The 59,023-nt window shown below is 41.1% G+C and overlaps 2 protein-coding genes across 6 annotated transcripts; one reads left to right on the plus strand and one right to left on the minus strand.

The window, feature by feature from the left end:
- Window positions 1-514: 514 nt before the first annotated feature.
- MCUB (mitochondrial calcium uniporter dominant negative beta subunit) lies at window positions 515-45,415 on the plus strand. The gene is made up of 8 exons (XM_030948407.1): window positions 515-740; window positions 37,699-37,777; window positions 38,038-38,208; window positions 41,432-41,536; window positions 41,735-41,895; window positions 42,577-42,780; window positions 44,139-44,255; window positions 45,214-45,415. Exons 1-8 carry the CDS (start codon window positions 642-644, stop codon window positions 45,289-45,291), a joined length of 1,014 nt encoding a protein of 337 aa, XP_030804267.1. The 5' UTR covers window positions 515-641; the 3' UTR covers window positions 45,292-45,415.
- Window positions 45,416-45,603: 188 nt separating this feature from the next.
- Window positions 45,604-56,004, minus strand: CASP6 (caspase 6). Of its 5 annotated transcripts, XM_030948412.1 has the most exons (9): window positions 55,870-56,004; window positions 55,488-55,585; window positions 54,126-54,167; window positions 53,325-53,370; window positions 51,431-51,580; window positions 50,914-50,990; window positions 50,306-50,481; window positions 48,083-48,236; window positions 45,604-47,473 (listed from the first exon to the last, which is right to left on the minus strand). In XM_030948412.1, exons 4-9 carry the CDS (start codon window positions 53,351-53,353, stop codon window positions 47,235-47,237), a joined length of 825 nt encoding a protein of 274 aa, XP_030804272.1. In that variant the 5' UTR covers window positions 53,354-53,370; window positions 54,126-54,167; window positions 55,488-55,585; window positions 55,870-56,004; the 3' UTR covers window positions 45,604-47,234. The 5 variants fall into 5 exon arrangements, with proteins under 5 accessions (XP_030804272.1, XP_030804268.1, XP_030804271.1 ...); XM_030948408.1 differs by lacking the exon at window positions 55,488-55,585 and having other exon boundaries at window positions 55,870-55,993; XM_030948411.1 differs by lacking the exon at window positions 55,488-55,585 and having other exon boundaries at window positions 47,235-47,473; window positions 51,431-51,577; window positions 53,325-53,367; window positions 55,870-55,993.
- Window positions 56,005-59,023: the final 3,019 nt, after the last annotated feature.

Here is a 59,023-nt window from a genome sequence, read left to right on the forward strand (position 1 = left end):
GGAGGTGATACCCAACAAAAGACTGAACAGGAAAACATTGAGCCTTGCTAATTGCTCTACTGCTGTAAACAGAACTCTCACAGAAACGGAATAACTACGAGAGTGTGTTCCGTTGCTTTGCTGTTCATTTCTGTGGCACCTGAATGTGTTTATTTCACTGAAACCCAGGAGCAGCGATAGTCCCGTTCCTCAAAAAAAAGGAAATACTCAGCGACAGAGGAACCATATGTTCTGGTAAGACAGGCATTAATGCCCATTTTTCTATTTTTTAATAGAAAACCTGTTTCAGTTATAAGAAGAACCACGCGGAGGAGGGGTGCCAGCAGCACCTGTCAGCAAAGGGTGGCGCGTTGGGCACGGCGGAGCGAGAGCAGCAGCGCATCGCCGCCGCCGGGGACCGCCTGAGCCCCGGGACTGAGCGAGCGGCACAGCCCAGCCCAGCCCGGCACGGCCCGGCCCCTCCGGCGGCGGGCGGGAAGGGGCCGAGGGAAGGCGCACACACCGCCCCGGCCGCCGGCGGAGCCGCCCTCCCTGCGCTCGGGCTCGCCCACGCCCAGCGCGGCAGCGGCGCTGCCCGGCCCGAGGCTGAGGCCGCAGGGGCCGGAGCCCGCCGGGGCAGGAGGAGGCGGAGGTGCGGGACCATGCTGGCGGGGCTGGGCCGGGCGCTGCGCAGCGGCAGGCGGCAGCTCCCGGGGCTGCTGGGCAGACGGGATGGCTGCCCGCCGCCCTCGGCGCCTCAGGTAAGACGGCGAGCGGGCGAGGATCCCCGCGGGACGGCGGTAGGAAGAGGTGGAATCGCCCCTCACGGCTGCTGGCGCCTCGCCCGCCTGTGCGGCGGGGGCGTATGGGACAGAGCTTGAGGCAGGTGGCCCCACGGGCTGCTGCCCCCCGGGCTGCGGGGCTCCGGCGCTGCTCCCCGGGCTGCGGGGCTCCGGCGCTGCTCTCGCTCGCCCCGGGCCGTGCCCGGCGGGGCGCGGTGACTCACGGGCGGCAGGAGCCGGGGGCTCTGCCCCGGGTGACTCACGGGCTGCTCTGTAAACAGCGCGGAGTAAAACGCCGGCGTACAAAAAGTTTCTCTTGCGGGCTGTCGCGGTGCTGCTGCTCGGTACGTGAAGTGCTGAAGTCCACCTGCCTTGAGCTTCTCCGGGCTTTCAGAAGTCCCAGAGGTTCTGTGATTAGGAACCATACGAGCAAACAGACGCACGATGGATTTAAAGATCTGCTGGAGCGTAGGACTGGGTGATATTAAGAGTCCTTAGCGACTCCTAATTGCTGGGAGAGGAGGCAGTTCAATCCTTTTTTTAAAGTTCTTAACAACAGAGATATACCGTGTGCATGCCTGGAAATACTGCTGTGATGGAACAGGACAGAACCCCGTCCCTGTGTCCGGGGCCCTCCCATGGCAAGGCAGTTGCTGGGGTGTGTGTGGTGACAGAAGGAAGTCCGGGGCGATCTGGCGCTTCTTACTGAGCAGCTTCCACAACCCATCTCGAAACCTGCGGCAGTGGGTGGAGTTGTACGAAATGAACTTTCTACTTTTCCCCAATATTTTTTTTTTCTCAAACTATTCGAAAAGCCTATTAAAAAATTCCATTGCATTAATTTGCCCCATATCCCTTAATGCGAATAGCCCTTCTTTGCCTTCTCATGGCTGTATACGAGGACATCTAAGTAGGGAATTTAAGATAAATATTGACTTAGCCTCCTTAATCTTCTGAGGTCTTGGCAGGGGGTGCTGAAAACACCTTTTACCTCGCTGAGAGTGTTTACACTGTCATTCAGCTCACACTGACACTACCTATTCAGTTTGCCACCTCTAACTTCTCCAGGGTACTGCTTTGCAGACAAGCTTCGTGCTTTTCTAAGGCTCTAAATCGAGACTGAAAGCTGATAAAGCTCTAAGAAGAGACACCAAAAATGAGAGGAGAAGGAGGAGGTGGAGGAGGAAAAGCTCTTAGTTTGGCACCACTGTCATAATAAGAAAGAGCAAAAAATGATCGTGTCTGTTACTTTGTGGGATGGAACGACAGTGGCATGCCTTGGGAATTAAATTCTTGCATCAAATAGGTGAAGCAGAGAGATGTTGTAATGTTAAGGAAAAATCTAATTGGGAAAAGTAACAAGATTTGGTTTATTTAATTAGCGGAAATTTTTGGAACAAATTAATATACAATACTTTTTATGGTCTCTGCAGCTTGCTTCATGCTGTGTTTGGTGATGGGAATCAGTCTGCTCATGTGCCGTTTGGGGCCTTGACTGGAGTTTCCGCTCGTAAAGCTGGAGGTTGTATTTCAGTGGCTACCCCAGGTTGTAGGATGTGCACTTGGTCATCACATACTGCGAGTACTCAGGTGTTGATGGGCAGGTGTGTGAATGCACAGTGTGTTTGTGTGCTGTGTTTTTGGCTAATAAATACACAGCTGTGGGGATAAACAAGCCATTATTGCTAATTCAATGTAATTTTTTTCAGGTTTCAGGATTACAGCAGGGATTGCTGTCCTAAGGAGCTGTATCCTCAATCACTAGCTTCTCAGCTCCACTTTTAAATGAGAACTACAGCTCTTCCTAAAGCTGTCATTAGCTGCTTTGCCTTTCAGAGAGGTGCTTATACAAATTCTGCATTTTGTAAAATTGAGGTTTTTGCTAGGTGGGTCTTTCTGTATTTAAAGTGGTTAGTTGTTAGACAGACTCTAGCTGCCTGGGATGTTCTGGGATTGGTGCTTTGACAAGAATGTGTGAGAAATCTGGACAGCAGGCTGTGTGCAAAAGAGAAAAAGGCTTAGCAGCATAGGCAGTTTTTCAAAATAATTGAAGCATATAATATTGTATTCTTTGGCCAGGCATTCTTATTACACATAATTTTGTTCCCCAAAGGCTGCAGTTCATTTTGCTAGAGTCCCAGATTTGTAATTCTGCAGTTATTTTGCATGTGGTAGAACCTAAAGGTTGCCAACTCTTTTGCTTCCTCTTGACTTGCGTGTTTTAACTTCTGCAGCTCATGCTGAAAGAAATGCCCTGCTTGCACTGCTCTCCATGAGGAACATCTCCCCTCACCATATCTCAGTGGAGAATGCATTTGTTAACACAGAATCAAGGCTTTTAATTGCTGGGGGTTTTGTTGGTGGTCTTTGTTTTTTTTTTTTTTTTTTTTAATTCATAAACCTTCTAACCCAGGAAACATTGAAGGGATTGGATTTATTTATTTATTTTCTTTTTCGGATGGTCCTAGTTAATTTCTCTATAGTGCTGAATCCTTCTGGTCTAAAATTGTGTTTCCTTTTATGGCCATTCACGTAAGTGAAATTTCTAGTTTAGTGTGTGCTATGGAGATCTCTACCAGCATGCCTGCATCGCTCAGGATGGGTGGCAACCATGGAAAATGAAGAAGTCTGGGTTACAGGGTTTTTCTTAGCTTAAAAGCAGAGTTCTTTGCAGTCACACAGCCCTGTGCTGTGCTAAAACTGTTCTGTCCTATGTGAAGGTGCTGGAATTGTGACATTTCCTCTGCAAAAGGCAGGGCTTGCTTTGAGCAAGTATTAATGAGGGAAGTAAAATGGCAAAACTTAAATTGTTTTCAAAATGTACCTTTATTTAGCATCATTAATTCAGAATGCGTTCCATTTCTATGTGCAAAATTCTCTTAAAACTGTGCCTCTGGAATATATTGGCAAGGGGAAGGATCGTGTGTAAGCTGGCAAGAGCAAATTGCAAAGGTTTCTGTGAAAAACATTATGGATTTATTTTCTTCCTTGATTGGGATATTGCATATGCTTGTTGCTGAGGGGAATTTTCTTCCTAGCTGCAAACTGCAGCCAGTAGGATAGTCATTGGGCTTATCTGCAGAAAGCAGAGTAGTGAGGGTTTTGTTTTGGGGCTTTTTTTTTTTGGTCAGTTCCCAACATCATCCATATCTGTCAAAAAATATTTTTTTCAGTGCTTTCAGCTGATAAGTTTTTGACTACCCAGTTCCTCAGACTAGCTTGAACTTTTTTCCTGTCCTTCCTGTTAGTTTTTATAGTAATTCGTACTCTCAAATCACCATAATTCTCCTAGCATTACACCTATCCAGTTTGTCTGTCAGTTTTATACAGTCTTATAAGCAAAGATCTGAATGGGTCCTTAATAGCCACAGGATATTTCCGTGGAGGTTTTTGATTTTACCTCTTTCTCTTTTGCGTATGACCTACTGCTGGGATTTCTAAGATATTCTGACAAACAGCAACCCCAGGACATCCTAGGCAACTACAGAGAAGCAGATTGTCATTGAATGTCTTACGCAGCCAAATATTTCACATAAATGTGGTTTGAGACCCTACTTTTTCTTTTCAGCCCACTCAAGTCCTTTGGAAATTGATATCTAATTGGAGCCAAGAACTGGGAGTAATTTATGGCTGCTGGGCGTGTTTTCCCTTGTCTTTCCTCTGCTTTGAAAGCCTGGTGCAACAAAAGTTAGCTTATTGATCCAAATCTTCTTTCCTAAACAGAAACCTCCTGCTCATACTGGCATATATCAACAAAAACATACAAACTGCTAAACTGTTTGTTTATGGAAGCACTGTTCACTCTTTCAAATACTAATTTCTGCATGTCTTAGAAAAACTATTTAGAAGATCTCTGCTTCTGCTGCAAAAAATTTTCCTGTCTCAGCAAGTTCATTTTTTTGACTTTGCTGTTGTGTCTGTGCCAGAATAACAGGGTGGCATTGGGAATGGCTGCTAGTCATTTGCTGTTGTCTCTTCTCGTCTGGCAGCTGGGAGATGGCTCTATTTTCCCTGATAAATATACTTTTGGGGAGAGATGTGATATATAGCACAGAAATTAATCTCTCTTTGTACTTCTGCACATACTCCCATGAACTGTTCTGCTGTGCCTTCTCTCTCCAGTGCAGATGCTGTAGTGACACAGTGGGCTGTGAGATACTCTTGTACGTGCACATACAATTACCTGCAAGACACTCATTCCCTTGGAGGTTTGGGAAATTTCTGAAAACCAGCCTCACTCAGGGTTTGAAACACACATCAACAGTGAGACTTCAAATTCTTGCTGTTGTTTTCCAGTGGGGCAATTGACATAAAAGCAGCTAATTGAAATATGCAGATCAAATCAGCTTTTCTTGCATAGTGCTGCTTTTTTTGCCTACTCTGTGTGTCAGCATATGTGTGTCTTTGGTGGTTATGTGAATATGGCAGTTCCTAAGGAAAGGAAATGAAAACCAGCTCTGGGAAGGCTGGAAAGAATGTGGTCATTCTCTTCAGCATCACAAACCTAAGTAAGTTAGAGCTTTTGTGTGCTAAGCCAAGGCTGTGTTGTACTGAAGGAAATGTAAAAAAACCTGAAATGCTGGTCTAACATTGTCCATAGCAAAATCTGTGTAATTTTTAAACAGATTTCTTGAAGAGCTTTCTCATACGTGATATAGGAGTGCAGAGTACAGACTGTGCTTCCCAAAGTTTGGGAAGTACATTACTTCAGATATATTCAACAGGTTTGTTGTGAAGGAAAATGAAAATTTATATAACTTCCTGTTAATAGTGACTTTTAAAAAAATATTTAATTTAGAATGGGGATAGAAATAGTCATAAGGTGACCCACCTGTGTGGGTGCTCCATGATTAATAAAGTAGGTAACAGAAAATGATGCTGTGATTTCATTTGCAGTGGATGCTGTGATCATACAAACAATGCTGTAATTATAAGTTTTTTGTTGCTCATGAGATGAAGATAAGTCTGGCGCTGTTCCTTTTAGCACTCTTAGCAAGTGTGCTAAAAGACTTCACTCACAATCTTTATACCTGCAAAAAAAAATAATACTAAACCTCTAGAGGATGTCTGAGAAAATTGCTTTGCAAGTGTCTGAGATGCTCTGAAGATTTACCACAAATCACTGAAGTGCTGAGCACTTAAGGCTTGACAAACCTAGTTTTAAGAATACGAGTCTCTTCTGATTTTTTTTTTCTTTTTACATTTTTGTGTTTGAAAATTTATAGGGCAAAAATGTAGACCTTGTCCTAGAGTTTATAATATCTTAATTTCTGAAGGGATAGGAGAAGAGGGAAAGGGAAATAGAGATGTTTGTTTGTGTTTTGGTTTTTGCTTTTTTTGTACGGAGGCTTTCTCCTCCGGAAGTCCGCCTTACACTGTGAGACTTCTGGCATCCGAGAGGAAGCAAACAGCACACTTGTTCTCAATATCTAGTTAAAGAGCAAAACTTTCAGTTCCCCCTTCCCACTGAGGCAGAATGATCTGAAGGAAAATGAGCGGAGGAGCTGTGCTTGAGTTGGGCTTGCTTTCTTTAGGATCATCTTCATCCTGAAGATGTTCTTAGAAAACAGCCTCAAAGGTGAATTCCTCATGGGGTGGCTCATGGTGGGGAAGTCCCTCCATCTGAGGAGGCAGTAAACTCTTCTGAGCCTAGAGATGTTTCATGGTAATTTCTGTACCTTTTTATAATAAGTTGTTAACTAAGTGTCTGTTAAAGGCATGTATCAGCAGCTCTTGCTCTGGCTTGGTTTCTTACCTCTTTTCCTTTTTTCCAGAAGGATGAAAGGGAGAGGCAGGTTCTGTGTGTTTCTGTCTCATTCTCTGTCTTGCTGTCAAGATACTGAGTAATACCCTGGTCATTAGGTTTGCATAGGAAAGAGGTGGCTTTTTATAAGGTCGCTTCTGCCATTCATATGACGACTCACTTTGTTTCTGTATCCCAGAGCAGATCTGCGCAGCCCAGCAAAGAATTGAAGTTAACTGTTTGTTCTGTGAACTTGCACAGGGAGGCTGGGAGGAGGACAATTTTCAGGCCTGCAGGTTATTTGTTGTGACGTGTTCCATTCTCAGCTCATGCCTGAGTCCTGAGTCCTTAGAAATTCCTGTCATCCAGGTGTTGGGAAAGCATGGATCTATACTCTGAAGATCAGGTCCATTACTAGGGAAATAAATCCCTCATGTCAGAATGACTCTGTAGCACAGCAGCTGAAGAAGAGAAGTTAAAATGAACATTGTTTGGCTGCCTGCCTACTGAGGATGGTAGCTTTTGTCCATGAACTAATTCTCCTTTGTTCAAGTGAGGCTGGGTGTAGGCAGGCCACTGTCAGCTGTCAGCAGTCAGGGCATGGATAAACAAAGGGCTTTGTGCCTGTGTGATGAGGACTGGCAAGCACAACCTCCCCTTAGTGATCAGGAAATACTCAGTACTTCTTCAAATGGAAATGGAAGAAAGATGTTTACTCTATAAATGCGACATTTATACCTTTAGAAAAGTTGAATTCATCATCATGACCACAGGCAGCGCATCTTCAAAGGGACAGAAAAATTGAGTACATTATACACAGGCAAGATATAATTTACTTTTTTCCTTCAGATTTTGAACAACTTCGAAAACAGTTTTGAAGCAGTTGTTTTCACATTTACTATCTTGTGATTTTTGATCAAAATTATTTCAGTCCTCACATTCCTGTCAGATGGAGAGAAATAAACTGTCTTCTTTTAAGAAGTATTTTATTTATCTGCAAAGTAGGCAGCAATTTCAGCTTCCCAGCATCTTCCATTGTTACCTAAAACTAAAGAGACAACAAATTGATTTAGAGATCACAGAAGCATCCTTAAGAGTATTGTATGTTTGCCAGAGTAGAAGAAAAATTGCATTGCTTTTCTTCCTGGCAAATCAAACTCCATATATCACGAGGATATCACTTTGGCCAGAGTGCTGTGGTGAGGAAAAGATCCCAGAGTCACAGAATGTTAAAGGTTGGAAGGTACCACAGGGGGTCATATGGTCCGGCCTCCTTGCTCAAGAAGGTGCATCCTTGAACGCATGGCACGGAATTGCATCCAGATGGTTCTTGAATGTCTCCAGTGAGGGAGAGTCCACAGCCTCTGTGGGCAGCCTGTTCCAGTGTTCTGCTCCAAGATGAGTGTTATTTGTGCAGTGTGGTCACTGGTTGTGCTTGAAGTGCCTATACCATACTGTTCACAGAAGAACATTCCTATGGGTTTGTTCGAGGTTTCTTTTTTCTAGGGCCTGACCTGACCCTCTCTGCACCTTCTCATGAAAACTGTTTGTTATTTATACTCTGTACTTGCTGTTTGAACCAGCTGCTCTCTGCCTGTGATTGCACAGCTGTGAGCATTTTCCATTGTGCTATCTGCTTTTGTAAAACACCTTTATGTGTTTGCTCTAAATAGAAGCATAAAGGTGCCAGGTGCCTAAGGCACAGCAGCTTCTAGGGGCCTTTGTGACCTCAGCTGCTCCTCAGACAGCCCCTGTAGGCTGGAGTCCCTCAAGGAGGACCTGGTCACTACAGGGTTCCTGATCCAGGGGCAGACGTAGCACAGGGGTGGGTTTGTAGCTGTGGCCCCTGTGGAGGATGCACTGACAGGGATGGAGGGAGGGTGGCTGTGGCAGTGGGATAATCTCCAGGCTGAGCTAGGTAGTGATGATTCATCTGAGAGTGGGGCACAGGTTTTGGCTAGCCTGAGGTATGTGGTTTTAACAGATTAATTGCAGTAAAGATGGGCTGGACTGTCTAAAAGTGTTTTGAGAAGGTGGTAAGCCCAGTGCATAACCACAAAGTAGTTCAGCTTTGTTTCCTACAGATACTGTCTCTGCCCTTCCCTAGACAAGGAAATAAGCTTAAAGAATTCTTTACAATACAAAAATATAAACCAAATAGAAGCTATATATCTGTAATAAAGAAATGCTATGTGAGAAGTTGAAGTTAGTGGTCTTGCTGACCTGAATGCTGGACCTAAGGCTGGTGGTACTGAGCCAGCTAAATGTTGGAAGTCAAGGACCTTGATCAGTGGCTCAGGTAAATACTTGACACTTTTAACATAGATAAAACAGCTGGAACTTAAAGACAGCTGCTTTTCACAGTTGTATTGTAGGAGCTGTGTATCTGATCTGCATAGCTGATGTGCTTTAGGTAGAAGAGATATTTATGAAACGGCAAAGTGGGAGCTTATCTTTGCTTCTCAGTGGATACATTTCAGTTTACTGGCCCCTCTCCTCCTCTCACTCCAGCTTTTCAGAATTTGAAAATTCCAGATAAAACTACCAGGAAGCTGCCAGTTTCTTAAAAGACAGACTCAGTTTTTAAAGTTCATGCTGAGATCAGGACTTCCCGCAGCTCTGTAAATACTTATCCAGAGCAATACACATGCTAGTATTTTTAACTAAAGGCAGGAAGTCTCTTAAATTTGGGAGGGGAGGGAATGCAGACACAGCAAATAGTGATCTTGAACAATCACTTTTTTTCTGCAGCCAGAGGGTGAGTATGTCTTTCCTGCCTTCCCATTTTCATTTGTCTGCTGGATGGCCACAGCTGTGTTGAAACAGGAAAACTGAGTCAAGTCCTTGGAGCTCTTTTGTGAGGAGCTTTTGTGCTCAGTAACCAAATACAGTGTAGGTTTGAATCATGTTAGATGGGACTGTTAGATAGGACTTTGCTTTTAGTTCACGCATTCTCTTTTAATCTTAGGTGCTGCTGGCAGTATTCTGGGTGCTTTCCTAGTGCTTTCCCAAAAACTGCTTTCAAATGGCTCCTGAACTATTAAGGCATCAGGTTACATACGTTTGTGGCACACCTTTTGGCACTTTGCCAAAAGTTGGTTTTGAAAAGTGTTTTAAAGCCATAATCTGCTTACTGTAATATTGCAAGCTTAAGCCTCGCTAAAGGTGCCCCACACAGAGGCAGCGAGGGTTGAAAATGGGGAGGTTCCTGGGGATTTTGCCCTCGGTTGACTTGGGAAATGACCTGCTGTAGGATGAGTTGAAATTCACTTAAACAAAGAAAATGATAATAAAAATTTTGGGACAAGATTCCTGCCAGAATATGTTCCCAGCCATTGGTACCACAGCAGCATCTTCTGCAGTCAGTTCTGACTGGTACTCTTTCTCAGGTAGCTGCAGTGGATTTCAGTCAAAAGGGTTTTTTTGTGAGGCAGGTAACACTATTATTTTTTGCAGAGCTGAGGCTAGTGCGTATTTAATGTGCAGGGACTGAAATTTTCTGTACTGAATTGTCTGCCATTTTTTCCATTTTAATCTCTTGGGTGTGAGATCATTCTTCAGTATTTTTTATTATAGTGATTATTTATCTGACGCCATAGAGTTTGATAGGCTAAAGGATATGAAAATATAATTTATACTTACATCTGTGTGCTTCTGTCAGAAGCTGAAGGTGTGTACTCAGTGTTTGTAGCCCTTTCTGGTAAAATAAAACCAGGCATACGTAGAAGATTGCAGTTTGAAGGCCGATGTTTCAGACTTGGTCTTGCAGTGCTCTGTGGCTTTAAGCACACTGGAAATTCAACTGAGCTGGAGTAATTTAAAGAGATGTCAAATAACCCAGGCTCTAAAACTGAGTTATACCTATTAAACCATGCATGCTCCTTGGAGTACTGACCCCTAGCTGTTCTGCATGGCAGTGGAAGTGTTAAGTGCATATATTTTGCTATAAATCAGACCCTGATCCAACTCTAATCTGTGGAAACCCTCACAGTGGTGCCATTCTTCAGCATTTCATAATGCTGCACAATCTGTAGCTTGTTTCCTTGTGAGTTCCTAGTTACTTCTCCTTCTGGAATAACCATGTCAACTTTTCTCATGAACAGGGATGAAACTATTTTTGGGGATCCCACTGAGGCAGCAGATGAAAACTGTGATCTCCCTGGCGTTCTAATACAAATGCAGCTTTGGTTTGTTGGGAAGTAAGACCTTGTAACTGGGCTCTCTACTGCTAACAATTACAGCTCTTCTTGTCTCACTTGGCATCAAGTATCAGTAGTTAATTCTTTTCTTGACATATGATAAAAAAAAATTTTGTGTAATTTAGGAATACTCATAACTAGTAAAAGAAGTAACTGCATAAAGGTATGTAATAAGGTAGAAGCTATCAAAAAAGCTATTAACAGGTTAAAAAAGAAAAAGCCAGAGAGTATTGCTAAAAACTTTGAATGTCATATGACATTTAGAATTCAAGCCCCTAGATACTGCCTTTGACCTTTGTGGTGCCTCTGATTCTAGATTTTGGGTGAGTAATTCCCCAGCTCAAGGACTTGAACCCTTAAGAAAATTACACAGCACCCTGTGGCAGCAGTCAGACCAGCAAGACCCACTAGAAGGAGCCAGGAGCAATGTGCTGGTTCACAGGTCAGTGCATGCTGCTGTGGCACAAGTTAATCTTACCTACGAGTGTGCAAGAGATAAATAGCGTATTTCTGTGGCGCAAATTTGAAATACTCCATATGCACAAGCAGTGCAAAGTTGTGGGAGTCAGCCAGCATCTATTCCTAGGCCTGGAGCCGACAGGGGATCCACCTTATCTGCTGTTTTATTTTATCTGCAGCCAGACTCAAAACTAGCTGGCAGGTCACATGTTCTATTTAAATCAGTTGGCTGCTGGTGTCATAGGGCCTCCCTTGCTGTTGCAGAAGTTGAAGTGTGTGTCATTTAAAATTAAAAAAAAGTCCCTATGCCAGTTTATCACACTTAGCATTGCTGCCCACAGAAATAGCCCAGCCCACTGCAGTTAGCCCTCAGTGTGCTTCCAGCTCCTGCTCCAGGCACCTCACTGCTCTTTCATTCCAGGGCAGCTCAAAGCCTTGCTCAGGGGTGAGGGTCACACCCCTGCGGTGCTGCTTTCTCAGCCTGTGTTGGGGTCATGATGTGGTTTTTGGTGTTCTCAAGGGATCCTCTTCAGGGGGAAGCTGCAGTTGGAGGAGTTTTGGGTTTGTTCCCTGCTTTCATGCTCTCTCCCTGTGTGTCCTCCACTGATGGAAGCAGAAAAATCCAGTGTATGTGTGACTTGAGGGAAATATGTTTGAAGCCAAACAGCGCATATTCAGAGAGAGAGAGATGTGGAACAACGCTTATTTCAAGACAGTTGTAAAAACACAGAATTAATGGACTCTTATGTTTAGCCCAGACTATCAATATTTACTGAGCAGTTCACCTACGTTTTTGCTGGTTGGTTGTAGCATGCTCTGTCTACTGTTACATGCACTTTGTGGTATTTATAACCCCTGATCAGTGCAGAACTAACTATTCAGAATATCCCTTCTTGTTTAATTTATTTTTGATCGTGTTACTTAATGCCTTTGTTTAAATTTCAGTAGTGTTTGCGTGTTGCCTCAGTGCCTGCAGCAGCAACAGGTAAATATGGCAGTAAGGTTTAAAGTGAGTTTCACTCATTCAGAGAGTAAAAGAAAATAAACATAAGGAGGAAACAACCTACAGATACTTATCAGTCTCAGGCGAGGAAAGAGTTTTTTTATGATGTTCATTTATCTACATCAAATCCTCTCTCTTGGAACTGGAACACTGAGAAACTGTATCCCAGTGAAATTCTGTGGTGTCAAAGAGACTGATTTTCCCTTGTACTTTCTTCCAAGATTACATGTTGCCAAGATGGTTATGAGTCTCTATTCCTTACTTTTTGTTGATCAGGTATTTTTTCAAATTTTGTAGACTTTTAATAAGCCATCCAGACACTATTTTTTACTCTGGGAAAACACTCATAATAAAGGCCTTTAGGACTACATATGTTGCTGTAGCTTCTGCAGACTGCATTCTTCTCAAGAAGTTTTATAATGTGAGAAAGATTTACGAGAATCCTTTTACTGTGTGACTGTGGGGAACTCTGTCAGCTCCCACTGTCTTTCTTCCTGACAACAAAGCAACAAGACAGTCTGAGAGCCTGGCCAATGCCATTTTTTCCATTTTGCTAAGAAGGATGGTGAGATGGAATAGTCCTGGGTATCTGCTTTTGTATTGCAGATAGTCTTGGATATGCAGATTGGGCTCTGTGGGCATGATTATGCTTTTCACTGTGTCTTGTTCTGAGTGGGCTGCAATATCCAGAAAAAGCTGTCCATATGGAGAGGCTAGCTGTGAACCTGGAAGCAGTGTACAGCCTCTCAGTGTGATGGTGCACCTGGACCAGAAACCCTTCTGTGTTGTGTGGGGGGCAGGTAGTGTGCACCTAATCACCAGGTGGGGAAGAGAGCAGTGAGCCGGAGCTTGTTTGAGGCTCTTGCCTCAGGATGCAGCTTTTTGTCCAAAAATTTCTCAACCAAAGCAGGTTATAGGGTACAGAAACCTTTTTCCTCTGTATTTCTACCGGTGAATGTCGTCCGTGTGTGCTTCAGTCACTTGATGGCAAGCAGCTCCTTGAGTATTTTGTGTGTGCATATTTTTCTTTAATGTCATAACCTCTCAGAAACTTCAGGCACTTATCTGCTAAATAAAATACTGTGGTTATTTGTGCTTGCCTTCCACTGAGATTTGATCCTTTGAGGTCAATTTGAATAGTGGGGTTTTTTCCAACCTCTTTCACAATCAAGAGGATAATACATTCTTTTATAAAAACTGAGATTCTTATCCTGTAAACAAGCAATGACAGAAGGGCTGGCATAAATAGATTTGTAGTGTGTGTGTGTCAATGACTTGCCAATGGATATATTTTACTCTTTGGGATTGGACTTTTTTAATTTGATTTTTTTAAACTTGATCAGTAGTAGTGACCTAAGTTAAAGATTGACTTGGCTGAATGTGAATGGTGTTTTTTCAGAAGGGAATGGGTTTCAGCATCAAATGGATTTTACAGCAAAGGAAGTTTGATTATTGCTTTGGTATTTTTTCAGGTATTTTCTGTCGAAGTATTTTTGGTCTCATTCAAAAATTAAAAATACTTTCAATTTTAGTGTTCAGCCTCTCCTACATAACAGAAGTCAATAAATTGTGCTAGCACAATTTATTATAAATAAAAAAATGTGAAATTTATACCTTTTGAAACGTGTAACAAACCCTCAAAGTCCTGGATTTGGAAAAAGCCAAGGAACTGGTGTTAATCTTAGTTTGAAGGAAAAACAATCAGTGTAATTCTTTACCTGTTTTGTACATATGAACTATTGCTATACTGAGAGGCTTTGCTGCTATAACTATACTACAGATCTTTTTTGTGGCCGCTTTGACAAGCAGGAGACATTATTTATTTACTTTGAAAGTTCTAAGCTTAAAATACTTAGAATAGCATATTATCATCAGAGATGCATATAATGGTTTGGGTTGGAAGGGACCTCAAGGATCATCTAGTTCTGACTCCTGTGACATGGAAAGTGACACATTCCACTAGACCAGGTTGCTCAGAGCCCCATCCAACCTGGCCTTGAACACTTCTAGGGATGGGGCATCCATAACCTCTCTGGGAAACCTATTCCATGTCTATTCATTGATCATTTTCTGTATTGCAGCTAATGACTTTAATTAATGTGGAAGAAAAGTTTAGTGGATTTTTTAAATTAGATACTTCTGAGCCAGGAGTAATGGCTAAGGCACTCACACAGAAATATACCCTTTGTCTTTGCAGAGATGTTTCCTGATGATAGCTATATCAGTAAGTGCTTTTTAATGCTTACAGTGCCTTAGTAGAGCTAATGTGAAAACATTTTAAAAATATATTACTGCATCTTTAAGTTCTTAATTACAGAGGCAAGAGCTAAATGCAGTGTTGAGCCAGCTGGACACTAACCACATATATTCAGCGATGCTGTGAATCCAGGTGAGCAGCTTGTTAAGAACTGCATGTCAGGTTTTCTTTTGCCATGTCAAATTGTCTTTGTCTTTTCTAAGGCAGAGGTTAAGAGTTCTTATGGGTGCTTAGTGGAAGCCAGGGTGCTGTCTCTCAAAGAAGAAAGATGCTGCCAGGCAGTTAATTGGCGCTGTCTTGCCCCTGCATGCAGCAGTGGCTCTCAGTTTCTGTTCAGTGCAGAGCTGTGTGTGAGTCAGGAGCTGAGAGCTGATGGGGACTCTGGATGCACTGGGATGCTGGCCCTGTACCAGCCTGCCAGCATGGCCTGCAGCACTAGCCATAGCCCTTGTGTTTGCACCAGCACCATGGGATGCTGATGTCTACTTGGTAGAAGGGACAGAGGTCAAACTGGAAGCTGTTTTTCCTTGCCCACTGCCAAATGCAACATAATCATCTGTTTTGTTGTTATTAATGCAAAAGCAAATTTAACTCATGCTCATAAAATGCCTGCTGTGTGAGTCTCATATTTTTAATGGAATACAGAAATTAAGCAGCTGGTGTAATAATGAGACCTGCTGCTTGCCATAGATCTGAAGGTATATTTGGGAGTGCAGTCCTGGCATTACTCTTCTTATAATGGTGCTGGTGACAGTTGAACTGGAATTACAGAAATAAATGATGTTTGAAATGCTCATTAAAAAAACTAAAACTATCAACTTTTCTCTGCTGAAAACAGTCTAACTAGAGCTTTTTGCTGAAAATCAGAGCTACAAAAGAAATCTGCTTTGTCCTATCTTTGCAGTGGCACACAAAAAGCATAAAAGGGAATTGCAATGTTGCTTGGACCCACAGATGTGTCCAGAAGTGTATTTCATATTGGCCCTTTGGATATGATGCCTGTGTAGCATTCTAATCCTGATGAATGGAGTCAATTTTCTTAACAAATAGATTTACATATTAGTTATGACCCTGTGACTCCAGCTTAAGGGTTTTTTTACTGCCTATTTTTTTTCTGTGGGCTGCTCCAGTGATCTCCTTTCAGTTTTGAATGCTGACCTGAGGACCAGAGCTTTAGAGGATTCAACTGACTCTTTTTCCTAAGGGCATCTGCACATACATAAGTGTAATTCTAACAGGCTGAAGAGATAAAAAAGAGAGAGAGAAGAGGGAGAAGTGATAGTTGGAATGACAGCCACTCTCATTCAAACTCCTTAGAGAAGAAGGTGCCTTGTTCCTGCAGTTTTTGCTGTGTGGAGGAGCTGTGGGCCTGGAAAAGACAGCTGGAACAAAGAGTGGCCAGGATCTTTTCTTGCATCCTCAAAATGGTGGAAAAGTTGGGGCTGCTCTACACTTGATGCTTGTCTTTCCTCTAGCTTCTGGGCCCTGGAATTGCCTGATGACTTTTTCCACACCTGCCCTTCCTCACCCTGGTCTATGCCCAGCTGGATGACACTTCATCCATAACTGTGAAATGCCAACCCTCTGTCTCCTTCAAATAATTTCTGAGGCTAAGCACGGTTCTCTCCTTCTGTTAATAGTTGGGAAAAGTTTTTCTAATCTGTGAAGCTGAAGCTCATAAAGCAACAAGTGTAGAGCAAACATTCGGATGATTCTTTATCTGAAGATACAAGAGTGACTGAAGTTCATTTCGGAGTAAATGCTATTGTAATATATTAGTAGGCTTTGTTCACATCCTTGAGGAGAAAGGTGCTAAACATGATACACTCACAGTTTCAGGCCATAGGGGATGAGGAAAGCATGATTCTGAAGTAAATTTAAAGAGAATCAAGTGAGAAGTCTGTTGGCATGGCTCTGGTAGTTAAATATTTACCAGCAGCAGACGGCTCTTAGAGTCTCATTTGTCTTCAACCATCGGTGTAATGAGGTAATAAACCATGCATAGATCATAGGTTTCCAGGGAAGTGGCTGCAAAGGGTCCTGCTTCTTGAGCAAGGACAGTTAATGTCCAGTTCCTTTAAGAAAGAAACTAGAATACATTGAGTATTTATTGAGAATCATCAGAAAACAAGTTTCTGCTTGAGCTGTAGAGTTGGTGTAGCACAGCTGGTTTCATGTGGGGTACAGATAATTTTGTTCACAGTGGCTGGTATAGGGCCAAGTTTTGAATTTGTGTTGATCACTCAAGGCCTCTGTATCATACATGATTTTTGTGGTATGGTCATGAGTTTGATGGCTTAATTTGATGTTGTCCTCCTTCCCAGCCCCCTTATGGTCACTCTGGCTTTTCCCTCTGGACTGCAATCCTTAATGTGCCTGCAGAGGACCAGAATCTGTGTTACATGGAAGGGGAAGAGCAGCAGCAGTGGAGCAGCACCTGCTTTGTCTTAACACAGCTGCCAACATCACCCTGCAGCTGCTGCTGCTGAATAGAGACTGTGCTTATGTGTACCTTATGTTTTGCATAGGCAGAACACAAGATGATTTCTGAAGTGGCTGATGGTTTTGGTTTTTTTCCAGGCTGTGCTGTCTCACTAGTGCTGAAAACAGAGCCATTTGATAAAAGAGATTAAGAACTGTAAATTCCTTTTGTGTCCCACTGAAATCAAATGGCATAGATGTTGAGAGAGAACCTGAAAGACGCCTAAAATGTGAGATTATTAATTACTGAGATTAACATAGGGTTTATTTTGTAATTTTTGTTGTAATAAATTAAACTTGAAGTCACTTGATACTCCATTTCACTTGGCATTATCTCAGCGCTAGACAAAAAATTGCTGGTCAAAAGAAAAAGAGGAATGTAAAACCTTTGCCATGCTCTTCCCCATCTCCTTGTGAGGAAACACACTGAATTTTGGCACTCCTGAATAAAGGAATCCCTGTGAATATTCTAGGGTAGTAGGAAATGTCAGTATTGTTGTGTTGCATGTGTAGGAGGAATTGTTTCAGGGAACAAGAGAAGAAGAGTGTTGGTACTACAGGAGTTGAAATATTATATTAGTGTTCATGTTATAAAGACAGTGGTCTTTGAAGAGGACTCTGAAGCAGTAAATTGGTAGAAGCTGTATAGATTAATTTATGAGGAAAAATGTAAGAATTAAATATGTATAACTTGCCTAAGCAGTGACTGTTGGAGTTCATAAATCTAACAAGCATGAGAGGTATAAGCACATACACAAAAAAAAAGAACTCTGCATGTAGTTGGGGCTATGTCTGAAAAGGAAACTTTGAGCATCCTGTGTGTGACTTCCTAAATGGATATCTAGTAAATATGTAGCGATGAATATCTTGTCTTTTTAGGATGATTAGAGGTATCTGTTGAGCCTGGCTTCATCCCATGACGTTAGTCACATGAGCTGTCAGCGTTATTTGAATCTAGTGTTCATCTAGAGTTAACTGTGCTATCTTATGTCCTACAGACAAATGCTGATACATAAACCTTACAAACTCCTCTCTCTCTTCTCATCCTTGAGCACCAGCTGGGGGAAGGAGTGTCACAATCCTTTTCATTCTCTCAAATTTACAGGACAATTTACTCTATAAACTAAACTTTATTTAATGAGCTTATTGTGAATGAAAGCGAACAAATAGGTCAAATGAGCTCAATCCTCTTTGTACAGACTAGTCTAACACAATTTCACTAATTCATCACTTCATTCAAGAGTGATTATCTTTTAAAGCCCTTCCAGCTAATTTGATTATTAGTCTCTTCCTCACAGTATAATTGAGCATCTCTGTCTGTGGTCCTCAGACAAGTGCTGCAGGCAAGGAAGAACAATTACTTCTTTATGTGCTTTGAAAAACCATCGCTGTTTAAATAATCTAAGTTACTTGGAAGTAACATAGGTAACATTCTCAAGTTCTCTCATTTGTAACTTGTGCACCAGTGAGCAAAGTAGTGACCTCACTGGTAGTGCTGATCCTTCCTTCTCCAACACAGTGTGGGCATCTTGGTGTTTCCCTGAGATGAACAAAAGCCTCAGCAGTCCAGCTGCTGCTGGATCTGCTTCAGAAGCTTTTTGGGTCAGCTGAGGATCTTGGGTCTATAGCATTTCCTTAGGATTCTGACAAAACTGCCAGGCAATCATGATGCTAAGGTGGTGGTTGCAGGAGACAGCAAGCTGCAGGTGATAACAGCTTCTCCTCCTTGCCAGGGACTCTTTCACAGACTTTTTCTGCTCTTCCTTGGTGTTCTTCTTTGAATGCCAGTTGCATTTTCTTTCTGCTGTTTATGGTGCCTGAAGCATGCAGGAATGGCAGGAGTCTGCCTGAAGCAGGCCAGAGTGTGGAGCAGAGCTGGCTGCAGTGTGTGCAGCCCCTCTGTGCTGCATTTGTTGTTTCTGTTTGTTGCAGTTGTTTTCTATGTTTGACAAAATAGCTGAAGCCTATGAAATTAGATCTCCTAAATGCAAGTTGCTGAATGTCTTCAGTAAATGTGATCTTTGCAGTGATAGTTGTGAGACCAAGCAGAATCAGAGTGTGGCAGGGATGTCAAGCTGCTGCGTTTTGTGATAGCCGGTATTTGTATTTTGCTCGTTTTGAGTGGAAGCCTGTAAAATGGGCTGTGAAAGGGAGTGAAAACATTCTTTCCTTGTTCTCCTTTGTCCTTGGGTACCCCTAAGGGATTTTGGGAGGTTGTCGAGCTAGCTGGACTGTTGTTGGGCCATGAGGGCCATTCAGAGGGTTTAAGAGCAGTTCTTGGTTTGATGTGGTTCTTGTTTCTTTATAGCTGATCTGCTATGCCCTCAAAATACAGGCAGCAGATATTTTGACAGCACTCCAAAAAAACTCAGGGGCCCTTGATAAAAAAAAAAATTAGCTCAACAAAAATATGCACTTACAAAAGAAATAGATTTAGACATCAAAGATTTAAAATTCAAAAGTTATATGTGGATAGTTTAAAATGGAATGTTTATCTTGGTAGGGTTTTTTTCCTGCTGAGTCTTAGGGCAGGGAAGCACACAGCACTCTTTCACATGTGATGCAGAGATGACACTCAGACAAACCGGATTTGTTCTTTCCTCTACCTTAAGTTTTCTATGTTACCTTTAAGTAGCTTAAATTATTTAAACTGTGTTGGTTTTTCAAAGCTAGTAAAGAAGTTAATTGTTCTTCCCTGCCTGCAGCACTTGTCTGAGATTCAAAGATAATCAATTATACTGTGAAACAGAGACATACAATCAAATTAGCTGGAAGTTTCTCTAAAGATAAGAATATATTTCCTGCCTCCAACCTTCCCCTGTTCTGAAAAGCAGTTTTTTCTAAAACGTATTTTGGCAGGCTCACTGCTCTGTTGTCAAGCTGCAGATACTGGCAGCTGTTATATTCTGTGCAGAGGTGCTCTTTGCTGTCTGTGCCTGAACACCCAGCAGTTGCAAATAAAACCGTGGAAAGGACCAAGATGCCAGGTGCTCATTCCATCTCATATTTCAGATGCCAGCTGTGATTGCCATGTAGGAGTCAGGCTGTTCAAGCAGAGGCATCTTTCAGAGAACGTGGAGTGAGGAGCTGCAGAGGGTTGTCTTAGGGCACTCCTTTATCATTCCTTGGCAGGTGTCAATCAGCTGCTCTCTGTCACAGGCTGGAAGTGCAGGAGCTACCAGAGCAGCTGCTCCTCAAGCATCGGCTGTACTGAGACAGGAGTGTGACTTTTTCCATGACAGGAGCTAAACAGCAACATGAACTAAAGCTAATGGTTTGGTGTCAGGAAGCAGCACTCCATGGAGACCTAGCAAAGCTGCAGCCCTGTAAGAGTTTTTGCACTTGTTCCAGTTTAATTTTCAGAAAGCTCTTCCTTCTTCTTTTCTACATTTGAGCTGTTTCCTTTTTGTTTAAATGCAGCTCATGAAGTACATTGTTAATTTAGTCAGGTAGTTTACAGTTACTTTATAAAATCCAAATGAATTACACAGTGTAAAATAAATACAGGTTTTCAGCACTTTGACTCATACAGGTTTGCAGTTAGCTATTGGACCATGGCTAAATCTTCTTGCTCCAAGCTGATGGATATTGTTGATAGTTGTTCCAGTTCAGTCATCCATGAAATATTCACAGATTTATAGTCAACATAGAAGTGAAACTGTCAAAACAACTTGCCTGAATACGACAAAGAAATAGCTATCAGAGAAGTGGCAGGCAGCTTCTGGGCTGAAGCATTTCACTTAAAAAAATTTCAGTACCATTTGCATTTTGTATCCTTTCTGAGAAATGCATAATATGCAAAATGCATTTGTGGTTTTTAAAAAATTTTGATATGTCCAAATCTTGTCATCTGGCTATTGCTTTTCATGGTATTTTTCTTTGGAGAAAGGAAAAGAAAAAGTAAGTAGACTAATTACTTTACAACATGTATTATAAAAAATACATGGTGGTGGGTGAATTGCTACAGCTTAGCTGTCTGACCCCATAGTCTGCAAGCAAGTGGTGGAATCTCATTTCTTAAAGTTTTCAAAAGAGATTGTCATGTCAATAATAACATTAGTAAGTACCAACATCTGGAAACACAGCAGTTGAGGTCAACTCTTTCCTATCTGATTTCTTAAACACAGATCTACTTTTCAGATGAAGAAAGTGGAGGGAAATGGTGCTATTGTCCTTACCTGCTTGGCTTTCATGATCCTGGTAATAGGAACATGGAAAATGTCTTAGGAAATAGGAACGTGGAAATGGTCTCATCTGGAATAAAAGTATTGTGAGAGAGTGTGGAGAGGTGGAACTATGTTTGTGAGCACCACCAGGTGAACTGAGAGTTGCAGGACTACTGAAGATTGACAGCAGTGCTCCCAACAGCTTTCTTGAAGCCTTCCTTTTCCTGCCCCAGGCATCTGTCCATCCTGCCCTGCAGAGCTCCAGCAGAAAGGTTGCTTACCCTTATTTCAGAGGACCTGCTCACCTTGGGTTGCTCTTAAGAGTCAAATGTTAAGTCTAGAAACAAAGAAACTAACCCCATAATTTGCGGTTTATTTTTATTGAAATCCCAGGCACTCTTAGATTAAATCCAGGCTGTACTGAGTACCTGTAAAATTTAAATGATAGCAAAATATAGGTGGAGTCTCTGGGTTATTCAAATGCAAATTGAGAGTGAGAGGGAGGTGTCTGCTACAGGAATGGTGTAGAGGCAAGGCTAAGGTACAGAAGGGGCTGTGGAGAGAAAAGCAGCAAGCTGTGGTGCTGTAGGTTGGTGTTGTGATGCTGGTCACATTCGCCCTGCTGAGCTCCCTGTGACAGACTTAAACAGTACAGAAAATCCAAACACCATTGCTGGAACAATGTACCTCGATTTTGTACCTTTAGGCCTGTAACATGTTGTGAAGGCTTGAGCCATTTTATAGCTACAGCAGCTCCCTTCCTTTCTCTGTCTACCATGCTCTCGCTGAAGTATCAGTTTGTTTTGGGTTGAATTGCTCTGGAACACCAGAAAATGTGAGTCTTGCGTTGTGGGAGCTCTCTGTCCTGTGTAAATTTAAGGTATGTGCAAAACTCATGCAGAGCTAAAAGATCCCTTAACGGCTTTTCTATTCGGGTAGCCTGTAATGGTATGATTACAGGTTGCACAGGACAAGCCATCCAAGTTAGATGGCTCATAGACCTAACAAGGCTGTTTCTCTGCAGGTATTCCCCTAGTCACCCTTGCCCACAGGATATGCCATGTTGAGCTGGGAGTGGGAAGTGTCAGTGGGTCCCCAGTTGGTAATGCAAGGACTGCCTGTGTGCCTGCCATCTCTCAAGACTGAGTAGAAATTTGTTTGCAGGTTCAGGAGCTCCAAGGGTTGAGATTGTTTTCTTCCTTTTGTCAGTTTAGTGTTTTGATGACCATGGTCTGATGGGTTTGGATGGGTGGTGGGATATGTGATTAATGTCTCCCAATATGCAGTTGGTCAGCACCCTGATCAGTGTGTAAGAGACTTCCTTTAAAGAAAAAACGTAATCTTTAGGGTACTAAAGCCCTTTGGGAGATCCATGAAGGTAGCCACAATGTCTGTGTATGTATTCCTGGTTGGTAAGAATAATGCCGTGCTACTTTTGGAAAACTGGATGCTGCGTTTCCAGGAGTTACAGATTCCAGATAGTGAAGATGCAATGCAAATGTTAATGTTCTGAAAATAACAAGCATGGTTTAGCAGCAAAACAGAAATAGATCAAGTTGAATCAGGCCAAAATAATATTTTTGTTCCTTACTGGAAGAGAATTCTGAAGTGAACTGGGGAGTTCACTGACCAGAATCCACCTTGTTTTCAGGCTTTTCTAATTTCAGCTAAGGACAGGAAGGATATATATATATGTTTATTTATATAGAGATAGATGTAGATCTCCCTATATATATAGGAATGAAATAGCTGTTGGAGTGCCTCTGATATCATTTTGCCATAGCTCAGGGTTTGGATTGGCTTATCTTGGCTCTAGGCAGAACAGGAATATGAGTCTCTGCAATGTGACCTGTCATTTACCTTTAACAATTAACATGAAGCTCTGGATAATGATTATAAAGAATGATAAAGAATAAGTATTCTTTGATTTGTTACTTTAATCTTCTAGAGATAACACTGAGCTTTAGACTTTGCCTGCCTTGGCTTGGAAAAATAATTGAGTCGTTAAGTTCTTTGAAGAGAGTAAATGGTTTACTTCTGATTCTTTTCATGTACAGGTGATTGCACTGCTTTAACTTGTAGGACATTAATTATGAAACAAAAGTGAGGGTTTTTTTAAATTATGGTGCTAAAGACATTTTACTGATTAGCTTGGAAATTGCCTGTAGCTGGCAGCTTGGTATTTGAAAACAGAAAGAAATTCAGGTATTCGGTTTGACAAAAGCTGAGCTCTGACTGCTGGACAGATTTGTAAGGAAATGGGTAATCACACATAATGTAACAGAGGTATGAGATGGCAGGTCAGCTTGACCGTAAGAAAGAAGTGTTTTCTTTCTGATTGCAAGGGGTTCTTGAGCAGTCATTATGTTTGCATGGTGTGAAACCTTTTGCTGTTGTGTGTGTTGCATTTCATCTTTAATTTATATCCTTGAAGCCAATTGTCCTTGTAAAATTGACTTGAAAGCTGTCTTTCTCCTTTTTGTGAAGGAGTATCTCTGACGCTGTGAAAAGTGCAATAATCCATTTCAAATTTTGAAGTTTGACAAACTGGAGGTGGGAAAAGTGAGGCCTAACTGGGCTCCCAGCATACCAATTACTAACACCTCCTAAAATGTATGTCTTGAATTTGTAAACAGCATGGCACAAAATAAACTGAATGCAGTGATGCCACATGTTTGGTGTGGCCATGTAAGAGCTCTTACCTGCCACTGTTTATGGTTTAGTATCCTCAGTGTCTAGAGCAAAATACAGTTACTGGTAAGACAGATTACCCAAACAATATGTTTTACCAGTTACTTTGCTGATTAATGGAGAGTTAATTGGTAGGAAACTCAGTGTCCTTGCTGAAATGGAATCCTTTTCCCATATAATATGTAAAGGTGAGCAGAAGTTAGGTTGTGTCATTATTTCCATCTTTGAGGTGCAGTAACATGTGCAAGGTTTTCCAGTAAGCTACCAAACCCAGTAGTGTTGTTTCAATACAGTTTAAAAAAAAGTAAAAGAAAGTTATAGGATGTAAAAAATAAGTTTCACCATCTGGAAATAGAGAATGTAAATGATATGCCCTGTAAAGGGGCTGTTGCGAAAGAGGCATGAGCATAGTGATGGCTGTATTTGAGCCCCATTGTAAGGTTGTATTCAAAAGATTTTGGGGCAGGTGAGTATGGGGAGGGTACTGTGAGTTAGGAGTATTAGTCTCCCAATGTAACATTAGTGAGTCTGGAATTCTGAATGCTGGAAAACTGGAAAGTTTTGAGATTTTTTTAAAGAAGCTACAATAATTGTTTCCAGAGAGAAAAAAAAGATATTTTAGCACAAAAGCCTGAAGTTTTTCAATCTAAGTAGCTTCTTGTAGTCTACAGGTACCTACAAACAGGAGGAATTTCTGAGGCTGGAGAGTTGTAAATCTAAGCAGGTTAAACTTACAGATCAACTGGCTCAACTCCTAGAAGAAAAATACAGTACCTGGCCTTTTTTGATTATGCTAGTTCATTATTGTCATCTCGGATTTATGGAAAATCCACAACATCCCTCTATTAAAATCTTTTAAATCAAGGCAAAATTGCTTTCTGGGGAACAAAATGGAATTCCAGCTTAGGCTGAGCTTTGTCAAGAAATTGCCATGCTGTACATGTGCAGCACATCAGATAGGATCAACCTTTCTGGTCCGTTCTGGCCTTAATATCTTGGGGTGTGTTTGCTGATCTGTGCTGCTGTTTTGATTGCTGAGCTATATTTTATAGCTGACCAGGAGAGCAAGATGTCCCCAAACCAAACAAAAAGGTTCTTCCTCTTCAACTAGTATGTTTTTGTGAAAAAAAAGCACTTTCTGTAGTTGCTTTGGTTGCTTGTGAGAACCCTAAGCTGAAATAGTGCAAATGCAGTTGTAAATAAGGTTTTGTCCTAAGTAGTCTTGGCTGCAGTTGTGTACTGGAAATATAGAAATGGTATTAATGTATTGTGACGCTTCTTCACACTTCTTTTTCTCATAAAAATGGGGGAAGATAAAGACTGACAACAACCAGAGTTCTTTGCTGTCCCTATGTGTTTTTTAGCTGATAAAATTAGATATTTGATTACATTCAGTTTTTATTACTGCAAAGACACTGGTTGGAGCACTACTGGAACAAATTGATTTGTGTCCCTATTGGCTGTTGAGGTTTCAACCTTAACTAAAAAAATAAGTTTTATTCATGGCATTTTAAATGTGGGGCAAAAAAAGAGGAAGAATGAATTCAGATGCCAAGTTTAAACACCTCAAGTGTGAAACACCTTGAGGGTACTGCTCTACCTTAAAACTTGGATGTGAATGCCAAGTCTAGACAGTGAGACAAACCAGAATTACCACTTGGTCTGAATTACCACTTAGTTAGAATTACCACTTCCTGCTCACCTGCTTGCATTGGCAGCAGGAAGAAAATTGTTTCACTGTAAAATTGCAGAGAATATGTTAGCATGGTTCTTTCACTCTTATGGATGTTGAAATCATTACCTTTGCTGAGGTATGAAAGATACACTCCTATAATAGACTCTTGGAACAGTCTGTGCTATTCTTGTCCACTGGCAGATTAGACTGGGAAGACCTTGCAAAAGAACTCTGGGAAAAAAAAGCCTGAAAAGTGCAGGAATGATGAAAAATGTATTAGACAGTTTATTAAGCCATTTTCCTACACAAGAGTGGTTTCTCAGTGTAGGTTGCACATCTTTGTTGCATGCTTCTGACAACACCTTTGTTATAACTTGATTATTCCAAGAAGGGCATGTCTTTGAATATGGTGCCCACAGTGCCCTTACCCTGCTGGGACTCAGGCTTTGTGGGAGAGCAGGGACTCTGCACAGCAGTATCTGCAGTGCTCCAGTGCCCATTGTGCAGGCCACCCTGCTGCTGACCTGCTGACCTTTGTGGAAGATGAGAGTCTTCCCTCATTGATAGGGTGGAAAATGGTTTTGTGTTTGGCTGGGGGTACTTTGTCCACATGCACAGAAAAACAAGTTAAAACTATTTTACATACAAACTGATTGTTGTTAGAAGGTACTGGGTAAACCACACCAAGGTGGAATAGCTCAGCCTTGCTCATGAAGAGCATTGCTCCTTCCTCTTGTTTTAGTGGTGCAGGGTGACAAGTGTGCTGTCAGGAGCGAGCAGATATTAAATGTCACTTTTGAGTAACCTCTCTAATCATATTTAATTTAAAATTAACATCCCTAATGTGCTGAAGTATCATGTGTCCCAGTAGAGGCAATGCAGGCTGTTGGATCTTTGAGCACCTGTTAACTGTTTCTGACTGAGTGGCTGGTAAGCTGCATAATTAAATGATCTTAAATCTTACTGGAAACTGACTTTGGTAGACAGACGTGGTGTGATTGTGTTTCTCTTTCCTCTAGGAAACCACACTACCAAAAAAAAAAACCAAAACCAAACCAGGTCATTCATAACTCTGCATAATACTCCTACCTTCAGGTGGGACATTAATTATAGGGATTTTTTCCTATTCTTCTGTTGGCAGAGTTGGTAAGGCTTTGAGTTGCCCCTGATCAACTGAGAAACTTCACCTGGAAAATACTAGGTCACTTGGAAATTCAGAAGTGCCAGTTAATGAGATAGATAACACAGAGCTGCCTTGCTAATGGGTTTTAAAAGCTGTTAGTGCTGTGAAGACAGTTTAGATTTCTTCAGAACAAGGAGTTCTTGCAGCTTCTGATACAAACCTGTACTCTACATCTTCTTTCAGATCAAAGCTGATAAAAGGGAGAAACAGGATCCATGATTTTTAAGGACTAAGTGTAATTTTGAATTCTATTTTATATACTTTTTTTTCCAATTTACAGTTAATAGCTTTCCACTAAGTGGTTTGGTTGATGTATCAAAAATACACATTGTCCCTCTGTGTTACTGTTTTAGGGATGAATTTCTCTGCTATTTCAAGAGAAATTTGATGCAACACATTAGAACACCTGTTGGCTTCCCCCAACCTTTTTTTTTCCTTCATAAACTGGATATATAGAATACTTTACAAAATAAGATGAACTTTATATTCTTTGGTGCTTAATGTCAAAATATAGTGGCAGAATATTTTCATGTTAGGAAATCTCTTTGCATATACACATTTGTGTAACAGAAGGAAGGAATAACTTTAATTTTCCAGTGATCCTGTGTTAAAATTCCAAGATTAAGAGCTGAGCAGTTTTCAGGTCCTTGGAATGCAAGTATGTAGTATTGCTAACTCTGAGTAGTAAAGCATTCATGATGTGTATGTCAAAACTCACAATTCTAAGTTATTTGAAATTGGACTTTCCATAGAATTCATGTGTGAGTTTGGGTGCATGTTGGGAGGGAGGTGAAGATAAACAGAGTGACCATTGATCATTCATTTTCTGGGACAGTGTTGTGGCTTGTTCTGGAGTACAGGCTACATTTCAACCTGATGTAGAGTATTCTCTGGAATTTGTTTATCTTATATTAGAGTTTTCCTCTAGTAATAATTTCCCTGAATAAGATGCTTCACTCAATTAGGAGCAGGACTAGGGACAAAACTCTGCTTTAACTTTATTAACTAACAGCCTGAGAGGATTTATTGGAGGTACCTTAGTGGAAACTTGCCACCATGACTTCTGTCAGTGCTGCAGGCCAGAGATTCTGCTCTCTGCAGCAGTCTGATTCACAGACAGCACCTGCATTTAAATGTATCCCGAAGATGGAGCTGGGTAAGAGGTTCTGCCTTTCAATCACTGTTACAGCAATCTGCTTGTGCTGGAAGACAGGATGACTGTATCCAATATACATGTTGGTCTTAGTATAGGCTTGAGGAGAAAAAGAGCAACAGCTTTGGGCCACTGCCTGCTTGCTTTGTGTGGCATCAAATTCTTGTTTGCTGTAGTGATAAAATCCTAAAAACACATGGTAAACCTTGCATTCAGAAGATCCACATTCTTGCCCTGTCTATTGCATCAGTCTTTCAGATACATGTCCTGAATGCATTAATAGAGGAAGAGGAAATAGAACAGCTCTTAACTGGCTGGAGTTCAAAGGCTCTGGGTGGAAAGGGAGCAGCTGCCATGCAGTTTTGCTCACTTCCCCCCTGGGAGGCACAGCGGGCACATCAGAATACAGGTTCTGGTCCATCCGGGGCACACAGAGCCTTTCATCGTACTGTACTGCTTGTGATTGTTTTTCTTGTGATAGTAAGCTATAGAAAAAACACTAGAAACCTCTACAGGAAAACTTCCTTTTTTTGTTTGCTTTGCCTGTTCTGTAGAAAGGGATAAATGTGCAAGCATGTTGTACAGAGTAAAACTGAAGGTCAGAACAATAGCTCAGTGTATCACAACCAGTATTGGTTGTTGATTTCAGAATTTCATTTCTGTCTGTATCCTTCGTGCTTTTACTCCTGCAGGAAGAAGGTAAAAATCTGTTTATGATGGATTTGGTGTTGCAAATGAGTTCACTCAGTCACTGGTTCAGCTAAATTATGTTTTTAAAACATTGATGCAAACAGCTGAAAAACGGAAGTGAGTAGTATCACCAAAGCCACAGCCATTTGACAGTTTTAGATTAAAAAACTTCTTGAATGGTAGTGGGAGAACATAGATTTCCAAAATTAAAGAAAATTAAAAAATAAAATAATTAAAGAAAATTAAAAAATAAAGCAAAAATGTTTCCTTTTTGACATCTCACAACAGTTTGGTGTGTCTCTTTGGGAATGGTGATATTAAGACCTCTGTCCACAAGTATTTGGGAGTAATGGGTTCTTAGACACAGGTCATGACGTGCCAGGAACATACATGCCCATTGGGACCTTTGCTGAACTATTGGGCTAGCGAGGCCTCTGCACTCTTGGCAGCATGTTTGTGTTTCATGCCAGAGTGGTTGGATTTTCTCGGTACCTCTGCTGTGGCAACTTTTCTGTCAAGAGTGCTCTTTGAAGCTACTTCTCCCAGCAGAGCTCTCTTTCAAGAAAACAAATAGAAAGTTTTAAGCTTGCCTGCTAGATTAATTTTGTGGTTTTAAAACTGTTAATGGAGACTTCTGATAAGGACTTTGAATGAAGTTGTTGTCTTCTGTAAAGTGTTGGTCTTGCTAAACCCAGTTTGTTGTAACTGCTCTGCAAAGTGTGCATGAAGGCTGGAAGCTCTTGAAACTGGTGAGTTTGTAGTTGCCCCTTTGATCTTATTCCTTAGAAATGTTTACTTCCTTTGGTTTTGTCTGATTTTTTAATTTATGTTTCTGCTGTTAGGCTCTGTGGTTTCTGACACCACCTGTTAAAGTTTCTACGAAGTTGTGATGTTAAGTTTGCAGTTGGGTGCTCATTGTGGATGTTCTTACAGTATCTGCCCTAGACACTTTTAAAAAACATTATTCATTAGAAACTATCAAAAGGGAAATCTCTGTTTACTTCAGTTCTTGTACCTTTGTTTTCTTGGGTTTCTTTCTAACAAGGGTAAAAAGTGTGTTCTGTACTCCCTGCAAGTAATTTGAGTACCCACAGGAGTGCAGCAGCCTATAAAGCTGGAATATAAACTAAGTTCCATTTTGGAATTGCTTCATAACTATCTGTTAAAAAGGATACAGATCACTATATCTACATCCTAATGCCAGCTAATAAGAGACAAAGAACATTTAATTTGATCTAGTCTGTCAGTTGTTTTGTTCTTCTGCTCCTACTTTTTCTTTTTTGTTGTTTTTTAGATAAGAAATCAGAAGAAATATGTGTTTTCCCTTTGGAAAGGTACCTGCCTTAAAGCTACCTGCAAAAAACATGAGTTCTTAAGTGTTTGGACTAGTCTTGTTGCAGACCTTTAAAGAAAAAAAATGATGATTTCTAAAATCATCAATATATGATGTGCTATTTTAGAATAATGATATAGACAGCACATTTCTGGAATTGTTGTGGCAGGAGAAAAAGGAGAAACCTCTCTAATAGTGCAACAACAGATAGTCCCAGTATAATTTAGAGCAGATCTAGGTGTGACTAAGCCAGACATGAACTGTTACTGTCCTCTGTTGTCTTAGATTTGATCCCTAACATTTTCCTCCCTCTCCAAATAATAATTAACAGTCTGCATTGCCAGAAAAAGTTCTGCCTTTGGGGTGATGGTGTTTGGGCAGGAGAAATTGCTAGCTGTGGGAAATGCTGTTCAAGAGAGCAAAGTTTCTCTGCTATTTTACAGAATAGTGCAGTTAAGTTTTCAGGGAGTGGAAGAAAAGAGGTGATACAGTTGAACAGAGGGAGATCTTTCCTTGCCTGGAGCATTTCAGCAGCTGCTCAGCTGGTTCCCTTTTCCAAGATCTGTTTAAAGGAGTGATTCTGGAGTGTGTTACCTGCTAGAAAGCTTGCTGAAAATCTGGGTGAAAGCTGTCACTGCTGGTAATTCTCACTGACTTTTCACCCACATCTATCAGATACTAATTCTAAGCCTTGAGTCAGTCAAATTTTCCAAGCAGTCTCTTCTTTATTAGCCAAGCCATAAACGCCTTAAGGCTTTTGAAATCTGCAGTTGAGTAAAGAAAAGCCTGGGGAAAGAATGCCCCTGAAAGAGAAGTAAATCCTTGTAGGTATATGAAAACCCAATTCTGTTGAGTTGTGGGGAGGAGGAACAGGGTTATTTATGTTGTAAATAGAAATGTCCATTATAACTGAAAATATTGACAAGCAGTTCTGTTTTCTGAGTTACATCATCTTTTTCCTGCATGCTACAACCTGCCCAATGCTTTCAATCTGAAAAGTTCGATGGAAGAAAAAGAAGACTTGACTGTAATTTTGATAAACATGTAAGTGTATTCATCTGACTTTGCATCCTTGTGTCTCTTACCTCATTTCAGCTGAAATTTAAACAAGGTTTTTCTTGTCTGGCAATTTGAACAATAATGTTTTCCCTAGAGAAGAGTTTGAGCAATTTTTTCTTTTTAAGAAACATGAAAGCAGCTGTGTACATTAAGATACAGTCTAAGACCTTTGTAGAAAATGAGCAGCAAGCCCATTTTCCTATCTAATAAAATGTAAGTGTATTTCTGAAAACAAAGTCACTGTTGTTACTGTTAAAAGTTTTCCAGCATTTCCCAGTTCAGCGTGCCTTCCCAAAAGGCACAGCCCAAGAGCAAAGATCTGTTCTGTGGGACAAATTAAAAATCCTATCTGTGCTGACACATTAATCTTTTGACCTAGACTGTTTTGGGGAACAGATGGTACAGCTTTTGGATGTAGGCTTGTTTTTGCTTTTGATAAAGCACAAATACATTTTCATTCTATAATCCCTCCCTCTCAAATTCTTAGCCCTGTCTGATTTGCAAACTACCTTTTAAGTGTTGCATCCTATCTTTCCCTCTGAAAATGAAGTAGACTGGGAAGAACAGCACGTTTCAGACAAGCAGACTTCATTGAAACTGGATGAAGATGTAATATTTCCAATAATGTAAAACTTTAGACTCAGAAGAGATTGAAGATTTGCTTTTCTTTGTAGGAAGAGAAGAAAAAGTTTTGATAAAATAATAAGACACAATGGTGTTGCTTGTAAAAATGCACTTGGCCTGCCCAGCTGTCATGGTTTTAGGCCTGTTTTTACACTGGTTTGGAGATCAGCTTGTTTTGAAAAGAGGGAATGTCTGTACCTTCAGAGTAGTCCCCAGAAGGCACTGCAGGCAGATGCTGTCAGCTGATGTTCATCCTTCTCATCTCAGCACTTCTGGTGTTGCTTCTTTGCAGTGAGGAGTCACTGCAGTGAGGAGTTACTGAAATCATACTTTTGGTTAAAGGAGGGCGAGGCTTAATTTCAGCCTGGTTTAAATGTCAGTTTTATCAGGATCTGTTTTTGTGGCTTGTAGAACGGATGTGGATGCACATCCTGCTGCTTCCCTAGAGCTCTGCATCCACAGGTGCTGGTGTCGAGTCAGATGACCTCAGTGAGATACATCTCAAGAAGCGGGACCTCTGTCCCTGTTGCACAATGGATTCTCTCCCTGATGTGCATGCACCACGTGTGCATGAGGGCAGGGGGAGTTTGGGCAGGGAGTGGGTGAGAGAGCACAAAGGAGTAGTGAGGGAGCACAGTGCAGCTGGATGATGCATGCCTGCCCAGCGGGAGAGTAGGTGGGAGGTCTCCCAGGAAAAACCCCTCTGCAGTGGTGGGTTTGACCTGCTGGACCTTCATAAAAGAGGTTCTTGGTGGCCATTTGCCTCAATGTACTTCTTATCATAGCTGTCATTTTGGTCATTGGTAATGTTTGGCTGATTAAAACTGGTGGCAGCTGTTCTTGGAATCTGAGCAGAGGCAGGAAATGAAAGATCAGCAGGGATGATAAAGGCACAAAAAATAACAGGCACATGAAACCAAAATTTTGATGGTTTGGGCTCTTTTATTGGGTTTTAACAGTGCTGTAAGGCAAGTGAGTTTTGAGGAAAAGCCATATGAATCCTGTATTGCTCTTGCTTCTTTAGGATCACTGGAACATACATACTCGTGATGAAACTAATGCTTTTCTGGAAGAGACCTGCTGGCTACTTCTCTTAAAGTTGATTTGTACTGAAGAAGGGGTTAAAAATACTGCAGATTTCGAATTAGCTGCGTTGAAAGAATTGAAATATAAATGATGCAGTGTAGTTTCTACAGTGCCTTGTGGTACAGCTGGGAAAAGGTATTCACTGCATGGCCCATTTCAGACAGGAAAGCTGTCTCTCAGGAAAATTTAAAAAAATTTTTTTTTTTTTTTGTCCTTGGGAAGGGAAATACTTCCAGGTGTCAAAAGTATCTTTCCTGGCTGAACCAGATGTATTGTTATAGGGGTGTTTTGACAGAATGAGTGATGTGTCTGTTGCAAGGATTTTGTTTGTTTAATTTAAGCTGGGCTTCCAGAAATCTGAGCGATGGCTAAATCTGAGTGATGTGCTCTGAAGCTGCTGTTTTCATTGAGGCTGTTGTTGCATGATCATCTAAATCAGTTCTGGGACCAGCAAAAAAACAATGACAACCCTTTAAGTGAAAGAAGAGACAAATGAAAAGTTAGTTAGAGAGAAATCATCTGTATCTCAAATGGGCACTCATAAGATGATTGTCTCCATATGTCTTATTTTCCTGATCATGTAGGATTGCTTACAAAATCAGCACAGAAATTTAATAGCAGATATCTCCAAAATGGCCTTAGTGACGCATTTTAAAAAGAGAAATACCTTATGTGTGCTTCTTGTAAACTTGATGGGAACAATGATTAATTTTTGGTTAGCTTGGCTGTGCATGATCTGCAAGCTCAGTAGACTATGGCAGCACTTGCTTTTTTCCCTCCTTTCCCTTGGTTTTAAACCATTTTGAAATGTCTGTAGATTATTCTGAAACTACGGATGGTTAGTCTGTAATTAATTAATCTTGGTTGGTTTCCTTCAAAGAATCAGATGGGAGCTGACATCATTCATCTGCAGGGAACTTCTAAGTGTGTTTGTCAGAAAAACATGTAAGTCAATATGGAAAATATACATAGCTGTTTACAGCACATGCCTTCACTGAATGGTGGCTAACATTTACCCGCTCTCATGTTTCTCCTGCCCTTGCAAGCAGGCAGCTTCCAGGGAGGTGGCTTGTCCTGCACTCTGCTTCACAAACTGGATGAGATCTGCCCGTGAGGGAGAATGATGGATACTGGGAATGTTAGCTTGTCTGGTGACACTTGGGGAAAAGAGGCCCCAAAATTCATTCTTAGGCATTGCAACTCCTAGTTTCCCCCATGAATTGTCTCCTGCTCCTTTCCTACAGTCCTCTTCAGTAGCTGGGTGAGGGAGCTGTACTGGGTGTTGGACAAGGACTCCAGGAGATAACAGAGCTCTCCTCTTCTGCCTGTAGCACTGCATCACTATGGAAAAGCACACTGCAAGATATGGTTTCATTAGAATGTGTTTTGCTGCCATGTAATTAAGGGCAAAATGCTTGTGCTTTGTGGAGTAGGGCATTTTATTATTGTGCTTATCCATATCAGATTCTTATCATTGCCTCAGAGGGAAGGAAATGAGAATGTGGGAGACGATTCACATAACAGTCTGCATTATTTTTTGTGAAGACTACCCATGAGTTTGACTTGAGGCAGTCTCAAAAGGATCTCACACTGAAGGAATATAGTATTTCACTTTGTTGTATTGCATGTCCCTTCAGGAAGAGGGCAGACAAAGTTGAGCTGACTCTTGTTTTGGATGCTTTCTCTAATAAATGCAAATTATTGGGGACTCAAATGTTGAAGGAGCATTACATTTTTTATCACTGTTGAAATAACAAACAAAAACTGCCATATCTTCCAAGATGCACATAAGCAAAGACAAAAATTTCAAAAATATGATTCCTGGCTAACTGCATTTTGATTCAATACAATTTGAACAATACAATAAAAAAGATTTATTACAATATTTTGGTGTGGTAAGTCAAAATTAAGTAAACAATAATTCAGAAAGTGTTCTCAGAAAGTGTCCTTATAACATCTTTTTGTAGAATTCCATATTCAAGATGACTTTCTTGTGTGAAAAATATTTGATTTCTATTCTCTATCTCTTCCCACCCACATTATAATATTCTACAGAACAGAAGTTATGGTTCCTGCTGAGGTTACTATTTGCTTATGTAGTGCTGAGCCAGATCAGAGGCTTTCATGTCACCTCACATACTGGTAATAATACCAATTTTTTAGACATAACTTGTCACAAGTGAATTTGGCTTTTCAGTTTGCGGGAACAATCACTCAACATCCTAAAAAGTAGATTATTTGGAACTGCTAGCTCCAGAAACTGCAGTGTAGGTAGGTTCAGTCATTTGCCACTCTCAAAAGTGACAAATACAGTATTTCTATTCCAGTCTCTCCCACTTATCATGTCTGGCTGCCTGGTTTTCCAGCTCAGTTATGCTGCTGCATTATTCCCTAAAACTTGGCTGTAAACCACCAGAAAAATGTTGAAATTTCCACTCTTGACTTTTAACAGTGGCAACTTCTCTGCTGTTAGAGACCAGAGGTACCCTTAACAGAGGAACTATGTCTTTACATTGTATATATATTTTCTGGTTTATACCGACTGGTATTTTTAACAGAATATGTTGGATTGTTTTTATCACAATTAACACTCTATGCCTTAAATTCTTAAGAGTTTTCACTCCCAGGAGAGTCCATGCCTTGAACTGAATCAAGAGATGAGGCCAACTGCTACTCCCATGTATTTTGCAATTTATATCTATTTTGCAGGTATAGCTGAGGGAGAAGGGGTGTTTCACAGCTTAATGCTGTTCATCAGCCTTTGACTCCTGAACATAATTGGGGTTGTGTCAGAGCTATTTTAGCCCTGCCACATGTGGGTGCAAATTGCAGAAAGCTGTAGAATAGCTTGCTTAGCCTTTGCGAGGTTAGAGGAATTAGCCCAGAGGCACTCACTGGCATATAGCATAGTTGTTAGCAGTATGCTGTGCTCCTCACAGTATCTCAAGGCTTGTGATGCAGTTAATTCAGGGCACACATTCCTGTTTCAGCTCTCACTGATGTTGTTGTGAGGGCAGTCTCTCTGTTTTGGTCCTGTAGTTCAAGTCTTCCTTGTAGCTGCAATGCTGCTGACTAACATTTCTTTTCCAGGGGCAGGGTAGGGGTCATTCCAAGCATCTCAAAAGGAGCACAATGATTTAGCTGAAGGGCACAAGCTAATAGTTCAATAACTTCACTCAAAGTGGAGATTTAAATCTGGAAACAGAGGTAGAAAGTTAACCCAGCCCTTCATGCTTCCCAATTCATCAACCTGGAGCTAATATGGAAAGAGTTAATTATTGGGAAATTAGTTCAACTCCATGGCTCTATAGCTTTTGCTTTTTTTATTTGTTGCATGTGATTTTAAGGGATACTCTGCATTTAGACACAATTAAAAATAAAAAACAAAAAACAAAACATCCCCTGCAAATGGGATGAGAACTGGTGAGCTGGGCTGTGTCCTGCCTTGCTCCAGTGAATGTCTCTTGCTCTGCTCAAGAAGCAGATGCATCCTTAGCTCTGGGGGGGGCTGTCAGCATTCCTGTGCTCCTGCTGTCTACCTTTCTTTGAGCAATACTTTTGTGTTTAAGATATCCTGCTGTTTGGTCTGGGCTTCTGACTGTCTTTGATCACTGAAGATTACAACACACAAATTTCTTAGTGTTGAAAACACACCCAGAATTACTTACTTTCTTTAAATCCTGAAAAGTGCTTGTTCCAGGTGAAAAGTTAGGGTATTGTCAGCATCTTTGAAACACACAGATTCATTTATAGATGACATTTTTATTTAACCTAATAGCATATTCCTATCCAGACAGCCAAGGCTGTATTTCTTTAAAAACAAATAAATCATGTGAATGTGGTGAGCAGTGTTTGGCATATTGAGTAGCCAGGGCCTTGTGCATTTACAGTTTTGTTTTCCTGCCTTGTCAAAGAACATTATCTTGCAGACTCTGAAATGTTTTGGCCTTCAGAAAGATGAGCTATAAAGCTCACCGGGGGAAGATCGATCCTTATCATCTCTCTCCACATTGTTTTCCACCTCCCCCAACTCTCATATTTCAAATCCCAGGCCTTGGTCCAGCCCATGTGTGGTTTTTGTAACTGGCTTGGTCAGGGATGTGATTTCCCTTCTTTTACCTGTTAGTCCTAGTTTATAGCAATAACATCTGCTCTGTGGAATTGCTGCAATAAAATTGTCCCTCTCCTTGTGCAGGGGGATTAGCTGTGGGTGCAAAGGACGTTGCACCTTCCACAGCCTGGGTGGACAGCTTTAAGTACTGGGTCTAATCAGAGCAGTTTGTCTTCTGGGTTTTGATATGACTGTGCTGAAGGGTACCGATGGTTCTCCCCAGTGGCTCTGGAAGGGGCAAGCTTTGGCATGCAACCCTGCAGGTTCAAAAACCTGCTGTCATTGCTGTCCCAGGGCAGAGGGGATACTCACTGCAGCTGGCTGTGCCTCCTTCAGTGTCACACCAGAGCACAGTGGGGCTGGTATTTGCAGCAGCATCTGTCAGCATGCAGTTGAAACAGCCATTCACATTTAAAACATAAAAAAGATCTTCAGGCTGTATTGTTGTTATTGTCCTTGAGCAGCACAAATCTCAACAGCCAGCTTTTGGTATACAGATATAACTATGAAGCAACAGGTAGTGACCTCAGGCCCTTTATTTTATTTGTGATTGTTGTTCATGACTCAGCAGTGAGTTTTTTCTGAAGCCATGCCCTCTGTTGGAAGTTAACTTGTGGAATTCTGCCTTTAGGCACCATGAGGTAGAGGCTTTTCAAGTGGCTCTTTTGTGGAGAGAGGAGAGGTTTTATTGCAAGAGTTGCATGAAGCACTTCAGAAACATTGCAAAATTTTTCCTTTCTTTTTTTCCCATTCTCTTTTTTCCTTGAGTTAATTAAACTACAGTAGGCAAAAAAGTTTTTCTATGGGCAATACCATAATGCCTTTAGCAGAAATCATGCTTTTTATAAGGATGGTTTCACCTTTTTCATAGAATTGCCAAGTAAGGGGTTTTTCTTCAGGCAGACACCTCTGATGTCAGATCACACGGAAGCAGATCATCGGGACAGGCTGGATGCTGCCTTTAACCAGGTACACTTTGCATCCTGACTATTCTAAGGCAAGTTCCCTTGTGTCCGTGCTGCAGGTGGGGCTCTGGAGGCACACCGGAGGAGGTTGGAGCGGCCGGGAAGGAGCACCTTACAGCACGCTGGTGCCATCTGATGGTAAGCTTTCACAGCAACTTTTCCCCCTTCCCTTCGGTGTCAACAAGCTTTGTATTTATTTTATGAGAGTCTGTGAGGTCACATTATGTGCATGGTTTTATAAATATCTTCCAGAAATAGAAATACTGTACTAATTTTTTAAAATCTGGAAATGTTTTGTGTAATTTTTCTTGTTTATCCTGTGTTTAAAAAGCAGCTTTACATTAAGCTACAATCTCCAGTGCAACTTTTTCACTTAGTTTTCTTTTTTCCCCCCCTAGAAGTAACTATTAATTACAGGCATGGTCTTCCTGTGATAACTCTTATGCTGCCCACGAGAAGTGAACGCTGTCAGTTCACTGTCAAGCCAGTAGTGACCACTGTAGGAGCATTCCTGCAGGATGTGCAAAGAGAAGATAAAGGAATTGAGAGAGCTGAAGTCTTTGCAGCAGGTATCTTGTATTTCTGTTATTCCCTGAAGTAAATGCATTCCTTTTCAAATGGACTGTACTTCTCTTCTGGAGCATAAGTTCAGTCCTCCATCAGGTTTAGCGATGTTGCTGATTAAAAATACAGAACAGAATTGGATCTATTACTGGAACTCTCCTTTTATCCCAGTAGTGTCCTCTGTTACTTTTTTCAATCTTTCTTTCCTTGTCCTCCATGATCATTCTTAATAGACAACCTGTAAGGCTATTGAATGTGATGCCTGCCAGTTCTTCAGTGTTACCAGGAGCTAAAAGAATCCATTTGCCTTACTACAATACAAACTTGTGTATGAAAAACTCAAGAGCTAAGCAACCAGATAATGTGTGCAATAGTAAAGGACAGATTTTTAAGACACAGAGGAGATTTCATGTATCATCTGGAGTACAGTATTTCAGGGCTCTTGGGTTGAAAGGAACCTGATTGCTAGGGTCAAAGGATAACTGGTATTGTAGCATTGGTATGGGCTTTCCTCCTTTCAGGTAATATCCTGTTTATCCCATTGTCCTGAGTCTTCAGATAATTTTCTCAAGCTTTGCTCACTGTTCTCTTTTATTTTGTCTCTTTGGTTTGCTCATTGATAAAACTAATTTTGAATTAACCTTATTGTCCATTTTAACTCCAAGAAAACTTGGTCTGTATTTTGGCAGTGCTCTTGCAACCCCCGTCCTGGTACTAGAGAAGGGTTCAATCTTAAAAGTAGAATTGGGATGTAGGTTTTTTTGTCTGAATCTGGTAGAATAGATGCTTGGATTTGGCTAATTAAAAGCATCTATTCCTCCCCTTCCCCACTCACACCCCTCAAAAGAAAGAAAAATAAGGATACCTACATATCTACAGAAAGATTTATTTAATAGCAGGTAACACATAAGCAGAAGAAAGGGTGGTGTCAATGGAAGCTGGTCTGGTTTCATAGCTGGGTGGATTCGTAGCATTCTTTTCTTTTTGGTTGAGCCCTGCAGAGGGCTGCAGGGGCTTTTAAAGAAACTGAAAATAGATGGATTTTCCCAGAAGGTCCGGAAGCCACAGACCTAAGAGAAGCTGCTTTACTTTCCTTTGTGGGCACATTTAGCATAAGAGGAAAATACCCCACAGAGCAATTTATTGATATCCTCTGGAGCAATGGAGATGTGATCTGTGTGGATCCCAGTGTGGACATGAGCTTCAGGAACTTCCTGTACACAGGAGCTTTGGGGTTGGGTTTTTTTGGTCTTATTTTGCTTTGTTTTGACAGCGTCTGCTAGGGAGCAAAAATAGAAAATTCTCTTGAAGATAATTTCCTAAAAGACTCTTTATCTTCAGAAGCCACTGTAGGAAATAGTTGTGAGCAGCTGGCCTTCCCCTTAACACAGAATTTTTTTCCCTACAAAGGATTTCTGAGTGGGGTGGGGCAGAACTTGTGCTGGCAGCAGTTAACCTTCGGATACTGCTGTTGTGCAGACATCCAGGACAGGAGTGTTTGGGATTCACTGCTGGATTGCTTTTCTCTCTACTGTTTCAGCAAAAGCTAACTATTCCTGCTTCAGTGCAAACATGGGTCCCTTGTGAAGCATGAGGTAATTCCTGTAAGAAACCTACAAGTCTGGCATTTTTGGCATGGACAGGCAGCAAATTCCAAAGTGGAGATGAATTTGAGTTGTTTTTGCCTCGTTTGATCTGTTTAAACACACCCCCATCCCCTCTGATTTGGGAATACTTAGGTTAAAAACACTTACTCATAATAATTCTCTGCTCTGTATTTGTCAAGTGCCAGGCAATTGTAATGTTATAGAACAGCTGAGGTGTTTAATTCATTAGGAAACTGATACTGTAATGAGAAACTGTTGGCTAAGTACTGAGAGTTGAACTTAAACATTAATTATTAAGGAAAAATTACGAAGCCTTGATTTAGTGTAGACACACTTCTGTGTAATTTAAGCATTAAATGAAACCTAACCTTAACTGAAGTGATCAGTGCTGTGTAAGATGACTCACTTTCATTATCTGTGGGTTTGATTTTCATCCTGCAAACCTTTTGTAGACAAAAAAATGACTCTTTGTCCACATTGGAACACTCGTGTTTAGGTACAGAAGGCTACAAAGTAGCCTTTGTTTAAAGCCTGAGAGGAATTTTCTAAAATAAAATACCTCCCTTTCCTCAAAACTTCTTTTCAGTTAATATAAGATTGCACAGGTTAATAAATCACTAGTGTATTCAGAACATCTAGAACAAAGAGCCTGTCTTGACACTTCTTTTGAAAAGCATTTTTCCCTTAAATGTTATAGAAAGAATTATAAATGTCACCTTAATAATGTACATGCAAATGAGCCTTGATGTTTTATTATACTGGAAAAGAAAAAAGAAACTAGTGGATAGGCACATTACAATTTTGGATTGAAAGTGATCAGCTTCTGGGTTTGCTTTGCTACCCACACAGAGTGGGCAGGTGAGCCAGCTGAGGTGTTTGCTGTAGTGGATGTGTGAGGACAGGTGGAGGAGCTGAGGCAGTAGCACTGTAACAAAAATCTACATAGAAAAATCTTGGTATTTTGTAGCCTGTTTGGTTATTCATCTTGGGAGTAAAGCTGCCTAGCCCTTGGCAAGGGCAGGGGAAGGTGTCCTTTTTGTGTATAGAAAAGGAGGATCATCTCCAACAGCTACTGCAGGGCAGCTGCTCCATGGCTTTTCAAACCCTCTTGCCACAGTGATGTGTCCAGCAGCAGTGGTGTGTGGCTCTGGGGCCTCTTGGGCCATCTGAACCCCAGTGTGCTCCTGGCAGCCACTGTTAAATGAGTAGTAGTTCCTGCTAATTAATCCAGAGCTCCTTTTTGGTAGGAGCTGTAAAACTGCATGTAAAATTTGTGAGGTACCATTAATGTAAATTTCTGCATTTAAAAACAAAAACAAAAGCAAAAAAAACCCCCAAAAACCAAAACCCACAAAAAACCAAACCAACCAACCAACCAAACAAAAACATAGGAAAGGGTTCTCCAAAGCATTAAAGCTCAACTCCATTCCCTGCACAGGACAGCCCCAAGAATCACACCCTGTGTTCCTCCTGACTGTTTAGTATTTGTTACTAGTTCTAAAAGTAGAGTTGCTTCCAAACATTATTAGTGAAGAAACCCAGCACTTTCCTGCAGGGTTATCTGCTAATGTTTAAAGCTCCTCATGATAAGTGATCTAGAACTGAAACCTTTCTTCTGCAGATGGTAGCAAGGTCTCTCATGCAACCTTAATGGAGGTCTTATTGATGAATGACTTTAAGCTTGTTATCAACAACACAGCATACAGTGTGTCACCTCCTGTAAAAGGTAAGAGCAATCCTTAATAACTGATCATCTCACTTCATTTAGTGAAGTCTCAGAAAACTGGGACCTGGGAGAAAGGTGTTTCTCTTTGGCTTTGTCTTTTTACCTTTGGATGGTCCTGCTTTTGGGGTTGGAGGTGGGGAGAGAATGAAGAAGGGTGTATTCTTGAAATGGTTTATATGACAAGTATTTTCTTTTCAGATAAGCTGAGTAGTGAGCATGCTACTGAGATGGAAGATATCAAATCCTTGGTTCACAGACTGTTTGTGGCTCTACATTTAGAAGATCACCAGATCAGGAAAGAGAGAGAATTGCTACAGAAACTGGACCATCTGAAAGGAGAGCTGCTGCCTCTTGAACAGGTTGGAAAGTGGGGTGGTTACTTTTTTTTAAACTCAAAAGTTTTTCCTTTCATCAGAAGTAAATCCTGTGACAGAAGAAAATTAGCATGAATGGATAGGGTGTGTCTGTTCTGTTTCTTATGTAAATGAAGCCGACTCAGGTAGAATGCAAAATATTTTCAATTCAGGTTTTTTTTTTTTCTGTTGTGGACCTTAATGGGGTAGAAACCACAACACCTGGAGAAAACTGTCCTGAACATGGCTAGTATTGAGATTGAAATGTCATTGAAAGTCACCTGTTGCTTTATGAGTTCTGAATACCCATGATAGCAAAAAACCACCGTAGTAAGGTTGCCATCCATGGCTTAGGGTAGGGGGCAACAGGACTCCTGCTTCATGAGGGCCAGCCTCAGTGTTACCCAGCATTGCCTTGAATGGTAAATGGAAATCAAACAGACACAGATCCCTAGTAGAGCAAAGGGGAGATTAATAGCAGGAATTCTTGGTGTGCAATGGCAAGAAGATCTGGTTGCCCTTGGACTTCAGTGCTTTTATTTTCTCAGCAGTGTAAGTCAGTAAGAGGTGTTGGTAAAGGATCCTGAGAAAGGATCTAGCCCAGGGGGAGAAAGCATAGTTGAGGAGCTGTTCATCAGAGAAGCACTCAGGTTTATTTGAACAGGTTTCTGCATTTTTTTTCTTCAGATGAAAGCCAGAATCATGGACAGTGCAGATGCAAAAACCTCCAGGCTTTTATGGGTTGGCCTAGCCTTGATGTCAACTCAGGGGGGAGCGCTGGCGTGGCTCACGTGGTGGGTGTACTCGTGGGACATCATGGAGCCTGTCACGTACTTCATCACCTACGGGAGTGCCATGGCTTTCTATGCCTACTTCGTTCTTACCAAGCAGGTGAGTGAGTCCTGGTCTTCTAAATGTCTGGAATATGGAAAAGGAGGAAAACTGAGTCTGTGGATCACAATGTTTGAGCTCTGATGAAAACAGAACTCAGTAAGTGGCCTTGCCATCAGACAGGGACTTGTTTGATCCCTAATACAGCTGGATACAAACATTACATCATGCAGAATCAAGCAGGTACTGCTGCACATGAACTGCAGGCCAGCTACTGAGCCTAACTACTGTCAGTAAGAGTTCATAACCTAGGGAATGAAAGGTGAGTAAAGAAGTCATTCCTATAAAATGTTTGTAGATCACTTTGCATAGTAAATGGCACCTTGCTCACTGCAGTAACAGGAGAGGAACTGGTAGTGCTGTGCCAGTTTGTGAGTGCTGCCTTACAGCAGCAAATAACCCAACGGTAGTTTTTATTTGCTGGAGTTTGTGTATATACAGTGCAGGGTACCAAACTGTTTGGAACTCTGGCGGTTGCATTACAGAAATATACTGAAGTATATTTGGTGCTTGAAAAATGTTATTGCTCTGCTCTTCATAATCCCCCACTTTTCTGTGACTTAGAATGAATGGAAGTAAATCTAGAACAGCTGAAATGAGGCAGGCATTGTGAAGAAGCAAAAGGCTTGCTCAGATCTTAACTTAGCTTCACAATACAGACTTGTTCTGAAATCCTATTAAGACTTTGAGAAATGTTTCTTTTTCCTGTTTTAGCTCTGTACTTTACTCTCAAGTGGACATCTTGATGTTGAACTTTCTATGATGCAAAACTCTTTTTTGAAGTATGTGGAAGAGTAACCAGTACTTTCTTCTATTATACCAGTAGATCTATAGACCATGTGGGAAATTAGATTCCTTCAGTGAAAAGGGGAGATGTATCTGTTTTTATGAAGAGCTGACTCAGAATGTGAGTTTTACTCCTTCTGACTGGTTTTTAAGAAGAGCTAAGCCATTCCTACTTTTTGTGAGTAGACAGAGATTACTACTTGGCTTTTTTAAACAACTGTCTGTGCCACTGCTTAAGACTTTCAGATAAGTCCTCAAGAAGTAGTTCCTGAATTTTCTCTGACTACCTGGAAGTAGACTCCATGGGCTGAGGTGGCTCCAGTCACGAAGATCACACTGTGTCTTTATTATAACTGAATATTCCTTCAGACATGACAGAAGTGACTCCTACTATGTGTTTAAAAAGCCCTTATGGTCCCCCTAAGAGCAGAATTTCATATGTAGCCTCTTTACAAAACATACATAGGTGCTGGACAAGGTAACTCTTCCTGAAACAGGCTGAGTTTCTAATCTGCTGACCTCTACTCAGTTTCCTTGCTAACCACAAATCCATGTCCTCCTTCCTTCCCCAGGACTACATTTATCCTCACGCTAAGGACAGGCAGTTCCTCCACTACTTCTACCGCAAATCCAAAAAGCAGCGGTTTAATGTGGAACGATACAACAAGCTCAAAGACGACCTAGCAGAGGTATTTAAGTGCAGTCCTTCAATAATGACGCAGTTTCTGGCTTAAGACTTCTTCAGTAAACTCTCAGCTAACAGAAAATTGACCTCAAGGCTTCCTATCAAAACTCTGTATTGCTTAGTGGCCAGTTTCTGCTGTTCAGCTAATCATACAGTATTTGCCTTTGATGTATAAATTACTTCTGTAAATCATCAGAAAGGGAGACCTTCATGAATTTAATTTAAAACAAATCAGTTTATCAGCATGACATCTATTTTTTGCATACTCTAATTAATGTTGCATTTTTGGCCATTTAATACAACAGCTGCATTTATTTTGGGCACAGTATGTTTGCTGCACTGCTGTGGCAGACCAATCTCCTCCCTTCCTTGGAAGGATATTGCCTTGCAGTGTTTGGCATTTGACATCATAGCCTTTATTCTGTAGGTAAAAGACTTAGATTTACAGAATATGGGTGACTGGATGGAAAAGGTGGTATGTACACCTAGGAGAAATTTGGTGGCCTTTATGAAATAGTTGTAGTGGATCTCTCACTCCTCAATTATTACTCCTCCATCCCATTTTGACAGCCCTGTGTTCAATGTCTCATGAAGGAAAATAGAAACTACCTCTAACTTTAACTCAAAACCCATAGTTCAGGGTGTAATTTCATATGCCATAATTGACACAATGATAGTTTGATGCTCTTTTGGTGGCCTGGGGGTATGGATTTTTAAATTGTCATTTCAGGAAAATAATACTTTGGGGTGTGGATGAGTGGGTTGATGGGCAGGGTTCATGCTCCTCTCTGGAGACTGCATGAGTCTAGCATGTCTGTCAGTGTTCAGCATCCTCCATCTGATTGGTTTGGTTCCTTGCCTAAGACCAGTGCCGTCTGAGAAAAGAAAGACAGTGCATGTGTGAAAGAGGAGAAAACAGAGGCTGCAGAAGGATGAACTCTCCCTCTCTCTTTCATTGGCAGGCAGAAGAATCCCTAAGGCGTCTGCGCCAACCTCTGCACCTGAGGCTTCCCATCCAGGAAATCAATGACAAGGACTGACTTTGGTTTTGGTATATTGGAGATGCCCTTTCAAAGCTGATATGAACATTCAGTTACTCCATAACACCTGGGTAGTTTTGACCACTGAAGTTTTAAAAGTTGCAATAAATAGCTTTAAAAATAATTTGGTTACTTGATGTTACTTTGGTTACTTTGGTTTGGGTTTGTTTTGCTTGTTCAGTTTTTTGTTCTTTTTTTCTATGAAGAAACTGCTAAAGCAAAGTTCTTCTAAATATTTGTCAAATCTCATTAGTACAATGGGGGCATTCTTACTGCTGGTAAAATGACAGAACAAACAAGGACAGCCTTTTTAGTACCATTTACTGTAACATAACAGTAGCTCATAGGATAATTAACTTCTCTATGGAGTAGTGAAGATTCTTTTCCTGAAGTTACTGTTTCCTTTTCCCTGATCCGTGCATTGACTCTTTGTGACACCATAGGTGAAGTTTGGATTAGCATGACAATTAAGCTTTCTTAGTAAATAGTGCTGGAAAAGTAAGGTATCTCAAACTTGCTATAAAATCATTTATATTTCACTGTTGCATTTTATTGAAAGAATTTATCAAAACATTCCAACATGCATGATTCATACAACATTTAAAAGCAGGTGTAGTAAGATACAGCATTTATAACTCAAACATTGTATTGGAAAGACTTAAGTAAAGCAGAACCAGTAAACTAATGATTTTTTTCCCCAAGAAAGTGGATTAGTGCTGGAAAAGTAAGGCATCTCAAACTTGCTATAAAATCATTTATGTTTCACTGTTGCATTTTACTGAAAGAATTTAGCAAAACATTCAAACATACATGATTTATACACCTGCTTAAAAGCAGGTGTAGTAAGATACAGCATTTATGACTCAGAATATTGTATATGGACAGACTTAACTAAAGCAGAACCAGTAAACCAATTATTTTTTCCCCAGGAAAGTGGAATAAGACACTTTGCTCAGATTGAGTTCTCTGTTGTCCCTCAGAGGAACAATTAATAACCTTAACAAAAAAGAAATATTTGGTTCAAGTCAGCACAATTTTTGCAGCAGTAACAATCCTGTGGTGACCATGCACCATCACTTTTGGCACATGGTCAGAGGTATGGCTGATCTTCTCCAGGGCCAAGAGGAGGTCTGATGCAACTCAAAGGCCTGAAGTATGAAGGTTTGCATATGTTATATTTTGTAGAGCTGCCTAGAGATGTTCAGCACCATTAGCTTTAGAGATACAGACAAGGCAAGCTCACCCTGAGCAAACTGTACGTGGTCTCGTCTCATTACTGCTGTTTTTCTCCTGAGGATGTAAAGCACCAGAAAACTGTAATTGTGCCTCAAGTATAAATTATATTCAAGTAAAAGGAAACCCTTTATTTATCAACCCTATTTGATTAATCCTATATTAATGCTATAGTTGTACTCAAGGAATTAAGTTCCTTTTTAGTGTGGCAAGAAAATAATGTCTAAAAAGCCCAATAAAGCTATAAAAGTTGTGGATTCTGCTGTCCACAAATTTAAAAAGATGCCCTACAAAGTATATTCCCTGTAAACTGTGCTCTAGGAGCAAGACAAGTTAATCTAACAGAACAGTAAAAATGTTTTGGAAATAGTAAAATGTGCCATAGTTAGATGGCAGTCAAGCAAGATGCTTTTAGGAAAAAAAATCAATTTCAATTGATTTCAATTTCAAGCATCAATTTCAATAAAATCTGAGTACCTTCTAATAGTTTGGCCCCAGTCAACTTTTCCCATATTCCCTGAGATGAATTCCCTGGTATAATTCTAGTTTTAAGACTGCTTCAAGATTTTAGAAACTATTAGGTATGCAAATTGTAATGTTTGATCCCAGTGATTTTACAGACAATCTTGTAGAATATTACATCTCCTCAGCTAAGATGGTATTCTTTGCTCTGCAGCAGGTAATAGTAATGGTCATCACTGCTAAATAATCTACTTAGATTTTGGATGAAAATACAATTTTTTAGTTAGCATTGAGGCAAAACAAGGAATCTGTTTTTTCCCTATAGCATTAATGTCTTTGCACATACCCACTGTGCGATATGATACTTTCCTGTTAACAGCAGTAAGAATTTCTGTGAACTCCCTGGAAGATCCATGATCCCTAAGGGTCTCACACAAATCTTGGATGTACCAGGAGCCAAATACAGTGTCACGATGAGAGTAGTAGCCTAGAATAGAAAAAGAACATAAAATTAGATCCAAATGTAAGTACTGATAACCTCTTGGAAAAATACTTATGAGAGTCACTGTTTGCTAGCTGCCATCTATAAGGAATTACTAATGGGTGTAAATCTTACTTTGCCAATTACACTGCACATTGTAGATGGGAAACGGCTTTGGTACCACTTGTGGTGCTCAGCCAAGAGTAACATGATTCAGGGATTGCTAGCTTACAGGACTGCACCTCTACTTCATATGAGAGCAGATGGGACTGAGGACAACATACATGGGGGGGACTGGAGAGAACAGGCATGTAGTGCAGGGAAATTTATAAGTCACCAGAATCCTGGAAAAGAGATGGATGTTGGCTGTCAGGAGGCAGCTCAGCCTCAAGACTGATGACAATGCTTTTGTTTGGCAAACTTAATGAACCTTGATAATTTACTTTCATTTCTTCTCTAGCACATAACGTTCTTTCCCAGACAAGTTGTTACTTATCAGACATGTGAATCAGATTTACATGGAACTGCCCTCATTTTTTGGATTGCAAAATGAAGACCTGTTCAGAGTTGTTACAGTGAAGTATCTGGCACTGGACGTAAAATATCAGAACTCACCTTGTGCCACAGAGTAGCACATGATAAAGTCTGCACCAGCAGGCAGAGTATAGACACCAGCAGCATCCACTTCAGTCTTATTGTCAGGGGATTCATTGCTGTCTATTGCATCGTGAGCAATGACTGCATCATCATGTTGATCACCTCGACAGGCCTGTTGGTGAGAAGTGGTGTTATGTTTGCACCCCTGCCGAGCTCACTGTTAATATGATAATTGTGACACAAACCAGAGGCACTTCTGTTCAGCTAGGTGTGCCACATCACCATGGCTCTGCCTTCAGAAAGACACGTTTATTTCTCTGTCACTTAAAATGTTGGGGACAAAGTCCATTGAAAGCTCGAAGATGATCTCAGAATCACTAAGACTGGAAGGGATCTCTTGAGATCATCAAGTCCAACCCCCTGACTCAAGCAGTGTTAGCTACAGCATGTTGTCCAGGACTATGTCCAGTCAGCTTCTGAGGACCTCCGTAAGTGGAGACTCCACAGTCTGTATGGGTGACCTTTTCCAGTGTTTGACCAACCTTACAGTAAAAAAAGTGTTTTCTTGTGTTGAGGTGAAATCTTGTGTTTTAATTTGTTCCAGTTGCCTCTTAACCCGTCACTTGGGTACCACTGAAAAGAGCCTGTCTCCCTCTTATTCCCTCCCACCAGCTGTTCAGAACATTGGTAAGATTCCCCTGAGCCATCTCCTCGAAGCTGAACAGTCCAGCTCTCTTAGCTTCTCCTCGTATCGAACATGCTCCAGAGTCCCTTAATGATCTCTGCAGCCCTTTGCAGGACCCACTCCAGTAAGTCTGTATTTGTCTTGAACTGGGGAACTCAGGACTGGACACAATACTTCAGAGGCAGCCTCACCACTGCTGAGTAGAGAGGAAGAATTGCCTCCCTTGGTGGCAAGGCAGTGCTGAATTACTGCTCTGAAGCACAACCATCATTACATGCTGTACACTTCTGCTCTTAGTGCAGTCTCAGGTGTGTTTGTTGAGGAAAGGTTTTTTGTGAGAAGTCAGTAGTGATCCCACTATTGTCAGTGGAGCAGAAAGGCTACACATGGAGGATAACAAGGTGAGAACACACTCAAAAGACACAAAGGAGCATTATTTCAGAACTACACTAAAAAAGAAAACACAAAGAATCTTCTTTACAATGATAAAGTTTCATCTTGATGTTTCTGATTTCCAGAGGTAATTGCTATGCCAGTTGTGCTGGAAAATAAACAACTCAGCTGATGAACTAAGTTAATTAGCTTTTTGATAAGTATATAAGTGTTTCCAAGTATTACTTTGACCTTAAAATTTAAATATGAAAGTATTTTTTTCCATCTTTGGCACCAGGTAAAAAAAAGAAAAGGAAATCTGAATGAATCCTAATGAAAGGTGAATTAACAATATACTGCTTCTTGCAGCAACCTTGTGCCCTGAGGAAGCTTGCATTTGGGAAAAAAAAAGGTAATACTTAGAATTATTCTGTAAACTGCTACAATTACAGTCTGCTGAAATCCAGGTTCATATATGAGTTTGCTAATTGTAATCTGGATAAAGATGGGATAAAGCCCTGCATGAGCTGCTCTGACCCCATAACTCTGCTTTGAACAGGAGGCTGGACCAGAGACCTCCAGAGGTACCTCCCAACTTTCATTCTCCCATGAACCAAGGGAAGGAACAGGAGATTACATATGGTCTTTATCTGACCACTTAGCACAAACAGTGTTTCTGAGACAATAAAGCCTTAATTTGATTCTTTGGATTCTACAGAGATGCTGAGTATAGGTCATAGGCAAAAAAAGCCAACCAACCAACCAACCAAAAAGCCCCACAAAAAAAAAGAAAACAGACAAAAAAGCCAAACACAAAACCCAACTTGACTGAGGATCAAGTAAAGGGACTTGCCTGGAAGTAAGCAATGAAGATACAAAGGGTAGATAGCTGATCAGCTTAGCCTTGGGCTGTGAAGTGTGACCAATAGGAACTGAGCTGAGGCTGTAAAAACACTGACAGTCGATCTGACATGGGTTTAATTTGTGTTTCTTTTTGTAAAATTACTTATTAAATACAGCTGTAATAATATTAACAGTAGTATACATTAGGATTTCTAATAAAAAGAGAAAAATCCTTGTCTTAAATGCCTTGTTGAAGGACTGCATCAGGAAAACTGACATCTGTATTGCAGGAAGACAAAAGTCAGTGTTAACTTCACTGAATTCAGAAACGGACATCTTACCTGAATGATAAATATCTTTGGTTTTCCTACCAAACTCTGGCACTTGTCTCCTCTGAACATGTCTGTCATTGTCTGAATTTTGATTTTGTCATCATAGGCATAAATGTGGTCATTGTCACCGTGGCTCAGGAACACACACACAAAGCAGTCAGCATTGCTGTGGTCCTCCTTAGAGGCTGAAATAGTCAAGTGGTGTTTAAATGATGAAACACTCTTTATTCAGGTCTAAAAAACATCATACATTTGTATCATATCATTGAATTCCCAGTCAGTCCTTTTTCAAATGGATGCCATTTTCAGGAAAAGCCATACTGTAGGGATTTCAAGGTGCATTGATTCAGCCTGGCTGAAGGGGCACTAACTATAAAAAGAAGAATGTAATTATCTTCTCCCAGCTCCATATACCATCTTTCAGCTTTTTGTGACTTAGTTCTCTCACTGAAGCTTCACATACATTGCAATAAAATGATTTTCAGTCTAACCTTTAAATCCTTCTAATGTTAAATTCCTTGTGCACAACAATTCATTTTAAGTGAGATGGAGAGATTGGAAGAAAAGGTATCTGGGAATTCTGCTGCAATAGACATAACCAACACACAGTCTCTTACCTTCATCAATTCTCTTCTGCACATCTTTTGCTTTCAGGTCATCAAAAACCCTGACTTCAAACCCAAGGTCTGTCAAACTATTGTTAGAACAGATCAATGTTAGTAAAAATCTTGCTCAAATTATATATCAATTGCTACCAACTCAGTTTCTTTCCCTGTGAGGGGATTAATTTTCTTATGCATTATTTATGAACAAAACTACTAAAGTTGATTTTGAATTCAAACTGATGTCAAGTAGAGGTCTAACACCTAAAGTTACTTCAAAGAGTTTGTCCAAAGAAAGCTCTGGACTCACTGAACTCACAGGACTTCTGGTGCCAGCAGTTTCTGTGACCTAAGAAAAATTTGCCTTGAAGATTTTTAATTAGCGCTTTCTTCACTCAAGTTGCATTGGTGCTATGTCTGCAAAATCTTCTGGTCACTACTTAAACACAAGATTTAGGTAACTCCTTAATTTGACCATGATTTCTAAAATTTAGATTTTTTTAAGGGTTAGTGGAGCAACCAAGTTTCTTACGTGCGATTCAGATTCTTTCTGTCCACCATAGTCCCACGTCTGTCTTTCATCATTAATTGCCAGTAAAAGTGCTCATGATTGAAGATTAATGCAACTCCTCTTCTTTGATGGTCCATTTTGTACTTCTCTTCAAGATCACGTGATTGTCTGCTGCCACAGATGGAAAACATTCTTGGTAAATGAGGCTGTTTCATTAGTTAAGGCACATAATGGTGCATTTCAGACATGGCTCCAATTCTCCATGTTATGTGTTTAGATAAATACTAACATAATTGGATAGGACACATGCACTTACTTGGAATTGTAGCTGTCTGTGATTCACATCAAGTTTTTCTAAGTAAATCAAGAGCTGCATTATAATCAATAGACTATTAACTGGGGAAGAGGTGCTAAGTGTAGTGTATCTTGCAAGAGGAGAACAAATGTTTGATATTTACCCTAATGAAATGAAAGCTACGACAATTTAATTTGACAAGTTTAAGTTGACAAGTTCATCTAAGTTTCTAGTAACCAGCCCACAAACTCCTGAAGGACAGAGGTCTTTTTAGGGACAGAAAAAATGACCGACCCAGGTTCTAAGTACAGGACTTTATCATGGCAGCAAACACATAGAATACCTGTGTGTTTGGGAGTAGCATTCTGCTATTTTATTGGTTTATCAGCAAAACACATCATAGGATGTGTGACAGCACACTCTGGACTGGCTCCACAGAGGGGAGCCAGTCATGTCAACACTTGGACCCAAAAGATGCTAAGTGTTGACATGGCTGTAATTAGAAGGATGAAGAGACAATCTTTCTGCTTTTGTAGTTACTGGTGCAGAAAACAGAAACTGAAACACTTCTGGCAACAATGCTGGCAATAGACAGGTCCAGAGTTCGAAGTACATGGAATGACAGTCCAGGTCATGCTGCCCTAGGACTGGCTCTGGTCAGAGCTGTCATTTTTGCCATCTTAATACTTTCTTTCGTGCTGTGGAATATTCAGGTTTGGTGCAATTACAGGAGAAAGTTGCTTAGAATATTTGTCTGCAGATGTTGAAGATCAGAGTTTCTTTGGCAAATGCCTTTGTTTCACAGCAAAATTATCATCATTACCTTACATCATACATTACAGCAGACTGTCTCTGCTTCTCCACTTTGTTATGATAATCCCCGTAATGAAACATGTTTTTGTAACATACACACAAGAATTCAGACAGAAAACAGGAATTTAGAATGACTGTTCAAAGTCAGGGAGATATAACAATGTTGGCTGGATAACCAATAAGAGAAATTGGGTGCTTGATCACATTCTTCCCATTCTGAGAACCAAACAGGATAAAATGCAAAGATTATAAATTTTAGCCTTGCAATTATGAACAATTTCACTCGTACCAGATTTTTTTCAGATTTTGTCAATTTCTCTTCCTTAGGGTTTGGCTAGGTGCATGGCTAGTAGGGATTTTGGACAGTTTGATCACTGGATCCTGTGAATGACCATTTTGGGATAATTCCCTAAATAGTTCTTTCTCTACTCAGCTGTATGGATAAGGCAAAGTTATCAGGCAGGTGGTTTACTGTTTTCAGGGCTTTTATGGAATCACTGTTCCATGGTCCATTTCCCCTACTTCCAGAGGAATAAGTTCCTGTGCTACAATCTAACACTTAGGTCTGTCCGGTGGCTCCTTAGAATGTGATGGTATTTGCACATTGCCTACAATAAAAAGAGAACACTCTTCATAATCCCTTCCACATGCCTTCACATCTGCAGCTGGTGTAGCTAAAACTACAAACATGTTTTGTAAGTGGGTGGAGTTGAATCAAATCATTCTATCCAGTTCTTAACAAAAATCAGAAAACCCTGCACTGACCTCAGTCCCTTGGGACATCTGTCACTGCCACCAGAACTTTACCTTATATGGAGTGCATCTACTTCTGTCATGTTCTCATTTCCATCTGCTGGAGAAATCAAAAAGTTACTTAGCCACAAACTCATTTATTAAAACCAAACAAAACCAATTTGAAATTATGCATCCAGCCTTAAAGTTTAGCTGTTAATGTGAACCAAAAGCTTATTCACACATCAGGTAAGTAAGCATGCAGGTAAACAGCCTCATTAGTGTTGGTCTGTACCCACAGCTTTTGGAAGCTGTTCTGGAAGTTCTGACTCCAGCAGTCTGAATTTCAGGTGGTCAAGACATGAATATTTTCTATCTATCTGTGAATCTGTACCTATATAAACATATTCAGAGATGATGATTTTATATAACTAACTAGCTTGGTGTATTTTTTTTTAACGAGACTCTAACTCAATAGTAAAAATTTTACATAACTTAAAAATACATTGGTGTTTCTTTTCTTTCAGTAATGCTGCTAATACAAAGCTGAGCATTCTCTTTGAGGTTGGAGGCAGCATGAGTCACAGTAGATACTGTAACAGCTATTGACAGCTGAAAAAATGCAAGATTTAAACCTTTTCTTCTGCCGAACTATACAGATTTTAAGTACCTCCAGTACAGAAGGGACATAAAAGTAACGGTGTGGGAACAACAAGGGACGTGCACATCTTGGGAGTGTGCAGAACTACAGACTTGCACATGGTTGGGCTAAAATCCTTGTTCCTCTTACTGAAGCATCTCAGTGGTGTACTAAATCACTACGACTGCTGGTAGAGACTAACTACCACATTATGAGAACTGTATATGACACTGTACCTGCACTGGGTAATATGGGTCTGCTATCCAGCTGGACATGGCCTGCAATTATAAGAAGAGTCACATGTACATGTATTTTGCAAACTACTTTGCACATACAATACTAGCTTTTCACATCTATTTTTCACATGTTATTAATGCCTTTTGCAAAACTAACATAGCTGTATCTTGATAGAGGACAAAAGTTCTTGTGATCCAGCCCCCTCATGAAACAGATAATAAAATTTTATAGTCATCAAACTTTAAGACAGAAAATGTAGACACAGGAGGACTAGAATTCCTGGGCTACAGGAAACTAGGAAAAAATTTTCCTGTTAATTTAATCCTGTTTAGTAACTTCCTAGTCTTAGGTTTTTCATTGTCCCTCTCGTATCGCAGCTTCATTCACATAAACACTATTTGAATTATCATGATTAATGAAAAGTTTTCTGTTTGTCTTACACAGGAACAAGTTTGTTCTAAAATCTGATTGAGACCAATGGGACTACTTATCCCTAATTTCGTGAAGACGGATTGCTTCAAAGGAATCAAAAATCAGGTGTGCACTAGGTTACACTGGGATCTCACTGGAATCTGGATCTCAACAGATCTACCATCAAGACCACAAAGGGCAAGGCCCTTAGAAACAACCGAATGGCACACAAAAGAAACTCCTTTAAGCCTGGCTGCATCTCTGGGGATCCAGCCCAAGTTTTGCTGCCTTGACTTCTCCTGCCCTCCAGTTACATGGCAGGAACCTTCCTCACTTTCCCTGTCCCGAGGCCTTGCCCCGTGCCGGGAAGCAGGAGGGGTTTTCCCCTGTGATGCGTGCCCTGGATTTATTGCAAATCCATTTCCTCGTTGGCCATCCTTCACCTCCCACCTTCCCGAACGTTCCTTTCCTCCTCCAAAAGGAAGGAAATGTTATAGATACACATTATAATACTGGCTTTTCACAGATATTAACATGGATTTTAGATGTGTAATGTTAAAGTAACTTTGTTATAAAGATAGTTTTTATTTCTGTTGTTAATTGAGCTTAGTGAAATAGCTGATGTAAGTATGCTTGTGTTAAAATGCCTGCTTGGATGGGGTAACATCCAATGAACAAATGAAGAAGACACCTGCTACATGCCAACTATCAGCTTTCACTGAAGACAGTGTGGACCAAGGCACAAAAACTGGAGGTGTTAAGAATGGACTAAAACCACAGCCAAGGAATCCACATGCTCTAAAAAGGCAGACCCAAATTAAATAGTTATTGGACTATGTAAACTAAAAAGGAAAGTTTACTATGCACAAATGAAAGTCTACTGTGCATAACTGAATTGCACTGAATACGCTAGAGACTGATGCAATGGATGTAATGGCTAATGCGCCTACCTCCGAAGATAAGTGTGGTCTTGCCTGAGGGCCAAGATGCACCCGGCCGTAAGAACCTTTTTCACTGTGGTCCTTGCCTTCTATCGTCCTTTATTAAACTTTTTAAATTTTCACAGGAGAGTGAACGTGAGAAAGGAAATTTTCACAGGAGAAAGGATAGAAGCTCCGGCTCTCCGTGAGCGCCGGCAGCGCCCTCCGGGCCGCGCTCCCCCTCTGGGGGAAGCTCGGGCGCTCCGGCCGGGCAGCCCCGCTGCCCGCGGCCCCTCGCAGACATTCCCCGGCCCGCTCCCGCTCCGCGCTGCCTCCGGCAGGAACCCCGAGCGGCCCGGCCCGGCCCGGCCCGGCCCGGCCCTTCCCCACCGCGTCCCCTCCGCACACGCACCCGCTCGCGGCTGCCGCTCCGAGCCCGACATCGCCGTGGACCGAGGCACCGGCTGTACACCGACACGAACCGAACCGAGCGCAGCCAAGCCCTGCCCTCTCTTCCAAGCCTTCCCCTCTCTTCCTCTTCTGAGCCTTCGCCTGGTCGCCCCGCCCCTCGCCTTTTGCTCCCGCGGAAAAGCCGGGAAAGCGCAAGGGTGCGGTATTAAAGTTCTGTGTTTCTTGTGCTCCTGGGCTGGGACTCAGAGACCGTGGTCGAGTAACTACACCGGCTTGTACAAAACCAGCGTCCTGAAATATGGTGAGAGCCTCCCGTATTCACTTAGTTTGAATTTTTCAAAACTCTACTCAAATTCCCATTTCAGGCCCATGGTGTTTTCTTTCCTGTACGGCTCCAGTTCCTCGAAGTCCTTTTCCATCTCGGCACCCACACACAACCCTTGGGAGGTTTGGATGTGTGGATCATTCTGCAGCTTTGCTGTGTTCTGGCTTCAGTTCTCTTTGATCATTTCGGAACTGTGAGGCGAGGGACAAGGTATTGACGAGAGTGCCCAGGTGTCTTAACGAGTATTCCCAACCGGGAATTATGCGGCACTTATCGTTCACTGATCAATTGCATAACAAACAAGTTTCTAAACTAAAGCCAATGACAAAACCCATTCTTCTGTATAAGAGCTTTACAGATTATACCCTAGAGGGGTCTGATTTTTTTATCTAGCCTACTTTTAGATATGAAACTCAGATATGAATGTGCACTTAGGAGAGTGCTGCTACAAGCACAAAAAAAGAAGCAGATGGAATTATAGTGGAATTATAGTTTTTACCCAGTCTGGTTTTACTCTGGCTTCTTGCATGGTGACAAGACAAGATGTCTCCCTTTGATTAAAGGAGCCATGAGGTATTTTTAATTGCTGTTGCTTGTTCAGACTTGTTACCCTCAGACTGCCAGTAGGCAGCTGGATCAAGACAGAACTTTGTTTCAATTGTCTTTGTGCAAACTTTAGTTAGAACATGACACTGTCACAAAGTTTGCATTTTATACTGGGTAACATTTAGACTCCTACCAAACAGATTCATTTTTTTGGCAACTGCAGATTCCAGCTCTCACAGCTCATGCTAGAGCTGCCCCTGAAACCCACTGGCAGTCAGACTCCCGTGTGAAGTTCTGCAGCTGCAGAACCGAATTCCAGGACTCTGTCAGCGATGTTCCTCAGTCCAACAGTTTGCTTAGATCCTTGTAAGACAGAGTTTTCTTCTGCTCTGTTTTGCTGGAGGCTGAGAGCAGGCTCAGCCACTGTGCTGAGTCACCAGTGACTTGATCACAGTGTGCAGCCCGAGGTAGTGCTGGGCTGGTGTGTGTTTCCAGCTCATTGTAATGCATTAAAGTTTTATTGTGAGATGTGCCTATAGGTTTAGAAACACTTCCACATTGTAGGTGGGTATATTTTGGAAAAAGCATTATGGATAGATCAGAACTGCAGTCTGAAGAAGGAAGTTTGATTGTGGACACACTGCTGTACAGTATCGCTGACTACCCAAAAACATGCAGTATTGAGTTAAATGAGCCACTATATGAGCTACTATCTATAGTATTGTTATGCTTTAATCTAGCATGGAGCTGTTCACCCACTCCCTCCAGTGGGGTGAGGGAGAAAATCAGAAAAAAAGGTAAAGACAGTTTAACAGGACAGAAAAGGGGGGGGGGGGAAATAGTAACAAAAGGATATACAAGGTGAGTGACACAGTACAGTTGCTCACTGCCCACTGATCGATGCCCAGCCAGTCAATGAGTGATCAGTGCCCTTCCCTGGGCAACTCCCCCTAGTTTTATTGTTCTACATGATTCCATATGGGATATTCCTTGAGTCAGCTGGGGTCTACTCTCAAAATCCTTGTGCACATCACCCTCCTCACTGTCAGGGCAGCAGGAGAAACTGTGTATTATCAACATTACTCTCATCCTCAAACCAAAACACAGCATTGTATCAGCTGCTAAGGAAAACATTAACTGCCACAACCAGGACAAGCATTACATTTTTGCATATATTTATAAATATGTAAGTTCTTAAATGATATGATTGATCCTAGGGGTGATAGCTAGCCCTCATTTTAGGGCTATGGTCTGCAAAATGCATTTTGTATAACTTGCAGGCAACTCTATCAAGGATTTCTGCTACAGGAAAAGCTTGTGCAAAGTAAAGACTACCTGGAAGAAGCGAAATGCCTCCTGTGGTTTGCAAGCAGAACTATCAAAGTGCTATCCAGAAGTATTGAAGCTCTTTTAGTGTTTTATGTGGTTTGAAAGAAACTCCAGGAGGCTTTTATGGTATAATTACAGGTCAGTACAGGAGGGAACAAAACCCAGCTCTTTCCAACAGTGAAAATTTTCTGTGTTGTCGTGATTTGACCCCAGCCAGTGACTAAGTATATATGTGCACGCACACACACACACACACACACACACACACACACACACACACACACACACGGGATGGCGAGAAGGAGAATCAGAAAAAGTCAAACTCGTGGGTTTAGGTAAGAACACTTCAGTAACTGAAATAAAGTAAACAAAAATAATAATCAAAATGGAAAGGATAAAGAGAAAGGTGTATTAGACCCCAAGACAGACAAGTGACACACTATTCAGTTGTTCACCACCCCTTGTCCAGTCCCCAAGCAGCAGTTGATACCTTCTGGCTGATCAGGATATAATTTCCCCCCTTTTTATATACTGGAGGTGATGCTCTATGGTGTGAAATATACCTTTGGGCAGTTTGGGTCAGCTGTCCTGCCCATGCTTCCTTCCAGCTTCTTGTGCACCTCTTCGCTGGTGGAGTAAGGTAAACTGGGAAGTGCTGGATTTAAGGTAAGCACTGCTCAGCAACAACTAAATCATCAGAGTGTTACCTCCATTATTCTCACACTGTATCCAAAACACAGCACTGCATCAGCAACTAGGAAGAAAAATAACTCTATCCCATCCAAACCCAGGATATGCATTAATTTAAGCCCATTTGTACAGAACTCAGCAAGTCATCTAGTAGAATTAGTGGACTCATTGTGGTACTTCAGTCATTTTAAACAAACAATGCCATTAACATTCCCTGCTTTAATGTTAAAAAGATTTTTAGGGTTACAACCATGGAATTCCAGGG

The sequence above is a fragment of the Camarhynchus parvulus genome, chromosome 4 (genome assembly GCF_901933205.1).
Source record: "Camarhynchus parvulus chromosome 4, STF_HiC, whole genome shotgun sequence".
Taxonomy (NCBI): Eukaryota; Metazoa; Chordata; class Aves; order Passeriformes; family Thraupidae; genus Camarhynchus; species Camarhynchus parvulus.

Bases quoted from the DNA above. Each gene is read 5' to 3' on its own strand.
- MCUB (XM_030948407.1), top strand. From the start codon at position 642: ATGCTGGCGGGGCTGGGCCGGGCGCTGCGCAGCGGCAGGCGGCAGCTC. The intron at 41,896-42,576 runs GTTGGAAAGTGG...TTTTTTCTTCAG, and splicing joins AGCTGCTGCCTCTTGAACAG to ATGAAAGCCAGAATCATGGA. The intron at 42,781-44,138 runs GTGAGTGAGTCC...TTCCTTCCCCAG, and splicing joins ACTTCGTTCTTACCAAGCAG to GACTACATTTATCCTCACGC.
- CASP6 (XM_030948408.1), bottom strand. From the start codon at position 55,900: ATGTCGGGCTCGGAGCGGCAGCCGCGAGCGG. The intron at 51,581-53,324 runs GTAAAGTTCTGG...CATCTGTGGCAG, and splicing joins GTAGATGCACTCCATATAAG to CAGACAATCACGTGATCTTG. The intron at 50,482-50,913 runs GTAAGAGACTGT...TGACTATTTCAG, and splicing joins GCAGAAGAGAATTGATGAAG to CCTCTAAGGAGGACCACAGC.